At 37.7% G+C, this 68900-nt stretch overlaps 1 protein-coding gene across 1 annotated transcript; it reads right to left on the bottom strand.

Annotated features, from left to right (window-relative positions):
- Nucleotides 1-37515: 37515 nt before the first annotated feature.
- SFXN1 (sideroflexin 1) lies at nucleotides 37516-64551 on the bottom strand. Its single transcript, XM_032210733.1, has 11 exons — nucleotides 64377-64551; nucleotides 57597-57773; nucleotides 56597-56767; nucleotides 54875-54973; nucleotides 52391-52466; nucleotides 50375-50460; nucleotides 48796-48923; nucleotides 47664-47713; nucleotides 43668-43717; nucleotides 41008-41055; nucleotides 37516-38190 (listed from the first exon to the last, which is right to left on the bottom strand). Exons 2-11 carry the CDS (start codon nucleotides 57758-57760, stop codon nucleotides 38094-38096), a joined length of 969 nt encoding a protein of 322 aa, XP_032066624.1. The 5' UTR covers nucleotides 57761-57773; nucleotides 64377-64551; the 3' UTR covers nucleotides 37516-38093.
- Between the last annotated feature and the right edge of the window lie 4349 nt (nucleotides 64552-68900).

The following is a 68900-nucleotide window of genomic DNA, read 5'->3' as shown; positions in this document are numbered from 1 at the left end:
AATACAACCGCGGAGAAAAAAGGGCGCTTTAAAAAGCGCTTTTAAAGCAAGCCGATTCACATAAAGGTAAGGGTTAGGTTTAGGTTTAGGGTTAGGTTTAGGATTACGTTAAGAATTAGGGTTAGGTTTAGGGTTAGGTTAAGGGTTAGCGTTAGGTTTAGCGTTAGGTTAAGGGTTAGGTATAGGGTTAGGTTTAGGGTTAGGTTAAGGGTTAGGCTTAGGGTTAGGTTTAGGGTTAGGTTTAGGGTTAGGGTTAGGTTTGGGGGGGTTAGGTTTAGATTTAGGGTTAATTTTAAGTTTACCGCTCACAGCGTGCTGTTTTCGTCGCGCTGTGATGACGTCACGTACGCGCTTTCATCGAGCGCGCTTTAGTCTACCACGGTTTTGACGGGTCACGGGTCCAGTCTACTGAATCTCTGGACAGCAGCATGGTAGCACAGCAGTACTGAAGCAGCCACAAATTTGCCAAATTTAAATCCTATGGGACTCATGAGTTTAGCCTATTTAAGGTATCTTGTTTCCAAAATTGTTATTGTATGAGGTACCATTTCACCCAACTGAAGGTTATGGACAAAGATAGCAATAGCAGTTAGACTTATATACCTCTTCATAGGGCTTTCAGCCCTCTCTAAGCGGTTTTATAGAGTCAGCATATTGCCCCCCAACAACAATCCGGGTCCTCATTTTACCCACCTCGGAAGGATGGAAGGCTGAGTCAACCTTGAGCCGGTGAGATTTGAACGGCCGAACTGCAGATAGCAGTCAGCTGAAGTGGCCTGCAGTACTGCACTCTAACCACTGCACCACCTCGGCTCTGTCTAAATGGATAACTATTTTATCCTGATAAAAGGTACCTTTTTATTGGGAACACATGAGGATTTACTTTGAAAATTATAATTCCCATTTCCTGGAAAAAATAATAAGAATAAGTTATTTATGCTTCACCCAAATGCTGTCCATATTCTGAACCTGCTCCAATAGAGAGCGGTGTTTAGAATCCTGGATATTCTAGAAGAGTTTGCCTTCTAAGAGCAAATGTATCCCTGCTCGGATGTCTTTCCATAAAATATTGAAGTCAGTCCATTTTAGGAAGGTGCTTGAAGAACATTTTAGTGGTAGTGTCAATTGTAATTAGCAATAGTTGCTCATTATTAAAATAAGCTTTTAATTGCTTATTCTTTTTAAGAAATATTTTTTATTAGCTCTAGGCACTAAATGTCTATGGAGATTCTCAGTCATCCAGTTCATGGTTGTCCTAAAGATGCTTTTTCAAAAGGCAACTGAAGTCCCCCCCACCAACAAAAAAGTTGCCTTTTGAAAAATCACCCTTGGGACTCTGGGCACTAAGCTGCCTAGAGTTATGAGAATATTCAGGATACAAATAAAGATAATGAGATAAATGCTAATTGGATTATTTGTTTAAACATTAACCAAGTGACTGCTATTCTATACCTTTTCCACATTCCATCTAGTCCCATTAACTCAGATACATACACAAAAATAAAGAGAAAAACAGATTTCTAATCAAGATAAGACTTCATGGTTGTAGCAAAATCATAGATTCTTTACAGATATCCATGGGTTCATTTTGAAGAAAAAGAATAGTAAAATAAGAAAAGGATCCCCACATGAAAGCTGTTGTGGAAGTTCAACTGAAAATTTATGAACAGAAAGGATAGCTCAGTGGAGGGACAGAACAATATCAAACATTTGTTGAAATAAAGTTGCACAAAAATACATAATTCCCTGCAGTGGCCTTTGAGGCAGGGCAGGAGGAGATCAGAGAGATGAAAGTAATGTTGCGGCAATGTGATGCAAGTGGTGGAACCCTGCGGCAATGAAGCCCAGATGTTGCTTTCATTCTTCCTATAGAACTGGCAAGATCCTGCAGATGCTACTAAGTGGTAATGATAACTGGAAAAGGTAGGGATACAGAAAAGTTCTTGACACAAAACCTGCAAATTACAGTTGTAACATTATATAACATCTATGAACAAGGCAGCTTTGATAGAGGAATGTGAGGGGAGAGATTTCCCTCTGGAAGAGATTCTCCTCACCAAACAAGCTATGTTTTAGAGACGTGTAGAAAGAGAAGGAGAAAACCAGTTCTAATCAAGTGGGGAATATTTGAGATACTTAGAAGTGACTCTGCTTAGTAACAGACAGCTTGAAATTTTAAAATTGAGGGATCAAGATGAACAAAGGAGATATGACAGGGGCATACTTCAATTAAAAACACAACAACCTATTAAAGTGAATCTTGATGACTTTACCTCATGCGTTCCTGGTGATGAGCTATATATTTTCCTGCTAAAGGATAAAAACTTCAAGGAACATATGAAATATATTCTGATTTGTATACCAGGAGACACAACTGCCTAATGTTTGTATTGGCAGACTTTCTTTTGTCCATTAAGGGCAGACTGATTTGAAAAGTACACAGTGTATTGGAGGGATGTTAGTTTGGAGACCCACAAATGTCTCAGACTACTGTTTCCAGAATCTCTTTATGTAAGAGTGGTTGCTGTGTTCTCCAGCGCCACTGTTGCAAAATCCACATGTAGATGCTGGTTTCTGATCTGTGGTCATTAAAATCATTATTACGTACAACATAATAAGGCTTATTAAGGCCAAAATTTTAAAATAAAACAACTAAACCAATATGGTTCTGCAAAGCGATATTTTTTAAATCATCAACATTTTAGAATATTAGTATGGTATCAAAGACTATATAGATAACTACCTGATAGATCACGGACAGGTAGATTTTTAAAATATTTTCCATAAACCTTTTGTTAAGAACCTTCTAAAACATAGCAGTGAAGATGTTGAAACAGACCTTCTTACAGACTGTGAATTGTAGACTTCATGGAAAAATTAACAAATGTGACATACTTTTTAGTGGATGATCTGAATGCTAAAGTTACCTCTGAGCTTCTACAGTTTTCATAAAGAATCTGGAATTTTAGTTTATGAGAAAATTGGTTACTTTGTAATACTTTTCTTAAAGCAGTTATGTCTTTTTCTTTGGCATTAACTTTAGCTACAGTGCATCACAATTTAAATCTGCAATGGGTCATCTTTTCTTTTTATTTTATTTAACTAACATTTAATTTATTAAAGATTAGGTATTTTAAGATAATTAATAACTATCTTTTAAAAACGCACAACTTAGATAAAACCAGTGGCAACCTGCCAAGGAATCTACTTTAGATGAAATGTTCCAAAGCTTTAGCCTGTCTGTATGTTTGTATTTAAAAGCTTTCCCCCCAATTTTCTTTTTCAGCCATTGTTGGATAATTGCTCGGGGGATAATTACTATTAGAATATTCTTGTTAGACTAGCTAAAATTAGAGCTTGATTCACCAATGCAAATATATTTATCTTCATATAGGAATGGAATCCACCTCTATCCCATGAAACAGGCAAACTTTTTGATTTTAAGATAATTGCTTAAGAGAGTTTGCCATTGCTGAAAATTAGCAAGTTTATTTTTCCTAAGTCTGATGCTCTCTGAATATTTCAGCTCCTGTCATTCTCAGCTATCACAGCAAATACTCTCTATTTGTTAGTATGTATTTGCTCACATATATCCACTTCAGTGGTGGGATTCAATCTTTTAATCTACCGGTTCTATGGGCGTGGCTGGTGGGTGTGGCATGCCTTGGTGGGCATGGCAGAGGAAGGATACTGTAAAATCTCCATTCCCACCCCAGTCCAGGGAAAGGATACTGTAAAATCTCTGTTCCCTGCCCATTCCAGGGGAAGGTTACTGCAAAATCCTCATTTCCTCCCAATCAATTGGGACTTGGGAGGCAGAGAATAATTGGGGGCAGGCCAGTCAGAGGTGGTATTTACCGGTTCTCTAAACTACTCAAAATTTCTGCTAATGGTTCTCCAGAACTGGTCAGAACCTGCTGAATATCACCTCTGACCCATTTGTTATACATATTTTTCTACTGGTTTCTTCAGCAGTGATTCATAATTTGCTAAACCTTCTATCAATTCACAAAACTAGGCAATGCATAGATCCTTTCTTACTTGAGTAAGAAAAGTTTAAAAATTTCAAATCTTTAATTCCCCCCCCTAAAGTGCTAGTATTAGTCTTTTTATAGCACACAGATTACACAATATCAAGCAACTGTTTTATCTTATAAAATGGTGCCGTTTGACAATTGTATTTATTTATTACTGTCAAAGGAAATATAAAAATAGATTAGGAAATCTGTAACTTGAGGGTGTCAATTAATGAACTGCATCCTTTGAAATGGATATTTTTGAGTATTTTGAACTTATTTCATTTTAAAAGTAAGAACTTGAAATGTTTAAGTTTTCTTATATGTACAGCTATATTGGTATCAGGAATAGAGAGCTTGTGGTGAAAGGCCTTTGAAAATGAAATCTTAACATGATAAAAATATTAAAATAAATGAAAACAGCTCTTGGAATTTAAACCAACAACTAAAAATATAATGCATGAGAAAATCAGGGTGAGAGGTGGGAAGCAGCAAAATTTCATATTCTTTCTCTCTCTCTCTAGAAAAGGGGTCTAATGTCATCTCAGTGGAAGACTTTCTCAAAGATATAGACTGTATCTCTAGTATTCACTACCCTAAACACAGCCTTGTGATAATCTCATTCTCTATAAAAGCTGATACTAGCGAAACTAATTTGAATTGCTCATTTAATTTATAGCTTTAACAGTTAAAAAAAAAACTCCTAGTTCTTTGTCTTCTTGGAACCACTGCAGCCAATTTAGCATGAATACATTTTCCAACAATATCTCTATTTTATGCATCTTGTTGAACCAACTTTAGTGGCAATCGTTATAAAGACCATTTTTTTCATTGAGCTCATGAATATCTAGGTAATATGCATTGTTTCCACATGCAGCCTTAGCTGATGAATAGTATTCCTGACTATTATATCATTGGAGCTTCTCAAATGTATTCAGAAGCATTCCACTTACTGAACAAGAAGATGGCTGTATATCTGATACACGCATCATTTCACACATGTACTTAAATATTCAAGAGAAGGGTAATATCATCTACCACCAGAAATATTACTGTAAATGTATATGATGAGGTGTATAACTATCCAGATTAATTTTATATTCTATCCATAATATTTCCATTTTTTAAAATTTATTCAATTTGTATAGCTGGTAATCTCAGATGAATGACTTATATGTGTAAAAGGCTTGAGTAAGCTCTCTGTGATTATATTCTGGAAGTCTGGTAAAACTTTACTAAATCAACCATTGATTTGCAGGTATACCTACATTAAAAGTCCTACTGGACTAATGCACATTTTTCATTAATAAATACATGTGAGTGAGATTTCTATCAATTGCACTTAGCATAAGAGGGAAGGAAGCATTGAGTAGAGAGCCATAATACGAGAGGGTGGAAGAGGCATATAAGTTTAGCTTTTATTTGTCCATTTTCAATTTCTCCCTCCCTAGGAGAGAAACCCGGAGGTGTGCAGAAAGAGAAATCTTATATAACCTTCACTAGATTCTTTGTGTGTATCCTGCTGCAGTACATCTGATCTCACCTTCCTGTCCTGATTATCATTGTTTCTTTTTCTTTAGTGTGTACCACGACAGCAACACCTTTATGTCCAAGGTTACAAACAAGGATATAGAACATTATTATCTAAACCAATAATTCTTTGAAACTTGCAATATTTTTTAGAAAATCAATACTCTAGAATCTCCAATGGGATTAATATCCAAGTGGCAAACTGCTGTTTTTTGTGGGAAATTGTGCTTTTGTTTTTTCGAAACAATATTCATAATTTTAAAAAATTCAATCAAGTCTATAGAAAAAAAGGGGGAAAGTTTCTCATAATAAACTATGAACGGAATCTTTTGAGAGATACCACTTTGCAGGTAGAATTCGAACATTTTAAAATTTTTAAAATGGCTAATTTATGAACTGTCCAGCATGTCATAATGATTAACAGGTGGAATTCTTAAGCAATGCTTGTGCATGTTTAAAATGTTCATTGTCTCCTACTTTTATCTAGCTGTAGATCTATATAATTATTTAACACTCATTTTGTTATAAGTAACAAAATAGAGCTATTCTCAGTCTTTGCTTCAAGAGTGTGAAGACGTGTAGTAGGTCCATAGTTAGAGACTTTCTGGATCTTATTGAGTCGGTGTAGGAATCTTCCTTAGAACCTTTGAGTGGCAATGTTAGCATCAGTTTTGTTGGAACAAGTTTTGATTGGAAGAGGAATTTGAAAAGAAATTACTGATTTCAAGAATTTCTCATCATACCAATTTCATGAATTGAGGGCACTGCTAAAAAGAAGGGGCTATCCAAATGCTGCATGTAATATGTATGTTTTCTGCCACCTAATTTTGCTTGCATATATGTTTACACAGAGATACTATTCTCTTTTTAACTTTACTCAAGAATGAATAAATGATGTATGAATGTGAAGTGAATATAGAAGTGAGTGACCACTTTCAGTATGAAAGAAGGAAACAAGAATGATTTGCTGGGATAGTACAGTATAGACAAGCATGGGGTAAATTACATATATTCCATTTTCTTTTTCTTATCTCATGCCTTTAATTTCTTTGTGTTATATGGTTAGTTTATCCTTTTTCCTCTTTGCATCCTTGCCCCAAAGTGTGCAACATGACATATATTCATGTAATGACTATTTATGTCTGCAATTAATTGTAATTTTTTTTCAAGTAAATGGGTTCTTTTTTAGATAACAAATGAAGAAAACATGGTAAATTTTCTTGCTTTTAGACAGGGGAGAGGTTGGTGTTACCTAAACTTTATTAGAATACCCAAATAGATTAAATTGGAAAAAGCCATCTGTCCAAAGAAATTTTCTCCGAATAAAAATATTTCTCTGAATAATATATTTATTCTTTTGCAAGTCTTCTTGAGGATAGCCCGGGTATAAATCTGGTTGCTAAATGCATGTATAATGATGCATACCTCCCTACTAGTTTAGTACTGTGTAACTATCTAGCTAACTATGTTGTAGGAATATCTAAAGTGGATTAATCTATATTATTTCAACTTCATAACATTTTAATAAATTTTTTATTGCTTTTTAAAAAATAACAAAAAAACCAAACGGTTCAAAACACAAAATATTTACATAATAAAAATACATAACAAGTGCTTAAAAAAGCAAGTGAAAAAAATATAAAGGATAACATGCTGTTACAGTAAACAGTTACAATTCTGTATATAATTATCAAATGCAAGCATTATGCAAGTGTATCATTTCCAATACACTTATATAACTATCACTTTATTTTTAACCTACTGTATTTTTTGTAAAAGAGTCCCATATTTCATTTGTAGTTTGGTATCTTGAATAGATATAAAATGTGAGTGTTCCTGATCTGATAAGCCTGGATTTTTTTTTAAAGAGAAATAATACATCACTTTGCATGTAGTAAATTTTAAATAAAATAAGATATTAAAAACATTGCTGGTCACTGCATTCCCTGGTTCAGTTTACTGCTTTTTGAAGCCCTAAAATGCTGACATTCAGTAGTTTTCTGGATTTTTGCCACCCACATATAGTAGCTGTAAACATACAAAGTCCTGCTTGTATTCCTTCCTGCCTGCCAAAGCAGTTAGGTCAATAAGCAAAAGGACTAAATCTTTCTTGGAGATAACCACTTCAGCTCGGTGGTACTCCTATTAGTGACAGTTCTGAACTAATTATATATTTTTCAGATTATAAGATGCACCTGACTATAAGACTCGCCTAAATTTAGAAGAGGGAGACAACAACAAAAAAAGGTTTTTGGCCTCCGCGTGCCCCATTTTTGGCCCTTTTTGGCCCTTTTTCTGCCCTTTCCCAACTTTTTTCTACTTATTTTCGGGGCTTTTTCAGCCCTTTTCCAATGCTTTTTTGGCCTGTTTTTGAGACTTTTCTTGGGCCATTTTTGAGGCTTTTTTAACAGGGCTATTTCATACTTGTCTTTCTAATAAAGAGGTTAAAATGTGTTCAATGCTAAAATAACTAGTTGTTATTTAATGCTAGAATAATTATTTGTAACTTTGAAACATTTGGTTGTTTGGTTGATTCTTGTCTGATGGTTTCAACTTCTTTCAACTTTATTCTGATTCGGTCAAGACTCCTTTTAGAAAATGCAGTATTTCTGAGTTAAGTAAACCTTCTAGCTGACTTTGCAGGCTAATTTGCTCTCCGTATCCAAAGTCATACAACAAGAGAAACTGGGGTGGAGGAAAAGGTCAGTATCAGGCTCATTGGAATTCATAGAGGAAGTCATCCTATTTCTCTGGAACATGGTCTCAAATAGCTTAGGCTCTGTCCAGAAAATAATGTATAACTTTGTTTACTTATTCTGGTGAGTGAATTATCCTCCTTTATAACTGAAGAGCTATGCTGCATGACTGCCAATTTTCAATAAAGTTCTAATCAGATGGATGGGAAAACAAACATGGGAGTGTAAATTACTGTCAGGTGTCCCTTGAAATAATGTTCCAATTGACATCTAAGTTTGAGATGTCAGGTAACATCTGGATTTCAACCAGCTATTGGGACTTCAAGTAATATTGGTCATAGATGCCCAGTATATATGGTAATGACATTCCAGATATTACTAAAATTATGGAATATGAGGGCTATTGTATAATAGGCCTTTGTGAGATGTCCTGGTTCCTGATCTTTACACATTTAAGTACTTTACACATTAGAGGTGATGTATTTTTTTTTATTCAGATGAAGTGATGATAGAATGTGCCTCTATTAGGTTTTCTCCTGAACTGGCAGTTTAAATTGGCTTGTTATTGTTTGAAAAGGTAGTTGGACTGAGACCAACAATGCAACTACATAGTTTCGCCTTTACATAGAGCCTCTGATGTTTCTCACAGCAGTTTCGAAATAGTGTTTTTCTTCTGAATCCAAATGAAACATCTCTTCAAAGATATGCTCAGCTCTAGTATAAATTGTATCTAAATAGGATACATTCTACTATATCCAGAAAACTCAGGATTATATTTGAACAGCTATTTTGAATAAATCTGGATTTTAAATCCCCAAACCTCTTTCTGTTGCATCTCCAGCTACTTAGTATAACAATTAGCATTATTAGATAAAAATGTTCAGTAGTATTATACAATACTATTGAAGGAGTGAAATAGACTTTGATTGGAATTTGCCTTTATTTTATTACTTCATTTCATTTCATTTCATTTTACTTTACTTTTTTATTTTATTTTATTTTGGATTTTTTAAAATTTACTCTAGAAATAAAAAACGAAGAAGAGTGACCATCCCTTTTCAGTATCCTGCATGGGGGATTTTGTTCAGCTATTCAAATGTAGAAATCAGAATGCCGAGCCTTGCTCTTCCTCATGGTACTCAGAAGGAATAGAAGTAAAATAAGTAGATCTTCAGCACTGACTATTGCCTGTTTATAAACCACATAGAATATAAATCCCAATTTCACACCAACTCTCAACTTTAGAAGACCAGTCCTGTGGCTTACTAAGGACACTTGTTCATTAACTGTTCGCTTGTTTCAAAGTGTTCTGTTAGAGGAGACTTTCTCAACCTCAACAACTTTAAGATGTGCAGATTTCAACACCCAGATCTTCCCAACCCAATATTTTAAAGTTGCTGAGGTTGTGAAACACTGTATTAGGATACTGCAAGAACCATAGTTATAGATGAAAGTTGTCTGAGTTAGATACAACAAATGGGGAAGGAGAATAAACTAGTGATTTTTCCATTCCACTGCTACACTTTCAACCTCAACATGGTGAAGGCAAACTGATGGAAGTATTTTATTTATAGGATCCCTGGGTTTCAAACCTTCTCTGGGTCTTCACACCTGTGGGCATATTTCCTACTTTGTCTATCCGGTTCCTGCTGCTATCCTCTATCTTACACTAGGTTTCTCATCATTTCAAGACCCCGATGTGCCCGAAATGGAGGTCTTTTGCTGTGCTATATTTTTGCTAAACATATTCGGGATGGTCTTTATTCTTTGGTTTCTGTCTCATTTGTTTGTTGTATCTGAATGAAGATTTTGAAATAAAAATTTCAATAGTCTCAGCCAGCCAGAAACCAATAGCTTCCAGAATCTTTAATTCTTCAGCCTGTAGAGGTTGAAGGTTTTTTGGTTTTCTTTTTTAGATTTTTGAAATCCTGCCTTTATAAATAACTCTAGATAGAGAATATAACTAAGATGTATTCCTTCTCCTATTTCCCCCCAACAGTCCTCTGAGGTGAGGGGCTGAGACAGAGTGATTGGCCCAAAGTCACCCAGCTGACTTTCATGGCCAAAGCAGAACTAAAACTCACAGTTTCCTGGATTTTAGTCTGAAACCTTAATTACCAGACCAAAAAACAAAGAATGAAAAAAGTAAAAAAAAATATAAACAAGGTTGCTCAAATATTAAAATAGAACTCTTGGGCACGGCTATGACCACAATGCTGATGTTAAATAAGAACAAATAATATTATTCTTGCATTTCCTTAAGCAAAAATTATACAAAGTGTAAGCAAAAGCCACATACATATAAAACATTTTTAGTTTTAATTAACAAAAAAGCTGTATACTCTGTCATACACTACAGGGAACGAACACACACACAAACACACACACAAATAAAGCTTTGATTTGGAAAGTGCATAGCATATTTAATTTAAACCTTCAGGGATGCTATAGAGTTTTAACATTTAAATCAATGTAATCAATAAAGATTTCAGTATTTCATAGAGCAGTCTCCAATGTAGGCTAGGGACAGCTTAGTGGAAGAACACAGGTTTTACATACAAAAGGTCCCCAATGTAGATTGTGCTGGTTCTATTAACATGAAGGAAATGTGAAGGATACCCGGGAGAGATATTTCCAAAAAAAGAGAGACAATCCTGGGATAGATAAACAAATAGTCTCCCTGAGAATTAATGTAACCCTTGGTAATCTAAATTCAGATATTCAAACTTATACTGACAAAATAAAACAGAATCAATGTTTCAAATGTAAACTCATCAGACATAATAGTACAACTAATCTTGAGATGCCATTTTTTAAAAATCATGATGCATGTGTCTGTGAGTAACCAGTGCAAGAATGACTATGTTCTACCCCAATGATTGTTTCATGAATAACCATCACTACTAAGATAATTATCATAGGTATTTATGTCTCATGCATATACATTTTCACTATTTATAGATCCTCTTGCTCCAATGATAAGAACATAGAAATGTAAGTTGTACACATTTTGTTAAGTCTTCAAGATGGTAGGAAGATAACATAGTCACCTTTCTGAAAAGCCATCAGGCATTAAAAGTTCATATATGAAAAAGAAAATATACAGTATATGAGGTTACGAGTGGAGGTACCTCATTGCTGCCTTGATCTCCCCACCGTTTGAATATCTGGGAAGGATTGCCTATCTTTGCACAGATGCACATACTTAGAGTCCTCCCACTGTTATGGAAGATTCTAAGTGTGTTCAACTGAATGCAAAAAGAATCATCCTTCAGCACCCTTTCCAGGGACAGCAGAATCTTGACAGCCAAAGACATTTGCAGTCTTCAAATCATTTATGCATACTAGCCTTCCTCAAGTTGAAGAAGGGAATTTTTTTAGGGCCAAGTATAATGAGATAACATGGTCATTATTGGATTTATTAAAATCTCATTTTCATAACATACCTGTTCATGTTATTGTTGGGGAAAAGAAAATGTCCAACAGGTGTTGTTTCTGTGGAATTTCTATAAGGATCATGGCAGAGTTTATAAATGTCTCTTTCTACAAGGTCTCCCAGGAAGGGAGAAACAGATTACACAATCTTCTTCTCTAAGATTCCAACCATACTATCACTAATATAGTAGCCAAATTTTGTATGGCTGAAGGAGAAATACAGTGACAATTCATTCCCCAAACTCTTTTATTGCTTTTCTTTTTGTTGTTTTCTTTTTCTTGGCATTGTTGGCCTTTTATCATAACACATTTTGATTTGATTCATTCTGTATAGAAAATTGTATCTGATATAATCAGAGATACTGTGTCATAGTAGGGGCATCTCATTTGATGGATTCTCCACATTTTATTTCTAAATATGTTCTGTGACTACAGCTGTAATTTCACACAATTTCTTTTGTTTTCTCTGCAGGGACATTTCCCTGAATGATCATTAATTTCCCTGTTTCAGCTTTTTCCTGGTTATCTAAAACAAACTTCACATAACTGAGGTCTTGGAATGCTATAAAAGCTGGATTTATAGTTATTCTGGCTAACTTTAATTTAGCCACTACTTTTTCAGGTGCTTCTAATTGACACTATAACTATAATGTCATCTTGGAAAACTTTGTATTTCCTGTTCTAATCCAGTATGATCCAGTTAATCAAACTCTAAAAAATGACAATGCCTCCATGCAAACCAACAACTATTCTGGGAAACTGGTATAGCCCTTGGCTAGTTACAAAACTGTTTTTTCCCCTTGAGTTCCATTTCCAGGGGTCTAAAAGTACTCTTTTGTTTTTGCCTTGCAAACTTGATGGAACTAAATGCTTGGTATCTATCAAATTGTACCCGTCTGATTAATTGAACTATGGCCCATGGAAAGTCAAACTTGGATAAAAATGAAAGCTCATGAAGTAAACTAAGGAATGTTTTAAAAACAACCACTAATTTTGCAGTGACTATGTATCACTTGTTTCTAGGATAGATAACTATGTTTTCAGCTGAGAAACCAGAGAAAAGTACAGTAAGAGATTCAGTATGCAAAGCTTACAAACATGCACTTGAGCACTGTGTGAATAAGTGAATAGGATAATAGAAATAAGTTGGATGCAATTAACATAAAGACTTTTATCTTTGTAGGAATAAAGCCTTATTTGTAATGTTCAACAATAAGGACACCACAGCATGGCTGAAGTACCATTCTACTGAACTTTACTACTTGCGTCTGTACTATCCAGAAAACCATAACAATGTAAAGGAACTTAGAGAAGACCTAAAAGTATAAAGAACCATTAAGGAGGGACTTGCAGAAAATATTATATAGTTCAGAGATTGCAGCAAATAGCAATAGTACTTAGACTTATATATCGCTTCACAATGTTTTACAGCCCTCCCTAAGCGGTTTACAGAGTCAGCATCTTGCCCCCAACAGTCTTGAATTGAATTGAATTGAATTTATTATATTTCTATGCCGCCCTTTTCCCTGAAGGGACTCAGGGCGGCTCACAACCCAAGGCGGGGGGGGGATAGGGAATACAAATAGGGGAAAAAAGACATGGACAAACAATACCACAATTTAAAACAACTCAACAGGCACACCATTTGAGCGGGGACAGGAAGTCATCAGCCCCAGGCCTGTCGGAACAGCCAGGTTTTAAGGGCTTTGCGGAAAGCCTGGAGGGTGGTGAGGGTCCGAATCTCCATGGGGAGCTCGTTCCAGAGGGCCGGAGCAGCCACAGAGAAGGCCCTCCTCTGGGTGGTCGCCAGTCGGCATTGGCCAGTGGATGGAATTCAGAGGAGGCCTAATCTGTGGGATCTAATCGGTCTATTGGAGGTAATTGGCAGCAGGCGGTCTCTCAAGTACCCAGGTCCAATACCATGAAGGGCTTTATAAGTAACGACTAGCACCTTGAAGCGTATCTGAAGACCAATAGGCAGCCAGTGCAGCTCGCGGAGGATAGGTGTAACGTGGGTGTACCGAGGTGCACCAACAATCGCTCGCGCGGCTACATTCTGGACAAGCTGAAGTCTCCAAATGCTCTTCAAGGGCTGCCCCATGTAGAGCACATTGCAGTAGTCCAGTCTTGAGGTCACAAGGGCACGAGTGACTGTTGCGAGGGCCTCCCGGTTCAGGTAGGGACGCAACTGGTGCACCAGGTGAACCTGGGCAAATGCCCCCCTGGTCACAGCTGACAAGTGGTGTTCAAAAGTCAGCTGTGGGTCCAGGAGGACTCCCAAATTGCGAACCCTGTCTGAGGGGCGTACTGTTTGACCCCCAGCCTGAGAGATGGAAAACTTGGCCAATTAGTGGGCGGGAAACACACCAGCCACTCGGTCTTATCTGGATTGAGTGCAAGCTTGTTAACCCCCATCCAGACCCTAACAGCCTCGAGGCACTGACACATCACATCAACCGCTTCACTGAGTTGGCACGGGGCGGACAGATACAGCTGTTTTATCATCCGCATACTGATGGTAATTTATCCCGTGCCGTCGAATGATCTCACCCAGCGGCTTCATGTAGATGTTAAACAGGAGGGGGGACAGGACCGAACCCTGTGGTACCCCATAATTCAGGGGCCTAGGGGTCGATCTCTGCCCTCCGACCAACACCGACTGCAACCTGTCTGAGAGGTAAGAGGAGAACCACCGTAGAACGGTGCCTCCCATCCCCACCTCCCGCAGTCGTCGCCGAAGGATACCATGGTCGATGATATCAAAGGCCGCTGAGAGGTCAAGGAGCACTAGGACGGAGGCATGACCCCCATCCCTGGCTTTCCAGAGATCATCGGTCAGTGCGACCAAAGCGGTTTCCGTGCTGTAGCCAGGCCTAAATCCCGACTGAAAGGGATCTAGATAATCGGTTTCCTCCAAGGACCGCCGGAGCTGAGAGGCTCATTTTACCAACCTCAGAAGGATGGAAGGCTGAGTCAACCTTGAGCTGATCAGGATTGAACTGCTGGAAGTTGGCAGAGTTAGCCTGCAATACTGCATTCTAACCACTGCACCACCCCTGCTCTTGTGAGAAATGTAAAAAAAAAAAGTCCAAATAACCTTGCCTTGATTATATTTAATATACGAAGGAACCATCTTTCAATATTCTGGTACAATCCCCTTAGCAATGGAATCATTATTCCAGAAGTCCCTGTGGTATCTGTTTCTTGACCTGGCTAACTTTGCATGGCTGAAAGACATAGAAGTAACATTTATGCATCTGTCCAGATTAGACTTGCACAGACAAACATAGAGAAAACACACCCTGATTAGATCTTCTGGAAGAAGTACACATTCATTCAATATTCATTGAACAGAAGAAATACTGGTGTCTCCTATATTTACTCCCAATAAAAGAATGAGGGAAAAAAACCCTATGGTTTGCATGGTTTCCATATCATATTTTAAACAAATAAAGATTTGCACAAAGCTCACAATACAATGTGAAGATTTTTTAAATTATATTTACAAACTTAAACATTTTTAAATTGGATACACAATTTTCCCCCAATTTCAAGAAAAAAAGCTAAGTTAATCAGTTCCAAGACACCAACTAAGAATCCTGGGGCAACAGAGACTAAATTATTAGAGCCTAAATTTCATCATTTCACACCCATTTTTTTAAATACATGGAGTATGGTATTGACTGAGAAGTTAATACAGAGAAAAATGAATAGGAATAGAGAAAGAAATAATAAACTGTGTCATTTTCTGAAAATAAAATGTACATAGACAGAGAAAGTGAGAGTGACCACTCACTAAACATTGGTATGATACTATATGAGTGTGATATATTATAGGCGTCTATATTCAGATAACCTCACTTTCATGCTGAGTTCTTTGTTCTGTGTTTTCCATAGCTATGTCCAGAGTAAAAATGGAACAACAAAAAGGGATGGAGTAATGTATAGAAATATAACTTCAGACTGAATTATTCCCTGGTTAGGTGTGTTTATTGTATATTGGGATCCACAATAATTATAAGAATTAGAATGATTCTAAAAACCTAACAAACACTTGCTTTAGTTAAATGTTCATAGTTTGCATTTAAAAAATCATACTATGGAGATTCCTTGTAGGAGAAATGGTGGCTTACTTTTACATAACTTAGCAAATCAAGTAAAGTAGTTGTGTTTGTAGAAAATTTGGAAAGGCATGACTTGAAATGGGAATCTTTCTGTAGACTTTCCCCAAATGATTAGAAAAGCAAACATATCTTGATTTGATGTTTTTGCAATCCAGGTAAGGATTGATTATTTAGATCTGTTTCTTGGCCTCTCCATTTTTACAGTTGTCCCATAAATGTAGGCATTCAATGACCATGAATTTGGGCAAACTCTGGAGACAGTGGAGGACCAGGAGGGCTGGCCCGCTATGACCCATGGGGTCATGGAGATTTGGACATGATTTAGTGGCTGAACAACAATAAATAAATGCAGGCAAATAAGGCAATAAAATGGAATGTAAAACTTTGGGATTCATCTGCAACAAATTTTAAAATAAAGAAGACAGAACAGGGCTGCGGGAGTTTCTGGAAGCTATCCAGAAACTCCTGCAGGATTCTGAGGAAGATTAGGTCGGGGACGGAGTGGGGAGGATTTGCCCAGAAACATCCATAAAAGTGGCTACAATCTCCATTTATATGAAAAGAAACCAAAATCTTGTAACTTTACTTTAATGCCAACATTGAAACAAAAAGAAATAACCAACCAATAACAGGAATATTTAACTCTTGGATGAGGTATTCTTGTGACACAAAAGTTGGCTCACCTAGACTGTACACACTTATACTGAAAAATGTCCCCATATTTGCAGTAGCAGCCCATTTATGAATATTTTACAATAGAAAAGGATCAAATTCTAATAGTCAAAATTTATGCATATGTAGGTGCCAAACCAATGTTGTTTACACCCACAGATTATTATGTATGTGGTTGTATGTATGTATGCAGTAGATTGACCAATCAGCTTGGCCTAGATTGATACAACTGTCACTTTCTTCAACTATATACTTTTAAAACACCAATCTATTTAATGACAAAAGTGTATATACTGCAAAGTAGGAGGCTATATTTGGCAAATTGTCATAACTACTGGATGAGTGTAGGAGGGAAAGAATTTTAATAGAAGCAAAGAGAGAAGGTAAACATTTTTTCCTCTTGCCCAATTGGCTTTCTCCCAACTCCTCCTTTTTTTAGTAAAGGTAAAAGTTGAAGGCCACACACATGTATGCTAGTTGTTTCCAGCTCTAGTAGAGGTGCTCATCTCTGTTTCTAAGCCGAAGAGTCAGCACTGTCCAAAGACATCTCCGTTGTCATGTGGCTGGCATGACTCAATGCTGAAGGCTCACGGAGCGCTGTTATCTTCCCAACAAAATGGTCCCTGTTTTTCTACTTGCATTTTTTATGTGCTTTTGAACTGCTAGGTTGTCAGAAACTGGATAAGTAATGGGACCTCACCCTGTTACATTAGGGATTTGAACCACTGAACTGCCAACCTTCTGATTGACAAGGTCAGCGTCTTAATCACTGAGCCGCCGTGTCCACTTTTTCTAGAAGCAAACCTCAAACTAGAAGAAACAGAACTGGATTGTAGCATGTAGTCAAAGCTTCTCTTCTCCAGATTTTGACATTTATAATAGTTAAAAAAGAGAGACAGAAAACTGACATATTAGTTGAATAGCTGTTTCGGATGTGTCTCTGTGTGCTCTTTTATTTGAGAACTCTGAGGGTAGGAAGCAAGCTGTTGAAGCGAACTTAGAGAACAATATGCACTTCAATTTAGATACTCTAAGATTAAAACCAACTACTTGTATTTACTTGTTTTCATAGAATTGTAGATTTGGAAGGAGTATTTAGGCCAGTGTCCCAAAGGTGCTTTTTCAGAAGGCAATGGATCTTATTGTTTTTCCTTTTTAAAGACATTTCGCTTCTCATCCAAGAAGCTTCTTCAGCTCTGAATGGATGGTGGGGAATGGAAGGATTTATATTCTGTCCCAGTGTTCCAGAAATTAAAATGACACATTCCAGACAAATGGCCATCTAGTTTCTAGTTGAACACATCTATGAAGGGAAACCAACCATCCTCAGGGGAATTGGTTTCACTGCTTTTATTGTTTGAAAAAAAGTGCTATTAAAACTTCACTCAAACTCTACATTTTACATCACGTGGCACATTATGAGAGAACTGGTCTTGAGTTTCCTATATATGGAATATGTAAAGATAATTAAAGAATACTATTATATCCCTACCTGTAATCTTTTCTCAAGACTAAACTCTTTCACCTTCTCTTCAGAGGCCTTAGTTTTCAGTTCCCTTATCACCTTTGTTTTCCTTCTTGTAATTTGTTCCAGTGTTGTAACAACAGTGCTCTGAAACAGACTCAGAACTTTCCTCATTCTGTTTCCTCCAGATGTGTCCGTTTCTAAAAAATCCCGGCCAGAATGAAGAGTCATTTGGAATGAAGAGTGTCATGTTAAGAAAAGCTATCATGAATATTTAAATACCAGTGCTATTAGTCATGTAGGAACTGGCATGAGTGTACATTATAGGTAAATAAAACTGGTACATTGCTAATACATAAAAATGGTGAAAATCATTAAGAATTATTCAGTTATAGCATATCCAATATGCTGCAGTATATGAATTACTACAAAATGGGGTAGAATATTTGTGGGCATATGGGAGAGTTTGGTTTATTGATTTCTTGCCATTTTTCTGATATTGTATTTTCCATGGCAAAAATATGAGCTCGCATGACTTACAGTAAAGCAGAGCAATTTCATAAACAAAATTGTAAAGAGGTAATGTTACTCAGTGCCTAATGAAATAAAATGCCCAGATGGGCCTTAAAAGATTGATTGTTATTTTGAGGCTGATTTTCTTAGTCATGTTACATATATTTTCAAGACTTGAATTTAACCTTTCTAGAATTTGGTTTCTTTAAAGTTGATATATAGCATGTTTCCCCTAATAAATCATAGTCTTAACAATTTTATTTCTTTATTGGAATTACATGCCTGCCCATCTTAGCAGTAAAGAAAGAAAACATATTTTATACATCTTTTTTAACCAGATGGATTTTCCCCCCTGTTCCACAGAGACAAAAGCAAATCAAATATATTGTCCACATTTGGAGACTCTTGGAAAAAGAACTATGGTTCTATGATGGACTAAAGGAACCACAATAATAAATGCTAATTTGTAATATGCACTGGGTATGTACAGATGTATACAGGAGAAACCTTGTTATGGGTAGAATAGCCAAGGTGACTTTATCCCTCCGTCTTAACTAGAAATGCCACTTCGTGCATAAAAGATGGTAAAGGGGGTGGGGAGTGAAAGGAGAAACAGATATTATTTTTTAAAAATTCAATTAATCTGCTTGGTACATGCATTTTAATCTTACAACTTCAAAAAGTAAAGGTTTACTCCATTAAATGCATCGGGGTTTTTTGTTTTGCTGTTGACAAAGGTTCAGTTTGGCTGCAACAGGTGATGCTGTTAAGCCATCTTAATACTCCTATATGAAGTCTGGCTGGGTTCTGAACTTTACATTTTGCATTTTTTTCCCTGGGGGAGGGAATTGCATCCCTTGATCTATTATAACCTGCAGGCCTCTAGTAGCCACAAGAGTCCTTTCTTGGTGTGCCATTTTATTTTGGTGTACAATGACTTAAAAAAATAATGTTGTGGTTTCTTGCCAATTTTTTAATGTACTATAATTCTTCACTCAGGCTTAATGTATCCCCAGACCCATAAAATATCAGATGTTCCCCAATTACTGAATCTAATTGTATTGTTTCTTTTGCCACTGTGGAGTTTGTCCCTGAAAAAAGTAAAGAGCTGCTGAAAAGGTTGCCCATTCCTCATCCTAGATCCATTGGTTGTCACTTTCTGCAGTCGTTGAAAAAACACATTCCCTCTTTCTTCTGTTAAATTTATTTCCCAAAATGTGATCATCAAAAAGATGACAGTCATAAGCTTATCTATAAGGACATCCCAAGTAACAATGGCAATGGCATTCATTGAGAGAACCATGTGAAAGAACACAGAAGGAATGCTACCGCTGCCATTTCCTGCCATTTTATACCTTATGCTTTATTTGGGCATCTGGGACAACAGGAAAATTTCAGTTCAAGATTGTCTGTCTGTCTGTGTCTGTCTGTCTGTCTGTTTGTCTGTCTTTTAGAGAGCTGTCCAAGTGATTGTGATTCTTGATTCTTGAAGATGCCCTTCAAATGTTAAAAAAGAAGTTCATGTCATTCTTTTGCTTCGTCTCTTACAAAATATTGTTTTAATTACAGCTGAAGCAACACACAGTCACATCCAGCCAATTTCAGGTTAGAATTAGCATTTATGATGAACAGCTGCAAGGGCCTCTATGACCCAGGAGACCTCACTAAAAGCTGACATTTGCCTTGGTTCCATCACACATTTAACTCGCTACACTTTCCCTGCCTACATGGGAACCGCTTTCCCTAGCAGTAATATGAATTCCTCAGGAAAGATTGCAATCATGGATACTCTAATGGGCTGATTGCTGAGTGGACATTTGGATGTGTGGCATTGGCCAACCACCATATTGTTTCTTCTGCAGTGTTGTAGTAAAGAGGGCCAGGTACCAATCGCAATTGAACAGGTCTTTGGTTCCCAATAGTACCTGGTAGCACAGTAACATTGAGCTACAGCGTATTGATTTGGTGAGTAAAAGTTGGTGGCCACTGGTTGCAATAACATCATTGCCATGGGCACCTACGAAGAATGACATCTAGTCTTATCACAAACATATCAATCACAATGCAAACAACAGGTGTTAGATATTGTTGCATAGATGGAATCATATTCCACCCTATAACAGTGGAGGAACAATCACATTTCCCCCATAATCACATTTTACAGGAAATTTATTATATAGTTACATTAATTCTCTCTCTCTCTCTCTCTTTCTCTCTCTCTCTCTCTCTTGCTCTCGCTCTCCCTCTGTGTGTGTGTCTGTGTGCCCCCATGTGTGTATGTTTCCAGTTACTTCCAATCAGAGGAAAATTGGACCAAACTTTAGTATATGACGGAAACCTGTCTTCCCTTTATTATGCCTTTCCAGCATGAGCTTCATTCCTGCCCTCGGTAGGGAGTGCAATAAATCTATCTTTACTTACCAGCTACATAAGCCAGTCCTGACTGTCTATTGGACTTCTTTGTACAATGTGCACATGTAAATGATCCCTTGGCTGTGACTGTCATTTTCACACTTTCCATTTTAAAGGATATTCTTACAAACATAGTGTATTGCATAAAGGTTCATGGTCCGGAGAGAAGATTTTCTGATCATATTTCACCATATTCATTCACTGCCTGACATGGTTCTCCTCTGCAAGCTCAGTGGTCCATTAGAGCATTCACTACATCACTGACAACAAAGGAATGTTATTTTAATAAACTGACTTTCTAAGCCAATCTTAGATTCATCTGCCAAATATATCCTTCTTGAATCAAGATACTGCTTGGACTTCTTTTAGAGTAGGTTTTGAGTCAATGTATTAAATATGATGCTGATTAACACTGGGTAAAACCAGGTTCTAATATTGGCTTACTAAATATTTTAGAGCCAATCACATATATTCATTCTCTCAGCCCAATGGACCACCTATCACCTGGATAAAGGACAGTAATATTACAAGTCACCCATTGTATAATGATGTTAGGGTCCCCCACTCACTTGCACCTTGAATTTCAGATTAAAGCACCTGTACAAGATGCTTAAGATGTTATATTAGCAATGGAGAGGCCATAGGTCAGCACCACCTTCAGATACTGAGACCTCCTGAGTAGCTTTGGGATGATAGCTGTGTCTCTACCTAACTTGCCTCATGGGATTGCTGCTGTAGGAAAAATATAGGGGGAGGGTATACTACAGTGTGTATTGTCATGGAATTTCCATCACATATGTCACCTTGAAAGGGAGGCTATAAATCAAATCAATAAATAAATCTATGTTGATTTAGTTAAAAGATGCATATAATAAATCTCTAGAAAATCTTGTACTATATTTTTATAGAAAGTGTGTGTGTGTGTGTGTGTGTGTGTGTGTGTAGGTGAGTATGCATATGTGCATATGTATATGTGTGAGAGTGTGTATAAAATTAATTATGGATATGTACCCTTGCTTTTTCAGAAATTTGTCTCTATACAATCTGAAATCTATATTGTCATACATCTTGGAGCTACTTGTTAAATTAATTCTACCTTAATACTTTAAATTCACATGGCATTAGTTTAATGCTGACATTTAGATTCATTTTTGTTATCAAAACAAGAATGAGAAACTGACCCAGTGACAGTAGTTACAATATATAATTGATTATGATCAAAACAAAAATTATTCGTTCAAATTAATGATTCTTACATACTAAGCTACTTTGTAAACTTGAGGAAGATGCATATATTCAGATAGAATTTAACCTAAACAGTGGAAAAGAGAATCTGCAAAAAAGAATTATCTGATTCTTGGGAATTAGATTTGGGATATCAAAATGGTGGGCAATTAGATATGGATAGATGTTACACTTTGTCTAAAAAAAACCCAACTCAATAGCATTAATATTTAGTACCTTAGTATTTCCGTAAAGGACATCAAGTGAAAGCTCTCTTACTAAGAATGCTCTTTTCCCTAACGGCTAATCAGATGCCTATGGGAAATCTATGAGCTGGACATGAAGGCAATAGAATAGACATGACGGTCAAGAAACAGAGGCTGTGAATTAGTGCTGTACATGGTACCGAATGTACAATATAGATCTGTCCTTTGTGGCTGAAATGAAACCAAGGCACTATCAATTCCTTCTATCAGCCCAAGTGGAATGCATTGTCAGTCCATCACGGCTTCAAATACACTCATATGTAGATGCTACAAAGAGATCCAGGTGTGTGTGGCTCACATATACATGCAGGTATGGATCCTTATGCAGAAAGTGCATCCCACCCAAATCTTTTGGCAATGCACTTCATGGATTTAATACACTTAGCCACCCAGCACACACTATACCCACAAATCAATCATGGATGCAATCGACTGCTAGCTTATGGCTATCTCTGCTGCCAGCAAATTGTACTTCGCAGAGGCCCAGCCCAACAGTCAGGGAATTAAAGCAGGAATGAAAATCCATCTCAGAAATGTCTGCATTCCCAAACTGACAGGCACTCGCCAAGCATCTCATTTTTCAACAGAAAGGGTAAATAACAGCATCCTCTCCATCTGCCTGTGGATACTCACAATTCAGCTTTACCAGACAGCTTGTCAGCAGCCTTCATCCCTCTCCATCTTCCTTTTCCTTCCCTCTCACACCACATCCCCTCCCCTTTTTCTTCCTCTCCTCCTTTCCAGCAGCTTAGATGAAAGTCATTGTTCCGAGGGGAAGATGCTAACACCCAGAAGAACTGCAACATCCAGGGCCCTTAGACTCGGGTGATGGCAGCTGCAGGAAAAAGCAGCAAGGGTGCCAGGAGGGGCTGATGGCTGATACTCACCAGGGTGAAGTCAAGAAGAGACGCTGAAAGGTGAGGGAGGGGCGATCTGGATCCATTTCCCCCTCCACCAAGGCTGCTTCCCAGCAAACCATCAGCAGATGCTCCCCCTCCCTTTCCTTCGGCTGAGGAGGGAATCTACCCACCCAGCAGCAAGAGCCAGATCCTTGGCCACCTCCCTCCTTGGAGGAGGAGGAGGAAGAGGAGGAGGAAGAGGGTGATGAGCTCAGGGAGGACGGAAACAGACTGGAAATTGCAGCACGGGCCGCCTCCTCCCCTTCCCTGCTGCGGTGCTTAGCTCTCCCTGGGTGCCATGGCAACGGCCATAAAAGATGGCGGGGAAGCCAGAGATGGGGAGGGTGAAAGAGAAACTGGAGAGGCTGGTTACGATGAGGAAAAGCTGCCTTTGACAGGCAAACAAATCACTTCACAGGCTGCTGATGTTATTGATGGGGAGGAGGGAAAGGTAAATTAACTTATTCAAGGAGGTCGGGGCAGGGATCTACATAATATTCATTCCTACTAAGGGGAAACGGAGGACCTTTTATCAGATAAGTGCTAATTCAACCCTGGAAAAGTCAGAGCAAAAGCCACAGTCATTTCAAAGGTTTGTCAGTGATGATGATGAACTTTCTTGGCTTCTTAAGATAAATGAAATGGGATATAGGGATGGAAATAAGATCAAAATACGACGAAGTCTTTCTCAGTGATGGTAGCATTGGGCTGTAATCCTCCATCCTGCCTCTGCACAATAAACATGACACACATTCACATTTTGGTCTGGATGCTTTCAATTGTAGGTTGAATGTTCTACCTTTACATATGCAGTTCACCCCCAGCCTGGAGCCCTTTGGAGGATGAGCTGAAACCAGTCACAGGTATCTGTCAATGTGCATGCTCGCTGGGAATAATGGGATCTGGAGTCCAGCTCTTCCAGATTGTGTTGGTCTGTGGGAACTGGATATATGATTTCTTTTTGGTTTTAATATTCCACCCAAGGCAGGTAAGGAAAATAATAGAACAAAGAACCATAAAAACCCTGAAATATCCAGAGCAAAGAGCAGAGAAACCAGTTCATTAAAAAAAAAACTACCACAGATTAAGTAGCATGTCAAAAATAAGCAAAAAAAAAAATCAGATTAAACTTTACAGACCAAAGGTGTCAAAATAAAGAAATCGATACATTAATAGGTCTATGTAATTCTTAACAATTAAATTATTTATTCTACTGGGAGAATTTGATGCATCACAAAAAAAAAACTAATTTTAGCATTAGTATAATGAAATAGTAAAACATAACTGTTTAATTCTTCTCTTTAGAGCTTTACAATTTGCATTTATGTGAGACATATGCTCCATAATTATACAGCAGAAAGAGTTAACATTACAAGAAAGAACCATCTTGGATGACCATTGGAAGGAAGTTATGAAGAAGTGTTAGATCTGTTTTCCTAGCAAAGAACCACATAATTAATAAACGCTTCATTCCTTCTGGCACATATTTTCCTGTCTCAGCACAGAGAAAGCTCCATGGATATATCTGTACCACTGTGGGTGTTCCCTCTAGAAATAGCCCCCTCATCCAAATTGGATGTTTTGGGATCAACAGCCCCTTTGTTAATAAAAAGATGCCCAGGGACATATCCTTCAATAGCACTAGGACCAGTTAATCCAGAGTGAAATTGCCCTATGAAACCAGAATGCCATCAGGGGGGCTCAGATTAATCAGAGAGGAGGCTGAATAAATCTATCTTTGACAGAGCATTCCAAAGCATGGCCATGGCTGTTAATCATATAGCTGGAAATTATACTTCTCTTGGTAGAGAGGCAAGGAAGAAAACCTCCCTGGAAGACTTAGGGAGTCAATTTCGATTATGTAATATTACAATGTGGATCTCTTAAGATTTAAAGTGTGAAGAGCTTTAAAGATAATAATACCTGAACTGGACTTGGAAACAAATTCATAAAACCGATATAACAGAGAGTAATTTTCCCTCAGTTTATGCTAGTGGACTCTGAGTTGACACAAAATCAATAAAAAATCAATGTTTCCAAGTCACATTCAAGAACTATCCCACAAGAAGCAGGGGGCTGCAAATTACATTGTTTTTCCATCTTTCTAAATAAAATGGATTAAATATTCTTATTTTTTATATGAACCCCTACTTTTTAGTTCTGTGTCCACAGAAGGATTTTATGAATATTTGACGGGGCTCAATACTCCCTCCTACCTCTCTCACATTGGTCTTCACTAAGAGTTTATTATGCTTCTGGTTATTCCTGATAATGGGATTGTTGAATGCAATTGTAATGCTCTAAGAACCCAGTAAACTTAATCTAAATCATTTGCATACGGAAAAAGAAATTTTATGGAGATGGTTACAAGATCGGGGAAATGAATGCTCTCTATATGACAGAATGGCAGAATTCATACATAACATGGCTTGTTCATTTTTAGATTAGCATAATGTTTGAACTGTGCCGCTATAACCTTCTAGTTAAGAGATTAACTCCTACCTGTTGTTTGATTGATGAAATAAAATAAATACGATAGCAGAAAGTTTAATAATATTAATTTACAAACTCTGCATTGCTGCCTTTCATTGGCAACAGAATTCTAGCAACAAAGTACTACGAGTTCCTATGGTACGTTATTAGCATCAAAGGAAGACTTCCAAAGAAGTCTATGACTGAAAGGGACTGATCGAGAAACAATGGCCCTTAGCCCCACTGGTATAATTAGGAACACTTGAAATGATAACGCTGACAAACTTAATAAGAACTCGCCAGAAACTTGAGAAGAATCTACATTCAGGGTTTGGGGGGAAAATTCCCATTCAACATCAAGTCATTCTTCCTTACATCAGTGGTGCCCAAACCTGGCTATACTTTTGCCATCTTTCTTGCATAGCAAGTTAAACAAAATACCAACAAAAAAGATTCAGTGGATCCAAAAGTTAGCTCTGATAAATAGCATATGGCTTTTCGTTATGTCCATATATAGAAAACAAAAGTCCAGGCTGAGCTTCAGGAGCGCTCCATGTCATGCAGGAGCTCTCCATGTCACACATGGAAGCTCTCCATGCCATTACTGGGATGGGGGCACCTGCTAAAAAGAACCTTTCACTCAGGTTTGCCAAGGTGTTTGTGCTGGATGAGGTCAATGAGATTTGACATACAAGGGAGTTTTAAGGAAAGTTCATAATATGTTCCATAAACTGAAAAGTCTGCCACCATGCTCATAGATGTTCTGAAGATGGCCAATAAGTTTAGGAGAGACCCATGAAAACGTGGACTAGAAGTAATGTAATGAAATCGTAAGGAATTGATTTTTCCTTTCTGTTTTTTTTTCTCACCAGTCCCCTACTTTTTCCTCCATGAAGAAATCTTACCCTGTTTCCCTGAAAATAAGACCTTCCTGGATAATAAGGGCATTTGAGCACATGCACTAAAATAAGCCCTCCCTGAAAATATTGCAACATAGCAGCAGCCATGAGATGACCACACTTGCCGCCTCCTGGACCTCAAAAATAATAAGACTTCCCCGAAAATAAGACCAAGCACTTATTTCAGGGGTCAAAATAAAATAAAACCCTGTCTTATTCCCTGAAAATAAGACCCTGTCTTGTTTACACAGGATGGTTTTGTTGTTGTTATAGTTATGTCTCAGTGTATCAACTCTATGTGAAATACAGGTGAAACTTGAAAAATTGGAATATCGTGCAAAAGTTCATTTATTTCAGTAACACAACTTAAAAGGTAAAACTAATATATGAAATAAGACTCATTACATGCAATGCAAGAGAGTTCAAGCCACGATGTGTCATAATTGTGATGATTATGGCTTACAGCTCATGAAAACCCCAAATCCACAATCTCAGAAAATTAGAATATTACATGTAATCAATAAAACAATGATTGTACATAGAACAATATTGGACCTCTGTCAGGTTCTGAAGGGTCAATGAAAACAACCAAACACAGAAATAGTTTGAAATGCAGTTTGTATTCTTCCTTCGGCATGAACTGACCAACAAAGCACTAAGGCAATGAATAAATTGTCAGAGCTGCCACCCTATGCTTCCCACCACCTTTTATAGCAAAATTGGTAATTAAGATAAGCTGCACCCCACGTCTGCGCACACCCATCACTTTGTGACCCAGAACGAAACCACCTGGCAATTAATCATGGATTGTTAGCATGCTTTTCTTCAGTTTGTGTAGGTGAGACGGTGAGTCTTGGCAGCTGGCCCAGTCTTCTCCCCCCTGAATGGCAGCTCCAGGCCTCTGAGCTGGCCAGAGCTGACATAAGCATGCATATGTACTCAGAACTTGGTTTGGGCCCCTTTGGCAGCAATTACTGCCTCAATGCAGTGTGGCATGGAAGCTATCAACCTGTGGCACTGCTGAGGTGTTATGGAAGACCAGGATGCTTCAATAGCAGCCTTCAGCTCTTCTGTATTGTTCGGTCTCATGTCTCTCATCTTTCTCTTGGTAATGCCCCATAGATTCTCTATGGGGTTCAGGTCAGGCGAGTTTGCTGGCCAATCAAGCACAGTAATCCCACGGTCATTGAATCAGGTTTTGGTGCTTTTGGCAGTGTGGGCAGGTGCCAAGTCCTGCTGGAAAATGAAGTCAGCATCCCCATAAAGCTCATCTGTGGAAGGAAGCATGAAGTGCTCCAAAATCTCCTGGTAGACAGCTGCGTTGACCCTGGACTTAATGAAGCACAGTGGAACAACACCAGCAGATGACATGGCTCCCCAAATCAACACAGACTGTGGAAACTTCACACTGGACTCCAAGCATCTTGCAGTGTGTGCCTCTCCATTCTTTCTCCATACTTTGGGTCCTTGGTTTCCAAATGAGATGCAAAAGTTGATCTCATCAGAAAAGAGGACTTTGGACCACTGAGCAACAGACCAGGTCTGTTTTTCTTTAGCCCAGGTAAGAAGCTTCTGATGTTGTTTGGGAGCAGCTTGACAAAAGGAATATGGCATTTGAAGCCCATGTCCAGGATCTGTCTGTGTGTGGTGGCTCTTGATGCACTGACTCCAGCCTCAGTCCACTCCTTGTGAAAGTCCCCAACACTTTTGAATGGCCTTTTCCTGACAATCCTCTCCAGGCTGCGGTCATCCCTGCTGCTTGTGCACCTTTTTCTTCCACACTTTTCCCTTCCACATAACTTTCCATTAATGTGCTTTGATACAGCACCTTGGGAACATCCAACGTCTTTTGCAATTACCTTTTGAGGCTTTCCCTCCTTATGGAGAGTGTCAATGATGGTTTTTTGCACAACTGTCAGGTCAGCAGTCTTTCCCATGATTGTGATTCCTACTGAACCAAACTGAGAGACCATTTAAAGGCTCAGGAACCCTTTGCAGGTGTTATGGCTTAATTAGCTGATTAGAGTGGGACACTTTGAGCCTAGAATTTTGCACCTTTTCATAATATTCTAATTTTCTGAGATTGTGGTTTTGGGTTTTCATGAGCTGTAAGCCATAATCATTACAATTATGACACATCACGGCTTGAACTATCTTGCTTTGCATGAAATGAGTCTTATCTCATATATTAGTTTCACCTTTTAAGCTGCATTACTGAAATAAATGAACTTTTGCATGATATTCTAATTTTTTGAGTTTCACCTGTAATTTATATTGCTTCCCATTATGATTATAGTAATCTGGCTATCCCCAATTACTTACCTACAACAGTAAACAATCAATAGATTGGCTGAAGTAGCCATTTTGTAAGAAAAGCACTACTAATTAACAGTAATGGAGAAAGGCAAGCATAGACTATGATAAATCATCTTACAATATGTCAGTTAATGAAATGTCCCTCAGTATGGTGTGTATCATCTGAGCTGCATCGGGGGTGAGATGGGGGTGGCTATAACCCCAACCCTATTCCTCAAATCAGGTGTAACATTTTCTTATACTGCTGTTTTCTAGTTCTGAATGTTATTGCATTTTGACTAAATATCATTAATTCAGTGATGCTCAGTAGGGTGGAGATTGGAGTGGCCCTGGGAGTAATGAGTGAAGAATGTCAGTTTATACTAGTTTCAGTAGGGTCACCCAAAGCATGAAAGTGATCCCAGCTGTCCAGCTAAAGGAAGCTATATTGGACAGCAGTTGATAACTTCACTGTCAGAGGCATTATTTCATACTGTATAGAAAAGGCCATGGTATTCAACCAAGATGCACATGGATACACAAGATATAGTAAATTGATAATATAGTTACTTGCTATTGAAATAGACCTGAGGAAACTTCAGAGTACCAATGGTGTTTATGATATAGCTAGTTGAGTCTTTGGAATTTTCTGGTCTGTCTAGGTGGACACAGGAGATATTTGATTTGTTGTTGGAAGAAATACTAACCAACTCCCTGAGAAGAATCTCAGAGCAATAGAACGACATTGTGGGAAATGAAAGTTCCCTGCCATGTTTGAACTGGAGGGATAGCCACTGAGATACTCATCTCACTGTGTCTTGTTCATGAGTAGCTGGAAGAAGCTTAAATTTGTGCTCTTCAACCAGCTAGTCTGGGGATATGTGTCCCATGCAAAAGATGGGATGATTATTTTTGCTGTCATGTAATGAGTGGTACCATCAGTAGAAGCAGAGATCGGATTGGGCAGCATGTTGATTTGGCTTGGGATATGGTTGCAAAGATTTCAGAGGAGTAAAATCAGCTTTATTTTGTTCTTAGACGGTACCTAAATGAAGAAAGCTAGGGTAGCTCTTATACAAAAAAACTTGTTCTTTTAAAATGCTGCTTATTATTCTAGTCTAAAATTTCCTCATACAGAGCAATTTTACGAGGCAGTGTTTTCTTCTCAAAATCTTAAATTTCACATTTTCTATAGATAACAAAACTCTGCAGGAAACAACAAGGAAAGGAAACAAATGATGTATTTTGTGCAACATGTGCCTTTGAAGCTCAGCTGGTGAAGTTCATGATTGAAATGGGCATTAAACGGTGTCAAAGAAAAGACAAAGGGCAAAAGAATTTAAAACCTTCTGAAACAGTGAGAAATTCTTGGTCAAATCCACCAGAGCAGCTTCAAACATATTCAATTGCAGGTTTTGCTATTGTTTTGTTGTTACAGATAAGTAATGTATGCCAATAGAAGTGGCTTATATGCATGAATAATACATGAATGAATGATTTCCCTGAAATAAACATAGCTCCTTGTTTAACCTGCAAATGATGGGTGAAATTATTCAACTCCATTGGGTGAGGTATCATCAGTATGCCTATGATATCAGTTATGTATCTCTACACCTGGCAAATTAAGCAATGCCATTGATGTCTTATCCTGACATCTGGAGGCTATGGGGGGTCTCGATGAGGAACCGCATACTTCAGCTGAACCCTGGCAAGACTGAATGACTTAGGATTTTGGAGCCGTATGAATCTTTAGTACTGGATGGGTTGCACAATCCCAGACAGATTTGGTGTACAACGTGGGACTCTTGCTCAGTGGCAAGTGTGGCTAGGAGGGCCTTTGCACAGCTTCATATTGTGCGCCCCTTCCTGGGCCCCAAGGCTGTCACCCATCCCTGGTCACTTCCAGAATGGATTACTCTAATGTTCTCTGGGACTGCCCTTGGAGAGTATCTAGAAGCCTCACCTGGTCAAGAAAGTGGCAATGCAGTTGTGTATACCTGTAGGATGACACATGTTGAACCTCTGCTTTGCAAGCTGCATTGGTTGCCAGTTTGCTTTTAGATGTAATGAAGATTCTAGTTTTGATTTTTTAAAGTTCTACATGGCATGGGCCAGGTTATATGAGGGACTGTCTTTTCCCAATTACATTTACCCATCCCAAATGGGCCAGCACAGAAGTGAGACCCATCCATCTGCTAAGGACCTCCCTTTAGCTGTAGCTCCCACCCTCTGGAATATCATTTCCCCTGCTATGAGATGAGGTCTACTGCCTCTGTCGTTCTGGAAAGCCTTGAAAATGTGGTTCTTTTATTAATCCTAGGGATACCATGGCAATTTTCAACGTTCTCATATGAGGTTGTCCTGTTTTCCTAGAGTTCTTTTATTTTTTTATATTTTATGCCTTATTTTTTGATATTTATGTCTGAAGCTTTTATACTGTGATATGGTTTTAATTATTATTCTGTTTGTAAGCTGCCCAGAGCCATTTTTTTATGAAATGGGAGGATATATAAATTTGCTAAATGAAATAAATAAATAAATCCAGTGCCTACTAATTCTGCCTTTACTTTGCAATATTTGCCATTTTTCACTAACTTGCTTTCTGTAAAATCAGAGCTTAGATTGTATTGAAAGTTCTGGCACTTACCTTCTTTTTTTTAATATCCTTAATAGCATTTCAACTGCATTAAGTAATGCCATTGCAAAGTAGCTAGGTTGCATACATTCAGCCGCCATCTAATGACTTTCAAAGATAGATTGTTTTAAAATGGGTCTGCAACAGTACTAGGTTAAAACATGTAGTCCTTGAAGACATGACTAATGTCTATTATCAATCAGGAAATTAAAAAGGAATAGAAAATGAAATTCAGTGATCCAGGAACCTGTAAAGAATTGATGAGGGGGTGGGAGTACAACTGTTTAAAATGTGGTGGTGTGCTGGTGTTTGTATATGCTGCACAGTCTTCAAACAAGGAAGAACTCTGGAACCAACTGCTGACATATAACACTATAACAACATTCAAGGTTTCAATTTTCACGTTTCAATTCTCCCACCTTTCTTATTATGCTAATGTTTTTTTTTTAAAAATCCTTAAGATGGTAAATTCAGGTCCACACTCAAATCCTCCATAGTTGCACTGTAAAGTTATGAAGTGTAAATAAATGTGTAGGGCGGGATGCTTCCTATGCTAAAGTTATTGAAAGAAAGTCTTAGTGTTGCATTCATTTTCACCCTTGAGTCCATATGTTGGCTGAAGGAATCAGGCCTTCAGAATTATTAATATGAACTCTAATTATTTCCTTAAGTAACTGGGGAAATCAGAAAAACAATATACCATAAAAGACTTTTGTGGGAAGCTTATGCTGTGGGAAGTAATGCCATCTAGTGTTCTTCCTCAATAACACCTCCAGTGTTGAGCATCCAGTGTTTGAGCATTGGAGGCTCTCCAAAGGGAAACATTGGACCAGCATTGGGGAAAAACTCATGACGCATCAGCTTGGCTCGCCATCTCACAGCGATTCCTTTGCAAATGTGGCATTCATTTTCCTTCCAAATTATGAACAGAATAAATTAATTTCTTCCTAACCATCCCTTCCACCCGCATGCACATCTTAAAATTGGTTTTCATGAATTAAGGTGCACCTGGCATGGACTAAAATTTCCCCCTGTTCATAGATGGTAAATGGTGTGATTACACACTCCATAGCAATTGTTAGGAAAGAGACAGATTGGTTTTCCTCAGTGTTTCCCAGTGGTACCTCTAGCACAAATCCAGATCCAGAAATCAAGGCTGATACACTACCTTGGGAATTTCCACTAAATGACAAAAATAATAACAGATTGTCCATAGATGTACAATCCAAAAGAATTTCATATCTAGATGAATGTTTTTTCATAGAGTGTTTAGAAAGATTAAATATCACTGATTTTGCTAGAATTTTAATTACTTATAAAGAACTTTGAAACATGTACTGAGGGCTTCATATCATATTAGAACTTCAGGTTGCTTCACCCTTGAATTAGAGATTCTGCTGCTTAAACATTAATGTTGACCAATCAAGTTCCATAATTTTAATTCACTCTTTTATCCAAAAACTTCCAGAAAGAAAAGTAACTACATTATTTCCATACAAAATGTAAACTTAGAACTGTAGCTTAGAGATGTGGGAAATTCCAAACCAAAGAATGATGCTTCTCTAATGGACATACTGATCTGTATGCTATGTGCCAGAGGATACAGTATCATATTTCAATTTCAAATATGTATAAATTGCAGAATTTTCATATGAATTTTAGTTGCAATTGTTCAATTTTTCTTTTTACAGCCAAAGAGAAAAACCTGCAACTGATTTTCATGTATACCTTTATAATCCATGTATCTCATTCTTAGGTATTCATATTCAAATACAAAGTTTATTTAAAGTACATTTCACATAGAGAGCATGACATTTTAATTATCAATTTTAATATCTCATCCAACTAATTTAAACAATACCACCAATTCTGGCAAGATGTTGTGCTAATACTCATATTGAAAAAGTATGCAAATCACAGTATAATCCAGATTCTTTTTCTAAAATTGGACAATATTGGACAATATTAAGTTACTCATTTAATTAATTCTGCATCTGTATTGCACTTCATTGGAAATTAAAAAAAAACATTTCTACTAGATCAGTATAAATTTCCTGATTCTAATATTATTTTGTTCTGCTAAACATTACAAAGAAAAAAAAGTACAGTTTTCTTGTTTAAAAAAACAAAAAAAAAACCTTCTGATACTTAATTTGTTTTAAATATGTATATTCCAGGAATAAAAGAATGTTTTTTTAAAATCCTAGAAACAAAATACGCAAGAAAAGATTGTTGTGCTCTAGGTTATATTATTTTAAGCATGCCACATGCGAATACCAGTTTTTCTAAGCAGACTGAAGTCACATGACATATATTCAAGTGGTATCAATGAACACATCTCCTGGACCGTTGCAGAAAACTCTCTAAAAAAAACCCCCAGCCCTTAAACAGATGACTGCATCATTAATCTCCTTCCTGTAGTTTCTTTAGTTGTGAACTATATAATTACTAGCAATTAACTAAAGTTCACCTTTCAAAAATAATTATTGCCATTATTTTGCTAAGGATCCAAGGTCAGTAATTGCAGCCTACGCTTCTTGATGAAGAAATCAACCCCGTTCTTAACAAAATGGGGCCCAATTGCTTAGTAGGTATGATATAATCAGATGGTTGTAAAATTGATATCTGCACTAGCAGAAATCTCTGAGATCAAAGTACAGGTAGGTGGCAGAGTCTTTAGGCTGCAAAATTTCCCTTCCTTTCCTCATCACACACAGACTACTTCTTGCCACACCACTCCTGCTTAAAGGCAAGTGATCTTTGATATTTTTCATATATGCCACTCATATCAGAGTATGACATGGACTGGAAAGTGCAAACTTTCTGGAGGTAGCCTAAACAGGCAGTGCAAAATCCAGAGCTGTATGAGGAGACATAGACGTCTTTAAAAAGAGCAACCAAGCCAGGGGTTGCTGGGGGTTTGCAGGGGTTTGGGAGAACCTCTAGCTAAGATTCGGTGCAGTTCAGAGTACCTTCAAATCCCGCTCCTGGCTGACTCCACCCAATCCGCCCCTTCCCTCCCAGGAGTCCCCATGAAGCCCATTTTGGATGCAGGTAAGTGCAAGGTGCATGTGGAAGCTTGGGGAGGGTGAAAAATGGGCCTACTGAAAGTTCGGGAAGGCTGAAAATGGACCCATTTCCAACCTCATATCCTGGGGAGGTCATTTTCACCCTTCTGGAGGCTCAAGGAAATTCTCTGGAGCCCAGGGAGGGCAAAAAGCCCCCCCCCCCATGATGCAGGAGGCCAAACAGGTCATGTGCACCATGGCCACGCCCACCCAGCAACCAGGCAGAGAACCCCCTTGCTAAATTTTCTGAAGCCCACCCCTGAACCAAGCTTATAAACAATTTTATCTTGGAGACAGTTTCTCTCAATTCAGGAGTTCCTTTCTACATTTGTTAGAAGAACCACCAGCAGAACAGAATATTTAGAGAACACAACTAATACTTAAACAGGAACTTAGCTAAGAGTCTCATCTTAATCTGACATGAATAATATACCCAGTTAGCTGATTTTCCTGTGAGTATGATTTGCGTGGAAAATTAAGACAATGCTATGCTAGTCAGTTTTTTTGTTTTATCTTGAGGAATTCAAGATAAACTACCAGCTGCAAATATAACTGCTTAGGGGTCTTTGTAAAGTAGCTGTTCAAATAAAACATTTATTTTTTTTCCTTTCCATTCCAAGTTGAGAATCATCTGCCACTAAGTAAACTTCTGCTATATGGCACCTTTCAATGGTTTATAATGATAATAATAATAGATTATATTCTGCCTAATGCACCTGGGTATTAGCTATGCTATAAGTGGTCCACTAACTGTGTACACTATACTATTTTGGATATATACAAAGGCCAAAATTTATCCTGAATAGCAACTTCACTGAGTACAGAACTAGATCTAGTAATACCGGTACAAAGGTCTCCAATGTGATTTTACACATGGGAGAAAGTACATTAAATAGTAAATACCATTAATCTATGTTTTATCAGGCATGCTGAAATTCCAATGGAAACATTCAGAGAAACAATTTTCAGAATTTGTGCCAAATGAACAATTAAAACGTTTCAATCAACTTTGCATCAAGACTTTGGTTCAACTTAGTATTAGACTTTCTAGGTGACCTTTTAAAAGGTCACTATTTTATGATCTGTTTTCTCATGTCTCTATAATGAGAAACAATAGCACCCAACTGCACAGCATTGTTGTACTATAGGTACAGTATATAGCAAAGCATACTGAGTAGCTAACAGAAATCAGGTAGGAAATTGATTAAAAATGCTATAAATACCTGTATATGTTTTCCCATGTTTTTAAAAAACTGCTGTATAGCACCTCCTTTGGGAATAAAAAATAAAATAAAGCAGCACATTCTGAAAATAGTATTTAGCCGTCTGGTATTTTTATGTATTTAACCGACTATCTCAGGAATTTGAGAATCATCAAATATGAGAACATGATCTTATATAATGTGTACTATTCATTTCTGGGAAAACATAATAGATTAGACCACAGAAATGAACTGATGAAAAGTATACATTCAAGATCTTGAGGTTTTGCAGAATTTGGCCAATGTCACCAGTTACGCATTAGTGCACAATGACGGACAGCCATTATAAATTCATAAGATATTCCTGTCCATTGCTGGATGCAAAGCTGATTAAAATGTTAACCAAAAAAGCATTTTCTTAAACTAGGAGAATTAACATGGTTTTTTTTTTTGGCTTTATATGTGCAGGGCATGCTCATAAATGCCATCTTCATGGCGCATCACACACAGGGAGGTAGTATTGTCCTGACAGGAGTGTGCCTTGCTCAACATTTAGATAGGCTTCAAGGCTTGACTTACAAGATCACGTATAGGAGATATTCCCATTGCTTATTCTATGGCTTAGTGCCATGCTTTCTAAACAGTGCGCCGTGGCATCCCAGAGCATTGCAGTGAATTCACAGGGCACCACGGGGCATTTTGCTACCCAATTAATAACTTGATGTTTTATTATTTAAGAAACAACAACATGGGATTATTTACTACTTAAAAACTGACCCGGGTGCCATAGTACCGGTTAGTCTTCAACTTACAACCACAATTGAGCCCAAAATTTAGGCTGCTAAGTGAGACATTTGTTAGGTGAATTTAGCCCCATTGTATGACCTTTCTTGTCACAGTTGTTAAGCGAATCACTGCAGTTGTTAAATGAATAACACAGCAGTTAATTGAATCTGGCTTCCCCATTGACTTTGCTGGTCAGAAGGTTGCAAAAGGGGATCACGTGACCCCGGGACACTTCAACCGTCATAAATATGAATCAGTTGCCAAGCATCCAAATTTTGAGCATGTGACCTGGGGATGGTCGTAAGTATGAAAAACTTAAGTCCCTTTTTTCAACGTTGTTGCAACTTTGGTCACTAAATCACAATTGAGCCCCAAATTTCCATAGCTAAGCAATAACAGTTGTTAAAAGAGTTTTGCCCCATTTTACAACTTGTCTTGCCACAGTTAAGTGAATCCCTATAGTTGCTAACTTAGTAACATGGCTGTTAAGTGAATGTGGCTTCCCCATTGATTTTGCTTGTCAGAATGTCACAAATATTTAACACGTGGCCCTGGGACACTGCAATCATAAATAGGAACCAGTTGCAAAAGTGTCTGAATTTTGATCATGTGACAAAATCACATCAGAAGTGTGAAAAACGGTCATAAGTCGCTTTTTTTTCAACATGGTTGTAAATTCGAGCAGTCCCTAATGAATGGTTGTAAATTGAGGACTACCTATACATGATTTGGGAACTTCTAGAAGCACTGTGAAAAAGATTGCCGAGACACTAAGTATACTTTGAACCAAGAAATTTGGGAACCCCTTGCTTATTAACCTTAGTTTATTTTAGTAAACCGAGAACATTCTATATAGAATTTTATCCAAGCAGAGTTTGCCCAATTTCATAGAGGTTTTTTTATGTTATAAGTGCAGGAGTCAAATAATAAATAAGCAATGGCTTCATTTTTATGCAGCACCGAAATCCTTCACTCTCACCTATCACAATTACTCCCCCATTCAAACATTAGATAAGTGAAGTAAGAAAATCTAAGATCCATATATCAAGGGGATACCACAAAGTTAACTCTTTGGGACACTGAGGAAGTAGATGATTGCCATCTGAATTATATTTAAAAGTGTAATAGTGGAAATGAATTTGTTATTTACTTTCTTTTAGTGGGAAAAAAGATAAGGTAGGTCGTAACTTTAAGATAACACTGTCTGATTTCCTTGAAGTTGTTACACTTTCCAAAGGAATTAAATTTTTGACTGATAAGTAGTTCGTAATATAAACCATTTTGAATATTTGCAGCTGAATTGGGCAATTGTCAGAATTTTCAACCATAATTATGAATTTCATTATGATAATCTCAGTGTTCAAAATTATACAAAAATTGAAAGAATGCCTCAGGATTGCATTGTTTCAACTAAGTAGACTCAATTAAAATAAGTTCATCTAGCTGTAATTGAAGGACAAATCACCCTAGTTGTCTTCTATAAATCATAATCCTTTGTTAAAATATACCCGATCCAATTCTGGACTCATTTCTTTGATCTTAGCTTGTAATTCTGGCTCCAGACGTGTTACAGACATGGAACTAGGAAGAAAAAATAATAAAGTCATAACATATTATCCATGGTCAAGAAAACTTAATCCATTTATTTACTCTATTTATATATATTTATATATAAAATATGCAGCAGGAAATATCTTAAAATTTATAATCCTTTAAAATATGGCATAGTAGTTACTGGTTTTCCAAACAGCTTCTCTTTAATATTATCAAGATATGAAATATCTGTTCTGCATTGCAGAAAAGTTATTTCACATGTTATTTTGCTAAGTTACCTTCATATATGATATGATCTTAATGTAGCAGACAGGACAAACCATTATGATTTCCCTTGTATGTGAAAGCTGAGCTAGCAGGTCATGTATTATACTAAGCCTTTTAAATGTATTCTTAGATATTTGTCTCCCTTTCTACAAATGAAAGTTATAAGAACTGACATGAGAGGTATTTCTGTTCCGAGGTTGAACAGTCAATTTTTAGGAGGTTTTTTTTTTGTTTGGTTTGGTATTTGGCCAAATTGATTTTTCTCACAACGTCCAATTCCTCTCTCAAGGTTATGGTATAGAATTTGAAGTGGGTGAGGGGAAGCTTGCTTCACCTGATAGCTGAAAAAGAAAAGGAAGGGGGAAAAGGGATTTTTTGTGAATCTCCATTCTGGTATAAACAAAGGGACATCCCAGAAGCATGAAGTCCCCTTTTCCGGGACACAAAAGCAGCACCGTGGAGAATGGAGGAACCCCTCCAAGTGCAGAAAGGGTAGTGGCCTCTAGATTGCATGCAGTCAGGCAGAAAAACCGGCTGCAGCTGGTGACACCAATTTTTATCTCCTGTTTTGCCATTATGAGCAGCTTGTGCTCCTCCAATTCCCACCCTAATTCCTTTCTCCTAATTCTTTCTCCTGCCTTCCCTCCTGCTGAGGCTTTCACCAATTTTCTTTCTTACTGAAAATGCCTCCGCTCTCTTTCCTCCTCAAACTGATCTACCCTTTCATTATTCTTCCTCTGTCTGCTGCTGGCACTCTATCTATCCTTGATGCTATTTCTCCTGGAAGGGATTTTGCCATGTTTTTCTCCATTGGCTGCATTTTCTCTAGTCATTTCTTTTTCATAATTCGCTGATGTGCCTTTGTGCTTTTCTCCATTTTTTCTCTCTGCATCTGACTCTTCCCAAGCCTTTTACATCAGCATGCTATCTATACTTTCTCCCCAATTCATCCTCACAGATTTTTAATTTTATTTTTTTCCTAACCTTACTGCCAGTTCTAGTGTGTTGCGTTATGTTTCAAAAGAAAAGAAAAATTGCAGCATGTTTTCTATCAGTACAGTAGATGGAACTATAGCACTCAGGGTCACAGCACCATCTACTGGTGAAAAAAAAGCTGCAATTTTGAAATACTATTCCAAAAATTACTCCGCTAACCACTATTACAGTTATATAGGAAACAATGTGAAATTACAGCTGCCAGTTCTCTAGCTGTTCTTGGCCTACAGGTTCTTCATACATAGAATTCCTTCCAAGAATCTAGGATGTCATCATGTATGAACATTGTATATTTATTTTTAAACAAATGTATAAGGCTTTGTTCAGACGTACAACATTAAACATCCACCACAAACTCCCATAATGGGCATCCAATAAAAACAGACTTGCCACTTTATCAGTCCCATAGCAGTCTGGAGGGGGTGGTGGTGTCTTTAGGTGCTTCTAGAAAAGGTGTGGGAGCCAATATATCTCTGGAGTGATGATATTCTATAGGGATGGGGCCACCACTGAGAAGGCCCCACCATATCTGCTTCCTTGCTGTGCAAGGTAGATGTAACTGGGGAGAGGCGATCCTTTAAATAACCCAGCCCCCCAAGTCATGTAGGGTTTAAAGGTGATACACCAGCACCTTGACTGCACCTGGAAGCAAATTGGCAACCAACGCAGCTCCCTCAAAAGAGATGCAATTTAGGCTTTTGCAGAACTGTGTGAGCCACTGCATTTTGAAACTTGAACTTTCTGAAATTTTTAAAATGTAGTTTTTATAATGTAAGAACATTTATTTCTAAATTACGCCAATTTTAATGTTTCATATTATTGATGGTATTATACACTACCCAGAGCTTTTCTTCAAACCTTCTTCAAAGGAGATGGACAGTTAAGAAGTATGAAGTATGAATGAATGAATAAATAAGACCTGTGCAAACCTCACTTCCTTCTAGTACTGATGATATTATCTAGTTGGGTAATGAAATGTTTGCAAGAAAACAACCAAGTTCAGAGCACCAAGAATACCACAGTTTAACCCTGAACTCCAAATATTCTCTTCTATCGGAGATCTCTATGGATGATATTGCTGGCCTTCCTAGCTAAAATTAAGGTAAAGTTTATGACATATGATATATAAAATCAGGATCTGAAAATAACCTCTGGAAAAGCTATTGGAAGAGCAAACATTACTCTTCTTGTTTTTCTTACATTCAGGTTATAAAAGATAACTTATGGAATGTCCCTTTGTCATGCTCAGAGAAATGGAGGAAGGTATGAGGGCCAGAGCAAAAGGCAGATTTGCTACTGGAGTAGCAAAATGGAGACCAATCAAAGGTTTATTATAAAGTTATGATAGAAATAAGACAAATGGGGAAATGTGTACTTAGGATTGAAAAACATCGCTCTATGGTCTGAATTTGGGCAGGACTCAGATCATTGGGAATTAAGAGTACTTGTATTCCCCAGAGGAACATGACTATTGAATGAATTGGGAGCTTTTTGGAAAGCAATAAAGCTGCTTTCTCATTTTCATAGTCTGCATGGCATAATATCTCTCACCATAGAAAAATAGTCAAGAAGCAACTGTACCTTTTCTGTGGAAATAATGCACAGCACAGAGGTGTTGCGAACACCAAGCTGGAAGAGACAAAAGTTAGTATTTTTTAATGTACTCAGAGTTCGGATAATTTTAAGTAGAATCAACTTTGGCTTCTTGGAATAACAGTTTGTCACATTAGCACCCAAACAGTAATTCAAATGCCATAAGAACTGGTTATTTAACTGGAGCAGTTCATTTCCATCTCTGAATTCACACACATGGGTTATTTATGTGCCTGTCAATATCTGTACAGAAAGGTTTGTGGAGGGGGCCAAGTTCCCTTCCTGAGGCTGCAGAGAGATGGAACCAAGTGGGGTGGCAGGTCAGATTGTGTGGAATTCTTCATATGATCCTTGCGATTCACGTGGGTTATTACCTGGAGAAAAGTCTACTTTCATAAAGTGGTTGAAGAAAAAACTTTTTTTTCCCCAAAGGTTGAATTCCTATGAAGATGGGAGGTCAACAATGTTGAACAAAAGTGGGAGGACAAAAAAATAGCGTAATTCTGTCTGGGGAATTTGAAACGCCACATATATTGGCGTCGTTAGCATGGCTGTGGATCTGAAAAGGGTACAGTCGCAAGAGGAAATGTGTTATTACTGTGATTGTGGTTCTAGAAATGCATTTTATTACATGATCTTGCCTTTTTTCAAAGGATGAATATTTCAGGGGTTAATAATTAGGTAATGGAAAAGTACTAAATGAAGACTGCAATGCTTTAATGAACCGGTTTGTTAACGGTAGATACAAGTAATGAGTTTGCACAAGCAGCCTGTTAAAAAGGGGCAGTCTGTTGCTCAATGGATTTAGAACTGTACAGATAAAGTGGACAGTGAAAAAACTTGGTTATGGTTAACAGCAAGTACATTAAAGAAAAAAACAGAGTCACTAATCCTGGCTGCCCAAGAACAAGCTATCCACACAAATGCCATTAAGGCCAAAATCGAAAAATCCTCTGATGATGCCAAATGCAGACTTTGCAAAGAAGCTGATGAAACTGTTGATCACATACTCAGCTGCTGTAAAAAAATTGCGCAGACTGATTATAAATTGCGGCACAATTCAGTAGCACAAATGATCCATTGGAATTTGTGCAAAAAATATAATATTAAAACAGCAACAAACTGGTGGGAACATCAGCCTGAAAAAACTCAGCGAAAATCAGATGGTCAAGATCTTGTGGGATTTTCGCATAGAAACGGACAAAATACTGGCGCATAATACACCAGACATTACACTGGTTGAGAAAAATAAGGTTACAATCATAGACATCGCAATACCAGGTGACAGCAGGGTCAACGAGAAGGAACATGAAAAAATCGCGAAATACCAGGACTTAAAAATCGAAATTCAACGATTATGGCACAACCAGCAGTGGTAATTCCAGTGGTAATTGGCACACTGGGTGCTATTCCAAAAGCACTGGAATTACATTTAAAACAGTTAAAAATTGACAAAATCACCATCAGTCAAATGCAAAAAGCCGCACTGCTTGGATCTGCACGCATATTACAAAAATACGTTACGACGTCCTAGGCCCCTGGGTGGGGCCCGACTAGTAACCAATGCTAAATCCGGTGAAACAACTGGCTGCTGTGATACAATTGTATAATAATGTTAATCTTTGGTGAGATTCACAGCTTTTGGGGCTGGTTGGTAGCTCAACAGCTCGAGTCCTAACCAAGGACCTAGAAACTGTTAAGGTAACGTCGGAGGATATAAGCTGTTCCAAGTAGGCTGGTTTTTTTGTAGAATCAGAATGTTCAAGTCTGATAAATTTAAAATTTCCAAATAGATAGGTAGCCCTTTAGGTATTGCTCCAAGGGCTCCAATTACAATCAGGACAACACACAATTTATTTGTAGTCGCTCAACTTCAATTTGCAAATCCCAGTACTTTGTGATTTTTTCTTGCTGTTTATCTTCAATTCGTGCATCTCCAGGTATTGCAATGTCAATGAACCATACTTTTTTCTTTTCAACTATTGTTATGTCAGGTGTGTTGTGGGCCAAGTGCCTGTCAGTCTGAATTCTGAAGTCGCACAAGATCTTGACTTTCTCATTCTCTAAAACCTTCTCAACCTGATGGTCCCAGTGGTTTTTGCTGTACTCAAATCCAAACCTTTGGCACAATTTCCAGTGAATGATCTTAGCAACGCGGTCGTGGCATTGTAGGTAGTCAGGTATTTAGGTAATGCAGGATATAGGCAAAAATCATTTCTTATGCATCTAAGTTTCTGACCATAGGTGGAGGGATGTCACATTCATGGCTGCCCCCCTTTTTTGCATGCTGGGTCCTCAACACATGTGCAAAAGGGCAGTCTTTGGATTCTGGTGTTGCACTGCCTATGTTGCAGATTTTGACCCCTTGCTGTGGACACAGTGATGTGCTGTTTCCTCTGCTTTTCAAATATCTTCAGCCCAGATGAAGTCAAACATACTTTTAATTTGCCTTCATGATTTTGGTCTTGCTTTCAGTTGCTGGTTTAGTAAACACTCTTCCTATTGCTTTCTTGATATAGTTTACCTTAAAATCTTGAACTTCCTCAATTTAACAAAGTCAGGGAGTAAACATTCGTGTGGACAAATGACACAAAAGTGAACATCAGCATGAGAAATATGAACAGGTCACCTCTGAAATTTTTACTCACCAGAATCCCACTAATCCTACTTGAATGGGGGCACTCATCCATGGGAACCTCTGTGTTAAAAAAAGAAGCAAAATGATAGATTCAGTCTGAATTTATATACAGAGTTATTGGATAGAAAACTTTGAATGATACAAAAAATATAGGAGGAATGAAGGCTTAACTGAGTATATTTTATTGTGAAGGAAGGCCAATATATTGGATCTTGCAATATTTTATTACATTTGATACAACAAATATTGTGGATTTTGCAACAAATAGCCTTCTACATGCTTCTGAATTCTAACTTGCAACATGGCAATTGCATTTTTATAAAATTTCAAAGAAAGCACTATCATTATTTTTATAGGTATAAAAGCACAGGTAGTTCTCATTTAACAGCTGCAATTGGACCAACAGCTCTGCAGTGAACCAAAGCAGTTGCTAAATGAAAAAAAAAATCACATGACTACATCTGTTCTTTCCTTTTCCTCCCTCTGCTGCTCTGGAATGATGACTTCATTGCTTGTATAAACAGCAAGAAGGAAATTAATATTTGTATTTGCATTTACAAGAGATTTATAAGAAGGAGGTAGGAGGAAGGTTTATAAGAGAGTAAACAGACATACGATGGGGAACATGCAGGACCTCCATGGGATAGTGAGATCTTTTTAGGATAGTCCATGCCAGGCACCTAATGAATCCTGGAGCAGATTCAAAGGGAATTCCCCAGCCTTCTGGTGGGCAGCTCTGCTTAGTGGCTGATGAGCAACTGATCATTGGAGGTGAATGAGGCTGTAGATATTACTACCCTTGAGTTGTTTCTTTCTTGGGGCTAGTCCTAGTGGGCACCTAAGTTCACTAAGGCTTTCTGAAAAATGAACATCTAGAAATTATTCCTGGAACACTGGTGGAAGAAAAAAACAAGAAGTAACTGTGATCAAGCTTGGGTATATGCACCATTTTGTTGATAAAGATGAGGAAGCATGTTTATTTTTCCTCCTTTATTGCATCCATGGGGTGTTATTCAGCATTGTTTTTTTTGGGTTACCAACTCCTTATTGACATAGGTCTTGAGATGCCTCCACCTGACCTATAACCCATCTGTGTAACATCTGGTGACAAAATGCTGGGGTAAGATATCATAAGTATGATGATAACGCTTACTGGTATATTGCTACCTAGGCTGTAATGGAGATGCTACTGATGCAGTGATGCCTAGTGCTTGGAAGCAGAGAATTATCTCAATTATTTCATACATTTGGTTTCAGTGTCCAATTTCTATAACTATTTTCACCAACATTTGAATAGAATCTATTTTTTGTAATTTAAATCCATTCTTCTGTGGCCTGCATTCTGGACTTCCTTATATTTTATATAACATCCTATCAGATATTTAAAGACAGCTATAATATTCCCCCACAATCATCTTTACTCAAGGTATAACATACTCAATTACTTCATATTTCTTCAGAATGTTTCCTTTTAGTTTCCTGATTCTTCTTCTTGTTGCTAAAGAAGCAACAAGGAAACAAAAAAGGCAGAATGGCTCCCAAATTAGAGTCCAGCAGGGGAAAATGCATGTCAGAATTATACACTCTGATTTTACCATATAGATAAGTGTTCCTCAATGCTTTTGTTTTAGAAATATTTCAAAAAAAAGGCCCAAAAATATGAAACACATGCATTCGTTTCCTACATCAAGAATGTAGGGAACTCATTCCCCAAATAAAGTTAATAATCAATAGATGTAAGATTAAATTTCTAAGATTAAACTTACCTTCAATTAAACTATTCAGGCCACTTAAAAATAAATGCAGTTTCTGACCTAAATAACAAAAATGTGGTAATGTCTACCCCTTACATTAAGTGATCCATGTTATTTTGCAGAAATGTATATTTGAGAAGCGTTAGCAATTTTATAGTCAGTGAGGTTCACAATGTTGAAACAAAGAAGTGCACGTAGAATTGCTGGAGTTCTCCAAGTCACAAGAGGAAATATGTTATTTCTGTGATTGTGGTTCTAGAAATGCATTTTATTACATGACCTTGCCTTTTTTCAAAGGATGAATAATATTTCAGGGGTTAATAATTAGGTAATGGAGACTGAAGACTGCAATGGTTTAATGAACTGGTTTGTTAACGGTAGATACAAGTAATGAACTTGCACAAGCAGCCTGTTAAAAAAGGGCAGTCTGTTGCTCAGTGGATTTAGAACTGATCAATATCAAGTCTTATGATTAACTAACTGAACACTAATAATTCACCTGAACTTACAGTCAACGAAGCAGAGAATGGACAAGGGAGGAGAACCAGAAAATCATAAAGAGAGTTAAGAGTGTGTCAAAAGACAGTCACTAATGGGTTCGTTCAAATGTAAAAGCTGCTAAATTAGAATGGCTAATTAAATTCCACAATAAACAATGAAGTCTTAGCTGAACATGGCAACATCCTCTTTTTATTATTTCTTACAGCACACATTTGTGTTATCTTCTAGTAAGTAGAAGTGTAGAAATTAGGGACATTGTGAATCTGGAAGTAAAAGGAAATGTTTGGTAGCTCTTCTGAAGGTAGAAATACTTCAGGTATTTAGCATTACCATTGAAATAAATTACTGTATTCATGTTCTTGTCAGTAATTACTGACAATAATAAGCTCATATTTTACATCTGCTTGTGATAAATTTAAAAATGCTTTAATGTTTAAAACATTCCCTGATAATCCTTATTAATACTTTTTATAGTTGATCTATATTCATCTTCTCCAGAAACTTAGGACTTAATGTGTCCAAAGTAGGATAATATGAGCCTGGTGTTTTATGTGACTGAGAACTCTGGATTGATTTACCATCCATGGTTTCTTTTCTTGGTGATCCATAGAATTCTCAGAAGTCTTTTCCAACTTTTCAAAGTTCAAAAGCATAAATGCTCTTCCAACTTTCAGTTCCACAGAATGTCACATGGAATGCCATGGATTTCAAGATTCTGATCTTTGTAGATATAGACAAACAATATCATGGCATCTGAATATCTTTTCTAAGGCCTTCCACTGGTTGCTATTCCAAGTGTTAGTCTGCAGAATATTTATTATTTGTTCCTATATTACAGGTAGTCCTTGGCTTCAGCTTGTCATTTTATGGCTCTTTGAAGCAGTAGTGAAATTCAAAAAAATTCCCTACCGGTTCTGTGGATGTGACTTGGTCGGCATGTGACTGGGTGGGCAACAAGTAGGAACCTCACAGAGAGCTCAAAAACCGTCTATCTTACTTTATACAAAAATAACACAAAAACTACACAACTGACTCACACACAATGCAAAAGCAGCTGGTCTTCACACACACAATAATGTTCCAATGGAGCTGTTGGAGCTGCCGATGGACTCCGATAGCGAGGAACCCTATGAGTCAGCTATGGAAGATGTGGAGGACCCTTGGGCAGGGTTCTGACTCAGAGCAGGGACCAGAGAGGCTGGCTGGCTACTAGGAGGCGCCTGAGGCATGCAGCAGTGGGGAAGATCAAAGGGAGTTTGTCCCTGACACCAGGCAATGTAGGGCGGACAAACAGAGGCAGCAGTTACGGAGACAAACTCCTAAGAGATAATCAAGCCCAGGTGATTGTGGCTTGGCCCCTCCCAATATATATATATATATGAAGAGCCTTTGGGAGGAGTCCTTTTGCAGGACACAACCATTCGTACTAATCTGGAGAACTCCTTGTCTGGTCTGCCTTGTGTTCCCGTGTCTGTTGGAGTCTGGGTTGCTGCCAACTTCTTGCCAGTGAGTCGTGTGTGGGCTTTCAGCCAACAGGATTATAATTGCTGTGAATAAAGAGTGGCAAACAACTAAGCCTGTGTCTGCGTTCATTACTGGACAGAGGGGGGCCAGAACAGTTTCATAGTTATTGGTTATACTGCTGTTGTGAACCACTCATAATTATTTAAGATGGGAAGCCATGTGAATCTTTTAAATAAAATAAAATAAAATGGATCAGGAAAGAAATCTCTTTCGGAATATAGACTTACCTTTAAAAATGCCTTCTTTTCCAAAGTGTTCATTATAAACGGGGGAATGGCTAAAAGACAGTAAGCAAAAGTTTTGTGCTTAATAATTTCATGCAATGCTGTATGCTGCTTTAGGAATACAAATATTTTGACAGATGACTTAAAAGTTAAGCATTTCTTAATATGGACAGGAGAGAACAGAACCCTTAGCAAATCCTTAGAACAACTTCTAATAGCATAAAAATCTTATCCCTAGTATTTACTAACAGTAACTTATTGTAAGGCTTGCTCTCTTTCTCTCTCTCCCTCCCTCCCTCTCTCTCCTCTCTGTGTGCATGTAGATATATATAAATATGGGAATAGAAGTATGTTTACAACTACAGGACTAAGGGTAATAAAATCTAGTCTTCCTTTATGCATGGATGCTATCTAGATGACTTTGGGCCAACCATTCTTCTCAGTTCTATACTGGATAGTTGAAAAATGTTCATCTACCATTCTTAACTACACTAGTATGGTAGATGATGTTCCATATATTTCAGTGGACATAACCTTCACCCTGCACTTGATTGATTTGGGCTAAACAAATATATAAAATTGAATTCCAATGTTTGTCCTTTGGATATCCAGTGAAGAGTCCTTATTCATGACATCCGCTTGGCCTGTCACTGGTATTTTCACTTTCAGCTTTCTCTTTCCCATAAGCCATACTTTTAAAACCCAATATTTCTGATTCTACTAGTTCTTCATCAAGAAAGATTTGTTTCACATCTGTCATTCTTTTATTAACATCCTTTAAACATAGCCTATCCATAGAAGCAATCATCATTATTGATCCTGTTGATATTGTGGCTACTAATTTCTGGCCCCATTCTTCAAAGTTCTTTTTTAATATTTCAAATGTCAAAGTATTTTATAAATCCCAATCTTGATCAAGTTTAAAAGCACTGATTTTTGATACACCATAATGTAGATAACACATGTACACATGTTTCTTACAAGAGCTCCCTACAGCCTTAGGGGTAAGTGGCACTGCTATTGAGCTATCAATTACTTTCCTGAGGGAAGCACAACAGTTACCAGAAGTAGTTCTAATTTTTAAGAATTATTAGAAGAATGTTAGCATTTAAACTTAATGTAAGTTGGGACACACCCATTCCTGGAGCAGCCATGAGGATCCTTGAAACCACAACTTGCACAATAGCCTGTTGAGCAGCTTTGGATGATTCACCCAGTCTGTTCCCATTTTCGTCTGTAATGGGAATACCATACTTTAGTTCCCTGTTGGGTTTTTAAAAAAAGAAAAAGAAAGAACTGAGAAGATCATTGTTTCACTCTTAAAGGACTCCAAATGCTTACATCAATGTCCTTTCAAGGTTCAAGTCATCATTTCTCAAATTTTCGTGATCCTTCCATTGTGTGATGTTTAATAGGATCCATAGGATGTACAGAGTGACTTAATTGGCATCACACTATCAAGACATAAGCCTCTTTCCTTTGTGTATCATGATATTGCGTTTTAGATATACAGGTAGTCCTCGACTTACAACAGTTCATTTAGTGGCTGTTCAAAATTACATTGTAAAAAGTGACTTATGACTGTTTTTCACATGATTGTTGCAGCATCCCCATGGTCATGTAATCAAAATTCAGACCATTGGCAACTGACTCATATTTATGACGGTTGCAGTGTTCCAGGGTTGTAGAATCACCCTTTGAGAACTTTTGACAAGCAAAGTCAATGAAAAAACCAGATTCACATAACAATTATGTTACTAACTTAAGAACTGCAATAATTCACTGCGGCAAGAAAGGTAAAAAATGAGACAAAACTCACATCAACAGAAATTTTGGGCTCAATTGTGGTTGTAAGTTGAAGACCACCTGTTGTGGTCAATAAGACAGATTTGATAAATTGAAAACCAGTTCCTCAAATTTCAACAGCAGAACAGCTAATTAATATGTCTACCCATACATGTAACTGCATAGTTAACAATTAGAGAGCAACAATAATAAAAACATTTGAAATAAAAAAACCAACAGAAATAGCATAAAATAACATCTGAGAATACACACACACACACACACACACACACACACACACACACACACATTTTATCCACGCTATCAGGAGCCCAGTCTAGTTGGGGGGAAAAACAGCTTCTTAGTGCCTGGCAAAGCACCACTAGTGTCTTTTGGATATTATGTTCTACCCTTATTATTGTGAAGTTGCTTTGATAACACCCTATTCACCACTTCTCACATGCAGCAATTCCTTGAAAGAGGTACATTCCTGGATTGATTGCTGCTAGTAGATCTAAATGACAAGAATGTTTTAGAACAGTGGTTCCCAAACTTGGCAACTTTAAGACTTGTGGACTTCAACTCCCAGCTCTGCTGGCTGGAGAATTCTGGGAGTTGAAGTCCACAAGTCTTAAAGTTGCCAAGTTTGGGAACCACTGTTTTAGAAGACCAGCCTGATTTCCAAAGTTTGAAAAACAAACAAACATCTGTTTCGAAGGCAACTTGGAGAGTTAATGTAACTCTCGCAGAAAGTGAAGCTAAGTATTAAATAGAGGCAAACATTTCAAAATTCTTTTTCATTTAACTTAAAAATGAGGTATTTCATATGAAATGCATGTTTAGTGTGTGTGTTTATTTTGGAGAACGCAGGCAGTTATAGTAACTGCTGCCAAAAAGCCCTGGAGGTCACATGCTACAGTTTATCTTACCTTTGCCTCATTAACGGAATATTAATACAATTTGCAGCAGCTACAGCAGCAAAAGGAACAAAACGTCCTATAAGTGGTGAAACATGCTGTGGAAAGAGAAGAGAAGGTCACCTGAATATGGCTAATCCTGGTTAATTTTTTTTAATTTAAGAATTTTGACTTAAGCCATGAAGAACAGCAGCCAAAAGTCTAACAGTAATACTATTTTATGACCAGCTGCCTGAAGAATGCAGATCAAAATAGCAGAGAATGTGCTGTAACTGTGTCTCTTGGTATTTAAGTATTTTACAAGGAATTAAGGAGTTTCCCCCACATTGCATTTTTCTGAAAATGCACTGACACTGCACTATCAATGAACCCAGAAAGCAGAACCAGTTTTTTTCCACTTAAGCAACAGTGAACAGTTACTGTAACTTCAGTGAGTTTCTTTTCCAAGAAAGAGCCTGCAGCAACTTAGTGACTGATGTTAGTATTATGCTATTTTGTTTTGTCAAGGAATCACAATGTATTCTTTTTTTTTTCTTGCAAGACAAGTTCTTTTTTTATCTGATTTATGAAGTGGACAGCAAAGATTCAGTCTATATCTATATCTCTATATCTATCTATCATACATCTATCTATCTATCTATCTATCTATCTATCTATCTATCTATCTATCTATCATCTATCATCTATCATCTATCATCTATCTATCATCTATCTATCTATCTATCTATCTATCTATCTATCTATCTATCTATCTATCTATCTATCATCTATCTATTATCTATCTATCTCTCTATCTATCTATCTATCTATCTATCTATCTATCTATCTATCTATCTATCTATCTATCTAGGATTTCGAAGAATGTAACTTAACTTTCAAGAGCCAACTGTATTTATGGGCATCAGCTGTTTGCATATTTTCAGTACAAATTGTATTCTCTAAGGCAGGGGTGTCAAACTCAATTACATTGAGGGCCTCATCACATCAGCATTGTGTTTGACCTTGGAGACCAGGGTGGGTATGGCAGGGTGGGCATAGCCAGCTCAACATCACTTGTGTTGGGGGCGCCTGTGGAAGCCCCAATCTCCATTTTCAACTGCAATGGCTTCCTGCAACCCTCTGCCAGTGAAAACAGAGCTCAGGAGGGCTGGCAGAGACACCACAGGCTAATCCTTTGCTGTTTCCAGGGCAGCCCTGTGAGCCAGATCTAAGTGCCCTGCAGGCTGGATCTGGCCCAGGGCCTTGAGTTTGACAGCCCTGCTCTAAGGCATTGTGTCCGATGACACATTTATTTACTATTTATATTTGTATATATATATGCAATATATGGAAAGGTGCACATATATAAACACGGTAACAGAAGACTACATATTTGTTTGTCTCTGATATCTAGTTTTCTGATTGCAGGGAAGATATATGCATAGGTTACTACTCAGTTTATTTATTTTATTTATTTATTAGAAAATTTATATTGCTGCCTATTTGCACATGGTGACTCAATGCACCTTACAGGGGTATAAAAACATGATATATATTAAAAAAATAATCAAACAAATTAATAATCATCACCCCAGAAACATCACGCAAGCCATTTAATGGGCTCCATCTTGCTCTGGGCTCCCTAGGCCCACTGGCAGAATCAGGTCTTCAGCACCTTCTGGAAGAGTGTTAAAGTGGGGGCCATTCTACTATCTGGGGGAATGAGTTCCAAGGAGAGGGAGCCACCATGGAGAAGGCCCTTCTTCTGGGTCCCATCAGGTATATTTTCCTAGGGGATGGGACTGCAACATTCCTTGCCTCCCAACTCTAGTGAGTTGGGTAGATGTGACCGGCAAGAGACAGTCCCTCAGTTAATTTCAGTTAAACCAAGAAACTGAATATGGAGGATCTATAAGGTCATTCAGCGATCTTATCATAACACAAATAAGAACAAATGCATTTTTTAACCAATCAGGTTCACCTTATGCATATAAAAATGTTATATAAAATACACAATAGTCTCAAACAAGGAGAGAACAATGGAAATACCTTTGTGAGTGCATTAAGTCCTAGAGCAGTTGCAACAGCACCTGTGGTAGCAGAAACATAGGCCGTTCCCAGCTGGCTAAAACAAAAATAGGAGTGTTTGTATTTGTATAAGAACCACATGCTCTAAGTCTCAATTTTTTGATTCTATACACATACCTGGCATAGTACAACCTATTTTATGGCAGCAGTAGAAACGTTGCCAAAAGATAAACTAGGGCAACCAACTGGCTGGTAAGTTTTCTTTACCAGAGTTTCTAAAGTCCCTTTTCAAGGACAATAGGGACTGATAAAACAATGGAGAATGTGGATATTGCCCTTAAAAAAAATTATGCTGCTTTCACTGAGTTATCTTAATGGACTCACTTGCTTTATTATAACTCTGCCTAATCTTTGCAACATAAGCACTTTTAATAGCTCTCTGAATTGGTCAATTGGATGTGGATTTTTTCCCCTGCATTACTTCTGAATTATAAAATACTTTCCCTTCCTTCCATTTTCTCCTCTTTTTTTAATTTAATTCACATACTTCTCTTTGATTTGATCTCCTGAAATTATTAGTTGACCCTTTATTTTATTCATTAGTTGTATAAGTATAAGTATGCTACATTCAAAGCAATGGGATATATGCAGCTTTATTTTAGTCTCACAACTCTTCTATAGGGTAGGTTTGGCTGAAAGGAAGGGTAAAGCTCAAAGTTATGCAGTAAATTATTATGACTGTAAGTTTGAGTCTACTTTTCCATTATTCTAATTTGTGCTTTAATAACTTTTATTGGAATTTTTAATGACTAGATGACTAAAACTTGTAGAAAACAGATATCTACATTGAGCTTTAAAATGTCATGGCTCTGTGGCAGATCCATTCTCAGAATTCTTTAGTTTAAGTCCAGGAGTATATTTGGGAGTATATTTGGGTTGACAATTCATATCCAACTTTCCCAAGAGTGGTAGGAAGCCATAACCTGACAATTACATGAGAGCTGAGCTGTATAATTTGAGACCCAGAGTTATGTATGGCCCCTAAAAACCTTTGATGGGACACCTAGTAGTCACCCAGAGTTTGTGCTAATTGTAATTTTTAGATGGCAGAAGGAGGAAATTATTCAGAGGAGTGTTACCATAATAACTATATAATTCATTCAATTTAAACTTTTTAGGTCAGATTTTGGTCTGGCCTTGCCTCCTTGGAATGTAGACCCTGGCATGTATCTCAAAAGGCCAAGTGTGACCTGTAGCCTGTGCAGCAATACTTGGCTATATCTTCTATAGAAAGTGGCTCAAGTAATCTAAACCTACTTTCAAGAAAGTGATTTAACACAATAGATATTTTCACAAGAGCTGGAAGACACACTAGCCTTACAATACTGCAAGGCCAATGCAAGGCCAAGTATGCTCCCATTGAAGATTAGACGGCACTTAGGAAAGATACTTCAATCACCTTGGCGCAAGCATAGCACCTTGACTTACTGAAGATGATTACTTCCTAGCAATATACTCCAGGCAGCTTTGTTCAAAATTTAAATGCAGCTCCTGTCTATTTGTCTAATATCTCTAAGCAGTCTCCTTATATATTCTACTTCTATATTCCCAGGCACCAGTTCACATTTTTAAATTACAGAATATTTAGAAAACTCTCGCTGAAGTTAGGAACATCACAAAATATAACAGTCAGTTGCACACGGCATTTTGAAGTGTTCTGATTTGCATCAGCTGAAATTCATAATGAATGACTTAGAATGCATTAGTCACCTAATTAGTCTTTTTAACAATGCAAATGATCTTGCGGGATGGTCAACATGCAAAAGAATTGTGTTTAGTACCAGACAGGAATAACTTGACAGTCATGCATCTAGTAGCATTTTGTATGCTGATAATATTTACGTGAAGGGCTTTAAATGTTTTAAATGCACTATATGCTTGTTATATATTACTGTTATTGTAAATTAGCATCACTTCTATTTTTCCCCATTATAGTTTACCTTGTGCTTATATGTCGTCACGTCAAGCCATTCTATGAAAGACCACATTGCAGATTTAATAATAATCTTAACAAAGCAATTTATGATCCATTATCATTATAGTGCTGAAAGCCATTCAGAAAAAGCAGAGAGCTATCTTGTCCAGGGCATGCAATTCTCAGAAGTGTGCAGATCTGAAACAACTTGAAATCTACAATGATTTGGCCCTTCCTTTCTGTATCATGGTGATAATTACCATGGCTTTTCTTTTCTTTCTCTTCCCTTTTATGGGAGATTCTTTAAACATCACTATATTAAATCAACAAACCAGCATAATCAGGTCTATACTGATTCAATAATATCATAGTAATTTAAAACATACTCTTAAATCCATAGCAATTCTAGTGGCACAATATTTTCTACACAGTTCATGTTAAGCTTCATATTAGACCTAGCTTTTAAATTAGAGCACGTATTTTATTCAACATACTTGAATTATCTGCTTGGTGCATCTTGATGGCTTTACCTGACATTAATTGGAGCATCTCCACTCCTGTTGGTATAATTTACAATGGCATTGAAGGACTGATTAATCCATTGCCAGAAGACCACAGCTGGAGTTGTTCTTGGAAGAAGGAAAGGTCAGTTATTTTTTTTTTATAAAGTTTGATATGCGCTCAATCTGAGAAAGTAACAAAGTAGATAAAGTACTGTAGTGTATTCATATTAAATCTATCCAGATGATAATGAAGTTTCATCCTTTAAACATAATTTAGATCAGATTAACTCAAGAGTGAATCAAATTATTTTGGGCAGAGCCAAAAAAACTTATTCTGAACTATCGAAACAACTAAGCTAGGATTACTTCACAGAAGAATGGTGTTTGCCTACTCAAAATGCAGGCAGGTTAAGTGCATATACATGTCTTAAGAAAAATGTTACAGTTTGAATATAGTCATCACTTACCTTATGGGGGTCAGAGGGAGAAATATCTCTGCTACTTCCTACAATGTTCCTTTCTAGTTTGCTGCAGCCAATGTCAGAAATGCACACTATGGGGTAATCTTTTGAGGATGGAGTGCCCAAATGTTTTTTGTAGCTTGTTAAACTTTTAATAAAGCATTTCTTCCTTTACCTCAGCTCTAAATCTAGTGCAGTTTTTAGAACAGTTCTGGAGCATGACAGGAGAATGATGGGAGTGTTTGAATTTTTGAAGACCCAAAGCCTCTATTATCCTCCTTCCTATGTTATCAGAGTACTAATTTAGGAGAAGGAATCACAGCAGAGATTTGGGCTCCCACAGAAAAATTCCTGGCACATCTCCTTTATTGCTCATGAAAAGAGAAGCCAGCTGTGGCCTGAGCCTCTGAGAAGCTCTTTTAGAATTATTCCAAAGAAAGAGAAGTGTTTGATTCATCTTCTCCGTTACTGTAACAGAGTGTTAATTGTTGTTCATTTAGCAATACTTTATAGAAAATTAAGCTAACAGACAAAATTTGCCCATATTTCAAATGCTTAGAAGTAGGAAAACATAGTTCTTTTGTTGTTGTTGTTGTTTGTTTGTTGTTGTTGTTAAATCCAGATAATATACAGATATGCCCCAGAAGTACAAATCCTTACCATTAAAAAGTAATAAAGCATAGATGAATAACACATTCTGAAGATGAACTGACATGCCACTATTAACAATCCCTAGACTAGACCTCAACAATCCATTCTGAATTCCCCTTGTTAGCTGCTTTAAATAGTTTCACTAATAGGATGGGAATGTGGACACCTCATTGTAAATGTCAGATAAAAGACAGAATTATTCGAAGCTTGTGTCATAACTAATCCAGAGAAAACTGTTTATCAGTACAAACGAGGAAATCATTAGTAAAAAGTCTACAGAGATTCTCAGTCATCTAGGTCATGGTTGTCCCAAATGTCTTTTTTCAAGAGGCAAATGGACTTTCTGGTTTTTCTTTGAAGTTGCTTCTTATCCAAGAAGCTTCTTCAGCTCTGGCTGAAGGATTTCATTCCCCACCATCCAGTCAGAACTGAAGAAGCTTCTTGGATATGAAGTGAAATATCTTCAAAGAAAATCCAGAAAGTCCAGTTGCCTCTTAAAAAAACACCTTTGGGACATTAGTAAAAAGGCAAAGTGTTCCCTTTAGCAGTCTTTCTAACCCTTCAACATATGTCTCTGCCTTTTAAAAAGTTCTTTATTCTGTTCACTATCATTTATCAGTAATTTAAGATTACTTACCTATAAAATGTCATCATGAAACCAGTAATTGTCATGTTCATAGGCACCTGAGCAGACATGCGGCCAATCAAAACCATCTTTTCACCCGTATCTGGATGGAAGGCTGAATCATAGACATATTTTGCTCTCCACAGTTCATCTTCTGTCAGCCCAGGGGCCACAATGCTTTGCCTTATGATTAGCAAAAATATAAATAGTTTATCATTAATATAATACTACCAATATTTTAGTTCCCAAAGGTTAAGGAATATTTTTTAGGTATAATAATATACCCATGTAATAAACTCTATCACTCATTCGATATTTATATCTGCTCTTTTTAAAATTATCAAAACTATATGATTTCATAACCATTGAAGGAAAATATGCACAGTTTTCTCTATCCAGGTAGTACTCGACTTACAACAGTTCGTTTAATGGCAGTGTGAAGCTTTAATGGCACTAAAAACATGACATGACCATTTTTCACACTTATAACCATTGCAGCTTCACCATGATCATGTGATTTACATTCAGATGCTTGACCACTGACTCACATTTATGACGGTTGCAGTGTCCTCCAGGTCAATGGGGAAATCAGATACAACTATGTTACTAATTGAAGAACTGCAGTAATTCACTTAACAAATGTGGTGAGAAAAGTCGTAAAAAAACCCTCCCTAAACAAATTTCTCATTTAACAACATAAATTTGGGCTTAATTGTGGCCATAAGATGAAGACTACCATAACTGGTGCTTCCTTTTCATCTCTAAAATACCTCCAATGTGAAAATATTAGCATTTTTAGATTTTCCAATTGCCTCCTAGTTCATTGTTTCATAATATTAACTCCTAGCTCCTGGGGCCTAACTCCTGAATTCTAAAAGTAATTTTTTAAACTTACAAAAGGACTAATTTTTCCTAGACAAATGATTTCTCTGACCTTATTACAATATTCTTAGAATAATGGTAGATCTAGCGATACTGGAATAAAACTGGGGGGAGAAAACCCAAACCATACCTGTAATCGTGCACAATTTTTTTGGCTTTTTCTAATTGTTCATTGGGTAACAATATATTCCTAGGATCAGTAACAGTGAAGAAATGGGTAGCACGTCCAACAAATGTGCTTTGATCCCAGCGAGGCTCTTTGATATTGATGTTTAATGGTATATCTCCCGACATGTTTCCAAGAACACTGAATGTAAAACAGAGATTGAAGTGTGTTTCAGTTTCAGAGTTGTTGACATTTTTATTTCTCTTACATCAATTAAAAAATGGCTCTCTCACCGATCTCTGAGACCTTGTTAGAATGTGGATATAAAGAAAATCTAACTGTGGAGCAATTCTACACTCCTCCCTGCCCAATTTCCAAACAACTCTCATGATTCAATCGCCATCCACTTCTGCAGAATTTTCTGCCAACAAGACATCAATTGCAATGGGGTAAAATACAAAAGCAACTTTTGTAGAAATATATGGGCAAAAAAGGGGATGGTAAGGTGGCTTCAGTGTGTTCTGATAATTATCTGCCTAGATCAGGAGTTTCAAATTCAAAGCTGGCAGGCAGGATCTGGCCTGCGTGGTGGTTAGATCTGGCTCATGGAGCTGCTCTGGAAACAGCGGAAGACCAGCCCATGGTGCCTCTGCCAGTGAAAAAGGAGCTCGGGGAGGGCCATGTGCAGTCCTCACAAGCTCCGCTTTCTCTAACAGGGAGGGTTGCAGAAGTATGTCACAGCCAGAAGCGGAGCTCGAGAGCCTGTTTTCACTGGCAGAGTGCTCAGGCCACCTCAGGCACCCCCTACACAAGTGACATTGAGCTGGCCATGCCCACCGTGGCCCACCTGAGGTCAAATATAACTCTGATGTGGCCCTCAATGAAATAAGAGTTTGACACCCCTGGCCTAGTGCCTTAGTCATATTTATGACCTTGTAGTGGAGAGTGGAGTAGAATCAGACAATGTAGAGAATTTGAAAAATAGCAGCAGATCGCTTAACTCTCCTTCAACCCACAGACTGAATTATTTGAAATTTTGAAATGGGTCGCTTTTATTTGCAATATCTATTTATTACAATTCTAATTCATTTTGAGAATCCTTACTAAGATTTATGCAGAAAAATATACCAATGCATTTTAGTATAAACGTTTTCATTTACTATTACTCCTCTTCTTAATTGTTGATATATTGCCACAACCTCATTGAAAACCACATAGGAAGACTATACATATATTTTCCTTTATAATCTGCTTTTAGGGCATTTCACTTTAGCTTTTGTCTTCATTGCCAAAGCAGCATTTAAAACTCTCCATTAATCCAATTTACTAATCTTGTTAGTCAATCAGATATTGCATGTAATCTAATATTCATGCAAAGTACTTTAAAAGTCCAAACAAATTTATATTCATAGTGTTTGAGGCCAAGCCAAAATTTTTAGGCCAAAGATGCTTTCTTAAAAGAGAGGAATACGAAGAACTTTTTGAAAAGCTCATTTCACTGTAAGATTAGCTGATGCTGTTTCCCAACTTTCCCACTGCTTACTTAAAAAAATTAATATTTTTTTCTTGTGTATCAGGCAATCATAAAATTATTTGCTGAACAAGGGCTGTGCAGCCAATCAGATATGCTTATCTGATATGGTGGTTAATGGCAAATAAGCCAAATAAGAGTGGAAACACAAATCAGGCTTCTGAGATTGATCACATGAGAGGTTTCTAACCCTTGCCTTCATTTTCTTATTATATCCAGGATAATCAAGTCACACACATAGGATCACTCTGGATTGAAAGGAGGGAGATTTTAATTTTGTGACCCATTGTTCCCAATGCACAGATTAGCCTTCCCTTTCAGCAGTCCTAATCAGAGATTGTTCAAAAGTCATGGAGAAATAGGAATCAAAATATAGGTGGAAAAATAATGGCCTTAATTAGATAATTAGGGTTGAGGGGGACTCTAACTTTATGATGGGATAAGGAGTTTTATAAAGTACACCTTTCTAACACATTCTACACAAGAACACAATTTTCTTCCTAAAAGCTTATGGAAAAAAGCCATGGTGCAACAGTGATTATAATGCAGTATTGCAGGCTAATTCTGCTGACTGCCAGGAGTTCAATCCTGATCAGTCCAAGGTTGACTCAGTCTTCCATCCAGTAAAATGAGGACCCAGATTGTTGGGGGCAATATCCTGACTTTGTACACTGCTTAGAGTGAGCAGTAAAGCACTATGAAGCAGTGCATAAATCTAAGTGCTATTAAAGGTAAAGGTTCCACTTGCACATATGTGCTAGTTTTTCCCAACTCTAGGGGGCGGTGCTCATCTCTGTTTCAAAGCCAAAGAGCCAGTGCTGTCCGGAGATGTTTCTGTGGTCATGTGTCCAGCATGACTAAATGCCGAAGGTGCACAGAACACTGTTATCTTCCCACCAAAGGTGGTTCCTATTTTTCTACTTGCATTTTTACATGCTTTTGAACTGTTAGGTTGGCAGAAGCTGGGACAAGTAACAGGAGCTCACTCCATTAATTCGAACTGCTGAACTTTCTGATTGACAAGCTCAGCACTTAGCCACTGAGCCTTGTGCTGTTACTATTGCTAAAAAGACTATGCAAGAAAAGGCATAATTGCATACTTTCTTCCTCAGCTCAATTCTAGGAATGATTAGCAGCAGAAGAGCTTCGGGGAAAAGATGTAAAATGCAAAGCATTAGGATGCCACCAAGTAGATTCAGTTTTACTCCCTACTTAAATCCAGAAACTCATGCAAAGATTTGAACCAGACATTCACTCTGTGCTCAATCCATTTCACAGTACTGCTAGGAGGATGAATTGAGAGTAGACTCTATCAATAGAACAAATGGGTTATACTGAAAATGCATTATATATAGAGAGGGACATATAGCAAAAATAAATAAAATATAAAAATAAAAGACAAATCTTGAGCTTGAAAGTAATGGAGAATTGTAATAAGATTTTAAACCTTATTTATAGATCAACAATGTATCTATAATGAAATAAATTGTAAGCTTCATGTAGCAACACTTCTTTAAATAGAATTAGATTGAACTTTTTGATGTTCCCACACAACTATTTTTTAGAAATTATGAGCACACATCAATTGATGCATGTATCCATCCCATCCCATCCATCCATTCATCCACCCATCGGAACATTGAAGTACTCCTTTCACTGAGTGCTTATGAAAGTAGCACAATGAACAGAGCCTAGATGAAATTATACATGTGAGTATAATCTACTAACTTCTGTAATACATGTACACTCTATGAGCACCCACACAAACACAAACTGGTAACAGGCAAATACTGTATTCAGTCTAGAAGCATATGAGATGCACAATGTTACAGTAAGACTGTTCATGCATAGATATGTGGAAAGAGGTAAGAGGAGGGCTGGAAGGTGCCATGCAAACTGAAAAAAAAAACCCATTTAACAATATCAAAAGAAGTTCTTTATAGACCATCTTTTCTGAAACAGCATTTTCAAGTATTTGGATGCAGGCATACGGTGTTTTGCATATCAGATAGTTGGTCTCATAAGAAAATTACATGAATTCATTTGCAAAATTTCATTTTTTGGGGTAAAAGACTCTTGGATTTTCTTCTAGGCAATCTGCAGTTTCATATGCATGGAATGTACATCAGCAAGATTAGCTGGTACCCAAAAACGCATATTTTTTCTGCTGAGAAATAGAGGTATTAAGGAGTTATAAAGACATGACCCGAGATTTGGGTGGCATGGGTATTTGCAATATGATAACGTCAAGGTTAATGTGTTTATTTAATCATTATGTTAGACATGCCATACTGAGAATTTAGAATAGATAAAATCAATGTTGTGGCCAAAAACACTTTTTTGGTTCTCAACAGAAGAAGCATTTAATAGAAGAGAAATAATAGGTAAACACAAGTTATTGTGATGAAACTAGAATTTTATCAAGGGGAATACAAAACAAAAACAAGAGATTGTTTGTGTAATCTTAAGAGATATTATATAAAATAATGCACCAAATGAATTTTCTAGAATATACAAAGGACTTCAAATTTATCATGAAAATGTCAACAATAAGAAGGGACATTTTATCATGTGTGGTTGGCATGCTGGCTAGAGAATTATGGGAGTTGAAGAAGTCTACAGCTGAGGTTGAGAAACACTGGCATAGGCAAATCTCAAAATCTCTTCCTCTCTCCCTCCCTTTCCATCCATCCATCCATCCATCCATCCATCCATCCATCCATCCATCCATCCACTCACCCACCCATCCACATATCTATCATCTATCTATCTATCTATCTATCTATCTATCTATCTATCTATCTATCTATCTATCGTCTATCTGTCTATCTATCTATCGTGTGTATACACACCCACACACCCCTTGGTTTGATTGTGTTGCTGCTGTCAAGGAAGGAGGTGGGATGGTGTTTTTTTATTACATGGTGGAGTTTTTAAATTTTTTAATTTAAACTGCCCAAAGTCACCTGCATGAGTCGGGCAGTTATATACATTCATTTAATAAATAAAAATAAATAAGAATTCTGTTGTGAGGCACCATACCTTGAATTTGAGAAAGGTAATATATAAACAAAGAATGTGTAAACCACCAATTGTTTTCTATAGCATTTAATTCCAATGCCATATACTTCTAGACTGCAAAATTTTGAAATCAGGTTCTGCATATTAATTATGCATTGCTTTAAAATAATGAATAATATTGGACAAGTCAATACTTGAAACCCAGACTTTTCTATTTAGATATTATTGTTGACAATGGTAATTAAAATTGTGCAAGCCTGTTACTTGCATTACTGGCTTTCTATCAGAAGACCACAGAATGTATTTTAGACAAATCAGATGTAAGTAGCCTGCAGTAATCTATAGCAGCCGGTAGGGGAAATTTAATAGTTTGATCATCAGCTTCATTGGGTTATATGGTCCAGGAATTGCAATTCCAATGGTTAAAGGAAGGCTGCTCCACTGGGCAAGGATGGAATAATGGCCTTTTATCTTGTCAAATTTTATTATGCAAATTAAACCAGTCTAAATGAGCTAATTGTGGACTGAAAGATACTGAAATAATGACTGACGCTCATCATGGAGACATTTCCTTGCCACTACAGTGATTTCTGGGATAACCAAAAGGAGAAAAACAAATAAGGATGCAACACTCCTAACATACTAATCTGAAGAGTTTTGGCCATTATGTTACCGATATAATTATTCAGTAACATTACAAAGGTTGCATGAAATAGTCCCAAGATAATTAGGGATATGCAACAGTTTCCAATGGAGGTTTACTGAAAGACCCAAGGGCACTTGCTTTCTTTAAGAAAACTCTCCCAGTTTTTCCATCCTTACAACTTGAGTAAAGGTATCATTCAGAGTTCTGAAGATGGGCATTCTAGATTCCCATGTATCAACTGAGCAAAACTATTCTGTGTGTAATCATTCAACCAGTCTCAGTTCAAGAGCTCAGGTAACAGCTGAGAGATAAGGATAGCACTACACATCATTACACACACTAAGGGTCTCTTTGTGTGTATGTATGTGTGCTGAGGGGGGAAGAATGTTGTCATTTCATTTTTTTTTTAATTGAAAGATGCTTTTTCTGCCATTTAACCGCCTCAGCAGATTTTCCTGTAATTTCCCCACAATGCACCAGGAGAAGCATATGCACCAGTGGGAATCGGGGATCAGAAACATCAACAAGATGCATTTATGTTCATGTGTAGGTCAGGGGAAGGGGGGAAGATCCTGATGTAACCTAGCAACAGACTACAGCCTGTGGACAATGCCTATTGCTGAGGCAGCCTCCTCACCAGAGCAGCCATCTTTTGCATGTAACTTAAGAGAGATATTTCATCATTTTCCCAGGCATTTCCAGATGTTAACATAGGCAACAGAGCCTGCCAGCACAGCAGCTTCCAGCCTCTCCAGTTCTTTCCTCTGCAGTGCCCTTCTCTTATCAGCTGCCAGGGCTTGGAAGGGGTGGATCTAAAAAATCTTATTTTATGGCTTTCGTATTTCATTTTCTAGGTTGCCCGTGCAAACGACTTTACCCTTTTTATTTTCCCTTTCTAGCGGTATGGAATTCCAAACGCACACCAACGCACAGATGCAACTCTGCATGGTTCCCCCCCCCCACCCCGGAAAATCATCATTCAAGAATCTTATCTCTTGCATTCCTTCGACACAAAATCAGGGCGATGAAAACGGGAACGGCCTCCCAATTCGCCTCTCCCTAAATTTCCTCCCTCTTCCTACGCCGATTTCTCGCCATGCGTCCTTGAAACAGATCGCTCTTCGGAGCATACGGACGCTAAGACTGTACCCTGGCTGGAAGGGGCCTTTCTACCAGAACAGCCAAAGCGGCGAAGGGGTCTAGGGACATCCTGCGCCATTTCAGACAGGATCCCGGCTCAAAAGAAACATCCCCGCTTCTCTTCCCGGCATTCATTTTTGGGGTAGGGGGGGGGAAAGCGTGTGAGAGGCAGGCATAACCTCCGGCCACAGTATGCAACGACCCAACTAGAGGCGGCTTTTCTTATTTTTATTATATATTTTCCATCCAATAAACTCCAAATTCGTTATATAAAAAAAACTCCGCCTGCGCTCCCTTTTTCCCCTTCCATGCCCAAAAATTGGGTGCATCGTTTTGGAGGGAATGGCGATATAGGGACACCCTTCTCCTTTAAGCGGCCGGCTGCTGCTGCTGCTGGATCCTAAGGCTGAAGCAAGGCAGCGGGGACCGGGACGAAGGCATGCGCTTTGGATTGAGGGGTACTCACGGCGCCCACCCCGTGCGCCCTGCTCGGCCGGCGATTCCCGCGCGTCAGCGTCGATTCCTCGCCGAGCCCTCCCGTCAAATCTCACGAACCCAGCCGAAGCCCGCCGGAAGAAATTCAGCCGCTTGCGAGCAAATGGCAAGGCGGGCAAGGCAAAGGAGGCGAGGGAAGGCGGGGTAGAGGCGAGTGAACCGCCCCCACGGGGAAGGGAAAGGAAGGGGAGGGCGCGGAAGCAGGGAAAGGAACGAGGGGACAGGTTGGTTGGAGCTGCTTTTTGGGGGGGGGGGCTGACGCGGATGGCGATCCACAGGTAAAGATCGCCTCCCTTCGAAAGACTGGGACGGGAAGGTTTTCATTTGGAGGGAGGCTAATGAAGTCCCATTAGTCTCTCTCTGCCTAATTTTCGCTAAATCGCCAAAGCCGCCCTCTCTCGCCCTCCTCTGCAGGCAGAGCAGGGTGAAAGGAAGGTAAGGGGCTATAGAAAAAGTCGTGCGAAGGAAACCTCGGTGTGTTGCGAGGGGTTTGCTTGGGTCGGAACGTCACTTTTTGAAAATAAACTTCATTTTATCTGAACCTGGAAGTCTTTTTTCACGATCAGCTCTCTCTCTCTCTCTCTCTCTCTCTCTCTCTCTCTCTCTCTCTCTCTCTCTCTCTCTCTCTGTGTATGTGTGTGTTTGTGTGTGTGTGTGTGTAAAACGGAAGGCAGTGGCCAGGATACTTTGTATATGTTTAGCCCCGATCTTTTTCACTCTTCAAGTCTCTATATCCTAAAACAGATAAAGCCTGAACCCACTGTTGCAATGCTGTTCTAAGAGCTTCCTGTAATGCCAGCAGATTAGTACTTAAAAAAAATCTTTGCTGTGTAGTTTGTGAAGAACTCGGAAATCTGGGATGCTGCTAATGAGAGAAAACGTTGTCCTGCTGATCAAAGTACACTGTGTAGCAACCACCGTTCCCATCTTTACTGAACAGATATGGGAAAAATGGTTAGAAATGGAAGAAATCATTGTATGAAAGGTATAAAAGGTCACTAACGCATAAAGGTTCATCCCCAAATATTTTAGCTATGCAGAATCTGAACATTGATCTCTGACAATAGGTTTTCAGCCAAGGAGAACATTTTGTATCATTGCAGACGTCATTTGACTTATTGTGAAATAAAGATCAAAAGGACAGTCCAAAAAGGGAAATTTTTAAAAGTATGCTTTGGAAGCCATGCAGTAAAACTGAAAGTAAAACTATTTTAATAACATTGCTGAAGTGAGAATTTCTTAATCATTCTTTTTTAACAGAAGCAATAGCAGTTGGTTAAAGTATGCTTGTTTCATCTAGTCTAGAGAAAAGAAGGACCAGGATGACATGTTAGCAGTATTCCCATATTTGAGGGGCTGCCACAAAGAAGAGGGGATCAACTTATTTTCCAAAGCACCAGAAGGCAAAACAAGAAACTATGGATGGAAATTAATCAAGGAGAATTAAGGAGAAACTTAACAGTGAGAACAATTAACCAGTGGAACAGCTGGCCTTCAGAAGTTGTAGGTGTTTCATCACTGGAGGTTTTTAAGAAAAGACTGGACAGTCACTCATCTGGAATGGTTTTAGTGTCTCCTGATTGACCAGGGGGTTGAACTAGAAGACCTCCAAGTCCTTTCCAGCTCTATTTTGATTGAACGAATAGTCATACACTGAATGGGATGCAGAAAAGGTTCTGGATAGGAGATGAACTGAGATCCATTTAGTTGAAGAAATACAGTTTTAAGATATTCTAAGGGTGGGACAAAAAGTATTTGAAGAATGTATATTCTTTGTGTTGGTTTATATGGGGAATATATTGGCCTGCCTTCTGTGAAGCAGAATACAATGCAACCAATGAAATAGCTTGTCCTTAGAAGTTGTGGGTGCTCTATCACTGAAGGCTTTCAAAAAGAGACTGGACAGCCATTTGTCTGAAATGATACAGGGTCTCCTGCTTGAGCAGTGGGTCGGACTAGAAAACCTCCAAGTTCCTTTCCAATTCTATTATTCTATTCTATTCTACTGTATTCCATTCCATTCCATTATATCTTCCTGTTCTAAGTTACCCTCCATAAGCTGCTCTATGGGCCATGGATGTGAAAAGACTTGGGCTCACCCACCAAATAAGTAGCTAAGTGCTGTACTATTGCTTTAGAGCTGTCTGGGGACTTGATGGCCTTGGCTTTTTAATTGTCATCATCACACATGGATCTGTGTCACAGGAAAGGCCATTTCACCTAAAATAACTTTGTGAATTTTACTGTTTTATTATTTTTACCTTTTGTGTATAAATGTTCATACTTCCTTCCATATATTTGTCCTGCTTTTCAGAATAATTGATGTATGACTGTAACAAAGCTGCTATTGGATAAATTCTAATATTACTTTTTAGCATGGAATGAAGGAATGAAATAGCCCTGTTATGCCTTAGGAAGGATGGACCTTTGAAAGCAGTGGCATCTTCAAAAGGACTTCTTTGTACTTCTTGATGGGATGGGATGGCTACGTAGATAACCAGGCCTTAAGTGATTAGAACTTATTAAACTTCAAATGCCAATGCCTTAAATTGTGCCCTCTGGTTATGCTTTCTATTTATCTATGCTATTCTGTCTATGCTATCTATTTCACACATCTCCATGAACTTCTCTTGCTGCAATGGCATCATCTGAATATCACTGGAAACAAGCCTGTGTAACTTTAATTGGAATATTTGAAAAACTTGTGTTTTTATTGAATTGTTCTTGGAAGATCAACTTGGATTTGATCCATGGTCTACAATGATCAAAATCTGAATATTCACCAATCCCAAGTGTCCCTTGCTAGAACTGAATGCTTTTTCAATTGTCTCATTTTTAAATATGTCAAAAGTCACTTTGTAACATTTCAGATTTTCCTTCAATTGACTTCAGAGAAAAGCAGTATTGTTACAATCTCAACAGAGGCTGGCAGAATTTAAAATGGAAGTTATGATTGATTAAAGTTTTCTTTCTGATAGTTTTTAAGTAGCCTGGAGTGGCTGCATGGAAAGGACAAAGGTAAAATCAGGTCAAAATGAGCATGACACACTATTGCACAAGCTCGGCGTCAGTTCAGGAATTGGTTGATTAAGCAGTGCCCCTGTTCCATTGCTCTGGTATGTCCTCTGCTAGCAAATTTCATTTGAATGCTACTAAAAGAACTTTACACATTGATGATTTGCACAACTTTGTGATTGAATGAGTAGCTGATTGATATCACAAGATTGTCCCGTTTGTTTTATTTTTATGGGCTGAATATATGTGTTTCTGATTCTGGTTTATTGAAAATCAGGAAAATTGGTGTTTTCCCACTAACTATTGTGGCCCTACAGATCTTAGCATTTCATTTTTCTACTCAAAGAAGCTCTTGCCTCACTCCATCTACTGGATTTTTTCTTTCCCTTTGTAGTTCAGTTTCTTGTTCCTGAAATGTATCTACTTCTGCATGCATTGATTTGAATTCATCCCCTCACTCCCCAAATCTACGTTAAGCAATAAGCAAGCGTGGTCACAGCTGTTGAGAAACAGAATGATTGATGCTGCTATTATCTCAGCATTACAAATAATAGGGCTTTTAAATACAATACCTCTGGCAGTTTTTGCACTTTCTGTTTGCTGAGCTGGAAAAAGAAAGAATGAACAGTACCTGGCTTATTGTATTCTTTTCATTTCATGATCAACAAATGTTATTATAGGGGGAATTGGCATGGAAATGCCAGAAATGTAGACTATCTTGAAACAATGGGCACACCAAAAGCCAGGAAAAATAATTATTGCTGCTTTAATTACATTTGATTACAACTGCCATCTACTTATAAACACTGTGGAGTATGTATGTCTCCTTAATAAACTTTGTGTTGTCTGTTTAAGTCAAAACTGCTTGCATGGGCCTTATGCTGCACTCATTATAAGCATAGGTTAAATAAATTCTTTTCATTAAATATTCTGAAGGAGATTTCATTTTAATGTCTTAAGAATTTAAATAAAATGTTTATAGTGATAGATTATTTTTTCATAATTAAAACAATCTTTGCATATGAAGCAATATGTTTTTATTGAGGAAGATTATTGTATTATTGCTTATTTGAAAATATTTCATATACTCACTTAAAGTTCTTTATTGTTTCACTTTAAGCTTCAAGATATTGTACATTCCTATTGATACAATCATATTCAGTGGATCATAGAATGTAAGGATTGGAAGGGATCTTAGAGAGCATCTACTCTAGCCTTCCATGAGCAGGAATTCAATGAACTAAATATTCAATTGCATCAGATGTAGTAATAACCACCAATTAAAAAGTTTCCAAAAGAATGGTACATAGCTGTATAGACTATAATTGGTTACTAACTTGATAGTTTAATATTACATCAAAAGAACTATAATGTCAATTGTCTATGGAGATTCTCAGTCATCCAGGTCATGGTTGTCCCAAAGGTGCTTTTTCAAGAGGCAGCTGCCAATTCTTCAGAGCTGAAGAAGCTTCTTGGATGA

This window comes from Thamnophis elegans, chromosome 2 (assembly GCF_009769535.1).
Source record: "Thamnophis elegans isolate rThaEle1 chromosome 2, rThaEle1.pri, whole genome shotgun sequence".
Classification (NCBI taxonomy): Eukaryota; Metazoa; Chordata; class Lepidosauria; order Squamata; family Colubridae; genus Thamnophis; species Thamnophis elegans.
This window is presented reverse-complemented; position numbering and strand designations above follow the sequence as displayed.

Excerpts from the sequence above, each read along its gene's own strand:
- SFXN1 (XM_032210733.1), bottom strand. The coding sequence starts at position 57,760 with ATGTCGGGAGATATACCATTAAACATCAATATCAAAGAGCCTCGCTGG. Across the intron at positions 54,974-56,596 it reads TTCATGATGACATTTTATAG|AACAACTCCAGCTGTGGTCT; the intron begins GTAAGTAATCTT and ends CCTTCTTCCAAG. Across the intron at positions 52,467-54,874 it reads GATGCTCCAATTAATGTCAG|CCAGCTGGGAACGGCCTATG; the intron begins GTAAAGCCATCA and ends TTTTTGTTTTAG.